Raw genomic sequence first — 72,089 nt, 5'->3', positions numbered from 1 at the left:
CATGTGGCATGATTCCATTTTGGATTGCTAGGATTGGAGAGAGCAGATGTTATGTGACCTCTCTGCCATCTTGATTAAAGGTGACCACATGAAATGGGCCTACCAAGGATGTAACAACAGGTCTCCAAATTATTTTGGATTAGGAGGGATTCTTGTATGATAATTCCTGTCCTGTCCTGAAAACAAAGTTTATGAAAGATAGGATTTAAAAAACAATGCTTGTTTAATAAGGTATTAAAGCTGCACCTCCATTCTTTTATACGCAAGAATGTACCTTGCTCTGGCAGCTAAACTTAGTAACTTAAGAGTTACCCAGGTGATAACAGTTTTAAGGACATGAAGGGATCATGGGGAACAGCTGAGGATTGCAAATGTGTGGCAGGGCTAGAGTTCCTAAAGAGAGCCCAGTTGCAATGGTGGACCTCAGCAGTTTTGGAAATGCTAGTGCCATATGAAAAGCACCAAAAGCACCAGCCACAATGAAATGGAACAAGCTGAGATCTAGAAGGCAGGCTATGTATATGCTGAGGGTGGGCCAAAAAGGTGATAAAAAGCCTCTCAAGAAAACCCAAAGGATTGTGAATGAAATCCCAGATATTGAGCTTTGAATTGTTTGCACTATTAGAACTTGTTTATGTCTTATGCAAATTGTAATTGTGCCATCTATCTTCCCTCCTGATATTGTAGGAACACACAGTTGATAGATTTTAAATTTCTTTAAGAGAAGATTTTGGAGTTTTACAGAATTTAAATTAAAAAACTGGATACTTTTTAAGGACCAGTTTTTAAAGTATTTAAATTTATAAGGCTATAGACATTTTATGTTTATAAAATGTTTTATATTATTAGTATTTGAACTTAAAAATAAATAAAATGTTAAAAATTAAGGCCGCACCTATGAATACCAAATACTAAACACCAGAAACTGGGAAATTCCTATCTTACGATGCAGCAAGACAATGACCTAAGCAATCTGGCAAAGAACTTGGAGCAGCTTCTCAACCTAGTGGTCGTGACTCTTTGGGGTTGAAAGACCTTTTTCACAGGGGTAGCCTAGGACCACCTTCTTGTTGGATGTTTGCATTGAGATTCATGACAGTGGCAAAATTGCAGTTGTGAAGTATCAACGGGAATGATTTTGTGGTTGGGGGGTCACCACAACATGGGGAACTGTATTGAATGGTCAAAGCATTGGGAAAGTTGAGAAACACTGGTTTATAGAATATCTCCTTACCTAAGGTCTATTCATGCTTGAGAATGTATGTCTAGCCTCATTGTCTTTGTTAAGCTTAAGCTATTTTGATAAACTGAGTCGTATAAGAAACTGTTATATTCTGTAATGGTGTACTATAAAAGGATCAGGAAATTACTCAGTCTCTCTGTGGACTATGTTTATGTATTAAAAGGTTTATTTTGATACTAAAGGAGCTTCAATTCAGAAATTTTTTTTAAGACTCAAACTTAACAGAGATAAAGTCCTTTCCCAAGGTCAGGCATTAGACAAAAGCCCTCATTCCCTCAGGGGCTTAAAGAAAGTTTCTGCTTGCTAAAAAGGGAGCCATTCTCATCTCTGGCAAAAGGAACTTGTGTCCCTTCCATTAACACATGGCTGTGGTGCCTATTAACTTGTCAAGGGCAATGCTAGTCTCTAGGCTCTCCCAGTCCCTGCTTGCAAGCCCTACCCCAGCAAGTCCTAGTCTTATGAAAGCTAATGAGTTATTGTAAACTCTTAAGGATGTTAAGAAAAATCTGACTATATTTGGTATCCAATGTGGGGCATGACCACACAGACAGAGAAATCACACCAGTCAGTGCTGCCAAAGTCGCTGTCTGGGCTTCTCCATGAGACTCCATAGAGTCTCTTCCCAATAGAGACTCTGGAAAGTAGGCTCAACAACTTCCCAGAGCTAGGGCAGTAAATGCAACTCCCTCCCATACCACCAGCCTGAGGCTAGACTCTGAGGGAACCAAAATGGGCAGAGCCAGCTGCCAGAGCTATGTGGCAGAGGTCCTAGCCACCACCTAACAGTTTAAGCATTGGTTCACACAGTTAGAGAACACTATAGACTTGGGGGAAAAAGCCAGGTCCAGGCCAAGAAAACCTCTGAAGAGGTTACAATATGCTTGAAAATGTGCTTAGGTGCTAAAGAAAGAAAAATATATATATAGACAGTCATAAAAATAAATAAATAATTAAAAATAATAAAGTCTTTAAAGAAAGAGTTAGGTAATATTAAAAAAAAATAAGCCACATGTACTGGCTGGTTTTCTGTGTCAACTTGATACAAACTAGAGTCATCAGAAGAAGGAGCCTCAGCTGAGGAAATGTCTCCATGAGATTCAGCTGTAAGGCATTTTCTCATTTAGTGATCAATGGGGACAGTCCAGCCCATGGTGGATGGTGCCATCCCTGGGCTGCTGGTCTTGGGTTCTATAAGAAGGTGAGCTGAGCAAGCCAGGGGAAGCAAGCCAGTAAGCACTACCCCTCCATGGCCTCTGCATCAGATCCTGCCTCCAGGATTCTGCCCTATTTTCCTGACTTCCTACAATGATGAACAGCAATGCTTAAGTGTAAGCCAAACAAACCCTTTTCTCCTCAACTTGCTTTTTGGTCATGGTGTTTTGTCACTGCAATAGAAACCCTAGCTGAGACACCACATAAGGATGGGAAATACACATGGCATATGGATCCTATATGTTGCTTTGTTGACTTTGAATTTTTTAATGATGATGAGCAAATGGCAGCTGCTGAGAGACATTGGATTGTGGAAGTAACTCCTGAATTAAACCAGTGTATAAACTTTAGAGATGTCTTGGCTTCAGAATGGAAGTTGGGAAATGTGTTGCATTGGGGGAGAGGTTGTGCTTTTGTTTCCACAGGAAACGAAAAATTATGGATTCCTTCAAACTTAATAAAGATCAGATGTGACTGGGGGAGACCTCCTGAGGATCTTGGCTGCAGATGTTAGGGAGGAAGCCAGAAAAACTACAGGACAGGTGATGTGTGTGCCAATCTCTTTCCATGGAAAGAGCTCTGAAACTGGATGAGACATGATAAACCTTGTTGGCTACAGAGTCCTCTTAGCAGTTTGGTTATACAGTCCAAATGGACTTATAAAGTTGACAGATGTCTTTTATCTACTCAAACATAAAACAAATCATCTTTAGCTGACTTGTGCACACCATACATTCCATATTTATGTTTGTTGTGGCCATGTTGCGAGACCCCCAAGCAAGACCACCACAGAGCCAATACCCAATGCAAAACACACAAAGGTTGATTGATAACAAGCAAGCCCAGGCTTGGTCTGTGCCCAGCATCTGACACAGCAGTTGGAGGAGGAAGGCCCTGAGCTCTCAGGGTGAGGGGTTTTTAAAGAGAAAATCCACAAGCAGAGTGGTACAAGCCTTTGCATCATATGATTGGGTGAGGACATGTAAACTTTGAATTTACTGGTTGGGGGTTACAGTTACCATTTTTGGGCAGGCTGGGACAAGTCCCAGCACATGTCCTTGAGCTGCCGTGGGGGCTGGCTGGCCTTGCACATACTGATTGTGGGGGCTGACTCAGTGGCCCAGGCTCTGTCTTTGAGCTGTCATGGAGGCTGGCTGACCTCCACATTCACATTGACCCATGCATGTAGCTCTAAGTTGGTGAGGGGTCCGAGACAGTAAACAATTGGCTGAACCTTGAGCAGTCAGAGTACATGTAGAAAGGGAGCTACTGCAAGGACTATGTCTTTTGTTTATGGCCCTCACAGACACTGCTTGCTTAAGTCTCAGGAAACTGAAATTGAGGCCTGATCTCTGAGAGAAAACTGAGCAGCCTGTTATGGCATCTGCTTGGTCCTTTCATTCCCCCCTTGAGTTGTATATCATCTCCAATCTTGGAGATGTTTCTTTTTGTTAAAAGACTTTATCACCAGAGTAGTAGATTATTTTGAATACTAACTGGATCAGGACTTAAGAGTTTTCCCATTATCAATGGCAAAGTGAGCTTCCCCTTATTCAATTTTTGCCATCTGCAAGTGTGTCATGGGTTCAAGGGCTAATATTGGGATTCTAGCATCCATCAGTTTAGTGGTACCCAGACAGGAATCTTCATTTTGTTAAGACATCAGTGACATAAGAGTCAACAGTAATTAGCAGAAGCACAAGGGTCAAAATCCCTGTAATGGCTGACAGAGTTCCTTATCCTGAAGGAACTTGGAAATGAGAATGGGGACCAGTTATTACTTTATCTCAGGTTCCCTATGACAAGAAATTCCCTTTTGAGCTAACATTCTGGGGGGAAACAAGAGCAAACGCTTTTGCTTCTGTAATTACTTCCTGCTGATATTGGGACATTGTTGTCAGGGCCTTGGAAAACCAAAATGTTAGTCAAAGGCAAGGAGGGAACATTTTTATTGACCAGCTGAAGAGGTGGCATTTATATCAGCTGGTTTGGTCTGTATCAGCTGGATTGGTCAGTATCAGCTTTCAGCAAGTTCAGGGCTCGTCAGCAAATGATGCTTGAATGTATCTGTCAGTCAAGTGGAAACCTGTTGAGACAGATATAAAGTAGGAACAGGAGTTAAAATTTATGAACTTATTTGGAGATTTCAGACCCATAGTCTCAGTAATGGTAGTTATTACTCAGTATTATCAATTTGCCTTGAAATCCATACTGTCTTTTCTATCTAGAGAGCCAGGTATAGATTGGACTGAAATGTCTTTGACTTAATGAAAAGCATCTGTAAGTCTATATTCAGAACCTATTTCTCTCTCTCTCTCTCTCTCTCTCTCTCTCTCTCTCTCTCTCTCTCAAGAGACTTAGTAGCTTTAATTAATTAATGCATTGCTCAATTAATTAATAAGGTGGCTGCAGCCTTGTGAAAGACTCTGGTGGTCTGATGTTACTGTCCCTAGTCTATATCTGTCTCAGCAGATTTCCACTTGGCTAACAGATACCATCCAAGCATCAGCTGCTGATTACAACACACTCCAAATGACTGCAAGTCCTGGACTTGCTAAAAGGTGATGTGGACCAGTTCACCCAATGCAAATACTTCCTGTCTCTTCTTCTGAGTCAGTGAACCAGATGCTTCTGATGAATGACCCATTGCCTGAATTCCCTCCTTGCCTTTGACTACTATTCCAGCCTTTCTGAGCCCTGACAACAATGTCCTACTTTCAGCATGAAGTAGTTACAAAAGAGAGTACCTCACCCCTTGTCCCCTAACAGGCTAGAATGTTAGATCAAAAGGAAACTCCTTGGCACAGGGGAAAAATAGCTACATATAATGCCTATTGGCATACCAGGAAAGGTACCTATTAAAACCAAGTAGACTCAGATATATCAACAGGAAAGATTCAATTAGATGAAATAGTATATAATATGATAGGGCACTCAACCTGCTCTATGTAAAACAGAGAGGTTATTATATAGCTTTAAGAGAAAATTGTTTTTTATATACAAACCACTCAGGAATTATTAGAAATAATCTGGCTGTATTTTAAAAAATCATTGCAAAAAAATGAGACCTGAGATGAAGTAAATAACTGGTTCCCATTCTCATTTCCAGGTTCCTTCTAGATAGTAACTCTGATGTCAGCCATCACAGGGCCTTTGGCTCTTCTGCTTATGCTAATTGCTATTGGCTCTTGCATCAATGATGCTTTAACTAAATGATAATTCCTGTCTGGGTGCCATTAAGCTGATGTTTATTGGATCCAAATATAAACAGATACCCATCACAGAGTCAAGGATTTGACTCAGGATACAACTATAGGGGGGAATGTGAGAGCCAAAGTTACAGTTCAAGTTTTAATTACTATGCCTAAGAGATTCATGAAACAAAAATTTCTCTAATCTGGAAGCCTCTTGCTCAAGGACAGATAGTTGAAATGCTGGAGGCTACATGCCACATGTTTTTCACTCTCCTAAACAAGTTTGTTTGACCCATCTGCACCAGATGTACTTGATTGCATTGTGATCCAGAGGTTCACAGGCAGAAAATATGTCAGGATGTATGCTTGTCCTTGATTGGGTGTAGGCTGCAGGTACATCAGGATGTATGCTTACCCCTGATTGGACCTTGTGATGATATTTTGTTTGTGATCTAACAAATAAAGCTTGCCTGAAGATCAGAGTGCAGAGCTAAGCCTCTAGTTATCCATAGAAGCCAAGCAGTGGTGGCACACACCTATAATCCAGCACTCGGGAGGCAGAGGCAGACAGATCTCTGTGAGTTCAAGGCCACTCTGGGCTACACAAGATTGATCCAATCTAAAAGAGAAACAGAGCCAGGCAGTGGTGACACACACCTTTAATCCCAGCACCTGGGATCTCATGGCTTTGCTTCCAGTACTTGGGAGGCACACACACCTTTAACCCCAGCATTAGGGAGGTTGAGACAGGAAGTGATATGACTGGGTGGAAAAGGGAATATAAGGTGGGAGGAGACAAGGACTGAGAGCTCTTTCAGGCTGAGGATTTGGTAGAAGTAAGAACTCTAGTGTCTGGGTGCTCTGCTTCTCTGATCTTTTAGCATTTACCCCAATATCTGGCTCTGGGTTTTTATTAAGACCAATTAGGATTTGTGCTACAGGACCTGATGGGAAATACTTAAGCTAATGCAAAACTTGAATTGGGGCCATCTTGTGGAAACCCAGAGATGGATCTGGCCAGAGCCCATCCACCTGGCCAATATGTAATTAAAGCTTGCTTCAAAGTTGGCTTTAAATTGTGGTAGTGGTCTTATTCTTGATTGGTGGGATTACTGCAAGGATTTGGGGATTTCTTTTTAAACAGCTTCTTTCCTTTTTTTTCATTCTATTTTTCAGTGTGTGTGTGTTGTGGGGGACAACTTTGTGGAGTCTGTTCTGCTTTCCACCATATGGGTTCCTGCTTATCAGGATTGGGGGCAAGTGCCACTCAGCCATTCACCTGCCCAGGATTTGTTTCTTAAACATTTTTATGGATCTCATAAATTATAGTAGATATTTGATTCATGATTTCAAAATAAATTTCATATCTACAAAGACTTATCAGCATGTTAAAGAGATACTGGACAGTACATTATTGTATTTTGGAATGTGTTCATTGCTCAAAATCTGCCATCTAAGCCCTGGTATCCATGGAAACATAAGAATGTTTATAGTTATTTTTCTTATGGTTTGCAGTCACTAACATTTGTACTTAATAGAAAAGACAAAGAGGCAAGTATTTTTTATTTTCCATGTGGTTATTATTAATGACTTTCAATTTCAGAGGCCACAGAATGCCAGAGAAAACCATTGACATGTGATTAGGTGTGTGTAATGTAGTCCTGCTGAATATCATGTCAGGAAGTCCCATGTGTGACTACAGGAATCAGGGAGCTGTAGTCTTATCTGTATAGCTCCCTGAAGTTGAATGTGTGAATTAGCCTTTCTGTGTTGTTTCCTTATCTATAAAATGGGGATAATGATTGGGTGAGTATTGTTGAAGAGACAGAAATATCAAGTGGGCTAATACTCCTGAAGTGTTTAAATGACTCTCCAGATAATCCAAAGTTTGTGAGAGCCTATTAGTCAGCCCCTGTTCTGAACTGAAATATCTGCCTAATAGTATTTCTTTTATTCAAGGTACTTCCCTCTTCATGTGACACCCTCTATGGTCAACATTCCCTGCTACTTTGTAGTGCATTTGTAATTCTGCCACCTTCCAAATGGATCACTTCACCTACATAACAAAAAGGTAAAAATTTAAAATAAGTTGTATGGAGGTTTTCCAATTGGGTCTTTAAGAAATAAATACCTCTACTACTTAGGTTTCAGATCCAAGCATAAAACTCTGCCAAGGTAGCTCATTTATTTGGCACAACAGCATTTTCCACCTTGTTTCCAGTTCTGTTTCTTTTTTTTTTTTTTTCAATACAATTCAGTTCTACATATCAGCCACGGATTCCCTTGTTCTCCCCCCGTCCCGTCCCCCTCACCTTCCCCCCAGCCCCCCCCCATTCCCATCTCCTCCAGGGCAAAACCTTCCCCACAGACTGAGATCAACCTGGTAGACTCAGTCCAGGTAGGTCCAGTCCCCTCCTCCCAGGCCGAGCCAAGCAATCCTGCATAGGCCCCAGGTTTCAAACAGCCAACTCAGTGACCCGGTCCCACTGCCTGGATGCCTCCCAAACAGATCAAGCCAATCAACTGTCTCACCCATTCAGAGGGCCTGATCCAGTGGGGACCCCTCAGCCATTGGTTCATAGTTCATGCAGTTCTGTTTCAAGCACATTTTTTTCTGTAGTCTACTGCCTCAAACCTGCCTGGGCAAGCAAGGAAGAGGGTGTGGGCAGGGTGTTATCCAAGCCATCACCAATTGCAAACACAGCTTGCTGATGGAACTTTCCTAGTAGAACTGGCTTCACCCAGTTAGGAAGCACATTCCACAGAGACTTGTGGAACAGTAGGAAGCTGGTAGTAAAGCTTTCCTGACAAGGGGATTCAGTTTGTAGGCCCCTTAAACCTTCTGTATGAGCAATGACAGTGACAATGGCAATGACATTATCTACATGCCTAGTTACTAAAGGACATCACCTCCTTCCTTCTTACTAAATGAATCAGTGGGATCCCTCAGTGAGATTTTCTTACTTTCATTGTTGCTACATACAAAGATTGGAGTTGAAAAAAGATCTAAATAAGTTGCTTCATAGTGTTAATGTGAAGTGTAAATTTTGTGTCAATGAAGATATTTGCTCACCCAAAATACCTCAGTATACTTTATATATTGCACCTAAATAAAGCCAGTTATCTCAAGGTGGAATGTAGAGTAAGGAACAACTACAAAATGGACACATCAATGATTCCTCATCTTCTACAAATAGATTTTTTTTTTTGTGGGGAGTGAGCTCAGTTCCTCACACATGTTATTTAATTACTATACCACCAAGCTATATTCCCATCCAGCTACAAACAGATGTTTAAGGTTGTATTCACTCTGGCTTAAATTATAAAGTATCATGCATAGGTTTCTTTGGAAATGTGCACATTTTAGGAAAATACAAACAGGAATGGCAGTTTCTATTCCACCAATTGTTCTGCTTAGAGTTTCTATTTTTTGTGTGCAACTTTTATGTTCTTATCTCCTTGTATATTTAAAGAAGTCAAATGTGATTTTTTGGACATAAATGGGCATTCCCTGTATATTATTTTTCATTTTTCTTGTTTCTGCTAAGGTCATATACATTAATTCACTCTTTGTAATGGTCATGTGATATTCCACTACACTTTAGAAAAATCATAATTAAACTGAGCATTCCTCTGCTTTCTACACTCATTTACATTATTAATTTTTTCCATTTTGGAAATACTACTAAAATAAATATTACTTTATATATGATATTGTAAACTCTTATCTTACAATTAATTGCAGGAAATGAAATTCCTTGTCACAAAAATGTGAACGTTTCAACTTGTGAAAGATTGTGAGCACGGTCCTAACATACAGCACAATACCTAATTATCATATGGGCAGCAGGGAGAGAGCATCTGCAGGGATCTGTGTCAAAGGTCATGCTTGAGATAGGTCAGGCATCCAGGCTTAGGGACAGCTTCCAGATAAGGTCAGGCAGAGACCAGGAAGCACTGCTAGAGGAAGTAAGTCCTCCATTTGGTGCCAAGCTCAGAAAGCTGTCCAGGCATGGTAGACTGCAACCTTAAGAGAAGGGTACTCTAACAAAAGATTGCCAAATTGCTGTCTAAAACGTCTTATATTTGGCTAGTGATTAAGAGCACTGGCTACTCTTCCAGAGGACACTTGTTCCATTCTCAGCACCTACATGACAGCTCACAACCATTTAGAACTCCACTTCCAGGGGGTCCAATGTCCTCATCTGGCCTTCACACAGAAGAGGAGCACCAGACATGGATATGGTGCACAGACATACATGTAGGCAAATAATAAAATAATTTTTCAAACCATATAATGGGTGTTCCTGTCACAGTCATGGATTTCCAGGAGCTTTTCATTCTTTTTTTTAAGATTTATTTTATTTCAGATTATGTGTCTCTATGTCTATGTGTGGATATGTGCATGCAAGTGCAGGTCCTTATAAGAGGGCATCAGACCCCTTAGAGTTATAAACAATTATTAGTCACCCAATGTGAGTTCTGGGAACTGAAATTGGGTCCTAAGCAAGAACAGTACACTCTTAACCACTGAACTGTCCTCTCCAGTCCTTCCTATATTCTGACCTACAGTATTTAGATTATTTAAACACAATTTTGAGACAGGCAGGGGCAAGGTATGAGTACTTAGTGATTGTTAAACCATATTTCATTTTTGTTTTCCCGACTTCTGTTCCTGATTTGACTCTATGCTTCTTCAATCTCATCTTCAGATTTGTTGTAGTGAAGGAGTGGATCTTCAGACTGACTGGCTTCCTTTGCAGCCTTTTATCTCTGGGGCTTGGAATAATCCTCATAAGCAGCCGGTACTGGCGCCTCTGGGAATTCGATAATAAGGTGGTTCAGCTTGTGTACATTGGACTCTGGAAAGCTTATTACCATCAGGAGTTTTAACATCTCTGGTTCTGTGACCAGGGTTCTGGTGCACAGCCCTGTCAACTTGGATTGGACCATTTCACCTGAATTTTCGGTATGCACAGAACCTGATATTACTGTCAATTTTGATAAAACCTGTTGTCCTGGTTTTCAGCTCAGTGGCCATTAGAATCAACATTATCAAAGCTTCAATCCCTGAGGTTCAGATACTCTGCTACAAGTGCTGTGTCTTAATTCTGCTTCTCAGCAGCCTTTGCACAACTCTTTCTGTGACCTGGAACCAGGCAGAAGATCTTTATGGTGAAACTACTCTTGACTTTCCACCCACCTTTCCTGTTAGGAAAGAAGCGCTGATAAAGAAACACCATACTCATGTGTTCCCCATAGGGGTCCTGGCAGCCACCTTGTCACTCTTTGCTATGATTATGTTCCTCTTTGAGATCAGGTCATTGGAACGACAGAATAAGCTGAAGGCCTATCGTGCTTCCAAGCGGGCCCATCATAATGTCTGAAATGAGAGCTCTGCTGTTTGTAAAATATGCCAGGAGAATGCTTGAAGATATTTCCCATTCACATACAATACTCATGTAATCATCAACTTGCTCCAAATAAAACATTAACCTGGTTTCTGGGTGTCTTTCCAAAATAGGTATTCTCTGTGTTGCGGAATAATCTTCTTGTACACTGTGAAGATGTGTCATTCTGATTGGTTTAATAAAAAGCTGATTGCTACTTGGCCTTTTGGCTAAGATCAAGTGTAAAAAGCTGAATGACCAATAACTAGGCAAGATTTTCAGTCACATAGGGCTCTGGGAAGAAGAAGGAAGGGGGAGTCGCCAGCCAGGTGGAGAGGAAGGGAGCATGGGCATTACAAAGTAAAGTTAACTGAGCCATGTATAAGAACATAGATTAAAAGATATGTGTTAATTTAAGTTATAAGAGCTAATTAGAAACAAGCCTAAACTATTGATAGGCCAAGCTTTTATAACTAACAGTAAGTCTCTGTGTTGTTATTGGGGAGCCAGTGGTCCCAATGGTAAGGTCCAACTACAAATGGTGACACATGTGGGGCACATCTTTCCACATAAGACCTGAAAAAGCTTTTTGAAAGGTTCCAAACATACAAAAATGGAGCCACACATGGCTTCCTAGTCCTGCAGTCTGTCATTCGGGCCACAGTACAGAGACATGTCTTCCAGCCACAGCCTATGTATGGGCTTGAGCCACCAGCATGTCATGAGCTAAGCTTCACAGTGGTTTGAGTTTCACCCATGCAGACAGAAAAGATTACAGATACACAGTAAAGCAGGTTCAGATGGAAAAAAAACTCTAAACAGTTTACAGTGTGCTTAAAAATGTGGGTAGACGTAAGAAAAAAAAAGAAAAGGGGTATAGACAATCATGAATAAATAAATAGTTTAAAAATACTAAAGTCTTTAAAGAAAGAGTAAAATAATAAAAAAAGAATAAGCCACATAGAAGTGGTAAATACACAGAAAGTCTGGATCCTGGATGTTATTGTATCATCTTTGATTATTTTAATTACTGATAAGCAAACAACAGCTGCTGGGAGATAAGGGAATTGTGAAAGGGACTGCAGAAATAAACCCACCTAGAAACTTTAAGAATGTCTTAACTTCAAAATACAACTCAAAAATATGTTACATTGGGGAAGAGGTTATGCTTTTGTTTCCATAGAAAACAAAAGGCTGTGGATTCATTCAAGGTTGATAGAGATCAGATTTTATCAGGTAGGGACCCCCTGAAAATTCTGGGCTACATACAAGAAGAAGAAGAAGAAGAAGAAGAAGAGGAGGAGGAGGAGGAGGAGAAGGAGGAGGAGGAGGAGGAGGAGGAGGAGGAGGAGTCACCAACCAGACATGGAGGAAGCAGGAAAGCAACATGAGGTAGTACATAGTAAAGGGTAATAAAGCCACAACGCAAAAAGGAAATTAATAGAAATGGGGTTAAGTTATAAGAGCTAGTTAGAAACCATCCTAAATCCCAGAATAGGAGCTAGAGAAATGTTGTTGCACAAGGATGAACACCAGTACCTATGTCAAAAAGTCAGGGTGTGGCATGTGTACCTGTAACCCTAGCACTACAGGGGAAAGAGGTGGAGGTACAGTCAGGAGAATTGCTGGGCTTGTGGTTTGTCAACCTAATTCCATGTTCAGTGAGGTTCTGTCTCATGGGACATAAAGTGGAGAGAGTAATTTAGCAGGACACCATCTGGTCTCTGCACCCTGCCATATGTGCATATACCACACATACATATACCACATGCACACAACTATACCTGGAAAGCTATAGGAATATTAAGATTGACAATTATTGTAATTGATTCCAGTTATAATGATGCAATGATAAATTATTCTTGCAATGTCCCTTATTTATAATATTGCTAAAATGATGGCATAACATTAAATATCCTTAAAATATACTTTATAAGTTCTGTACTTATGTTTAGAATGAAGGGTTATCAGCACTCGTGAACCTATGCAGAGCACACACATGTGCACAGAAGATACTGAGACAAAGGGAGAGGAAGGAGGGGAAAAAAAGAAACCATCCTAAGCTATGGCTGAGCTTTCATAATTCTCTGTGTGGTTATGTGGAGCTCGCAGGAAAGACAAAGAAGTCCAACTACACCTCTGCCTGTCAGTTGCATTCCTTTCTTTAAATATTTTCACATCCTAAACTCTGCAGGTCATGAACATGTCTTCAGATACTGACAATAAATAAGCAGTGGCAGGCCAAAGTACTCATGAAATATATGTTGCAAAAATGAACACAACAAATACCCGGTGAAAGAAGGTTTGTAAGTAAGCTGGTACATCAATACAGAATATAAAACTATATCCCTGTATGGAGACACTTAGGTTCTCCTGTCTCTAGATGGTAAAGCTGGACATCTTAGCCTAGTACCCATGGATGTCAGAAGGGAATGTCAGATCCTCTGAAACTGGAGTTACAGGTGGTTGTGAGCCACCATATGAGTGCTGGGAACTGAGCCACAGTCCTATGCTAGAGCAGCAGTGCTCTTAATTGTTGAACCATCTCTCTAACCCAGTTTCTATTTTCTTCTTTTCTTTTTTGAGACAGGGTCTCACTATGTAGCCTTGGGCTTGTCTGGAACTTGCTTTGTAGACCAGATTGACCTCCAATTCATCTAGACCCACCTGCCTCTGCCCCCTGAGTACTGAGACTAAAAAGTATGCATCACCATGCCTGGCAACCAGCCCAGTTTCTTTTCTTTTATCATTTAGTTAGTTAGTTAGTTAGTTAGTTAGTTAGTTAGTTTGTTAATTGTTCTTTGGTTTCCATAGTGGGGAGGTCTGTAGAACCACTAAGATATAGGAACTCGTATAATTTTTCATATGGAAATAGGTCTGCTTTCCTTCTTGGAGCTGTTCTAATCCTAAGTAAATCTATTGACAATCCATAGTAATATTGTTTTAAGTATAAGTTTAGCTACATATTTCTTAAGCATTTGATTCCATTCTATTTTCCCAGATGGTGAATGGGGGGAATAGTAGTCTCACCTTAATATTTAAACTTTTCATAATTCCATGAAATACTTCAAATGATCACCATTGTCTAAATGGATATTTTCTACAAGGCCAACCTGTTTTAAGATAACCTTAATCACAATGCCAGCACTAATACCTGGGAAATGGAAGATCTCTACTCACCCAGAGAGGTGGTCCACTATCACCTATAAATTTGCTTTCCTCCCATAGGCATTTCTTTGAAGTTCCATTGGACACTTTGAAAGGATCTCAGGCCAGAAGGTCTCCTACCTGGAGTTTTTCATTACTTTTTCCCTATCCTTTGTCAAGTTACATATCCCACACACACCTGTTTAACAGTGGTGGAGATCTCTACGCAACCATTACTTCAAAGTATTTCATCATACATGGCCTTGGCTCCCCAGTGACTTCTCTTCTTTTTGGATGTGCACTGGTTAGAGTCCAAATTCTGGAAACTCCATGGCCTTTCTGATCAAGAAGACAGGTGACTTATCAGAGGAGTCTCCCCATCATCCCTTGAGTCCTGTTTGACCTTATAGAATAAGAGCCAAAATATTGGCTGTCCTTTCTGACTCTCTTATCCTCATTGAAGTAGGCCCTTATGTTTGAATATACAGAAGGAGAGCTTTAGCAGTCTCATAATTTTAACTGCTGTGCAACATATAACTAAATCTCAGATAAATAACACAATTTCATTTCCCCAGTTGGTTAAAGCCTAACAAAGCTAACAAAGCACAAATAATTATCTTAATTAGATACTCTCTGCTCTTTTAAGCCAGATTTTGTAAATGTTACCATAGGTGGGTCAAAATAAACTCAGGGATTTTGATAACCTTCAGGTATCAAACATATATCAACATAAGTGCCTCCACAAACCTTGTTCAACTTAATTAAAATTTTGTGACTTTACTTTGAACCTTCATGGTTTTGTCCTTTTATTTTATTACCTTTTATATTTCATTCTTAGGACAAAATTCTTATGTAATCATAACAAATCCATCCTTATCTCAAATATTCCTTTTTAACCCTTTTCAACAAAAATATAACCTCACACTTGAATCCTTCTAAATAGTTCTCTTTTCACCTACTTACTGTTTTTTTTCTTCATTTTCCTTAACAAGAGTTGAACCCAAATTACACATATGGCACATGGTAGCAAATTAAGATTAGTTGTAGACGTATTTTTAGCTACCAAGAATTTTTTCCTGTGTGAGTCTCAAACAAATCTCCTCTTTACTTGAATTCTCTCTCTCTCTCTCTCTCTCTCTCTCTCTCTCTCTCTCTCTCTCACACACACACACACACACACACACACACACACACACACACACACACACCTTTTCCCATTGTGGTGTGATGGTATGAATTAGAAATGTCCCCCATACTCTCAGGCATTTGAACACTTGGTTCCCAGTTAGTGGTTCCGTTTAGGGAGGTGATTCAGCCTTGCTGGAGGAAGTATGGCACTAGGGAAAGGTTTTGAGATTTCGTAGCCTTAACCTACTTCCAGTTAGCTCTCTCCACTCCATGCCTGCATTTGAAGGTGTGAGTGCTCAGTTCTCTTGCTCATGCTGCCATGCCTGCCACTTCCTGCTATGCCCTCTCTGCCCCATGGACTCTAACCCTCTGAAACTGTGGGCCCAAATAAACTCTTCCTTTTATAAGTTGCCTTGGTCAGGGTGGTTTATTACAGCAAGAGAAAAGTAATTAATATGTGTGACCTCGTAGAGCCTGAGAATTGGAGAAGTGTTTACATTCCAGCATGAAAAATATCAAAGACCTTGAGAAATGCACACTCTTTTAAAAACAAAGGCAGAGTGCCAAATATCCTTACATGTTTGCCCTGTAACTGAAGTGTTAGATAATAGAAGACAAATTCCCCCTCATTGTTCTAGTTAGGGTAGAGAGTAGAGCACAGCTTCAAAGTTGGCCCAGAAAGTCATTTTCTCTCCCTGCACTCCTAACTTCAAATTTTTGAAGGTTTTCAATGGGACTCTAAGTCCCCTAATTATCAAAGGTTTGAGATGAATTATTTTTCCTCTCCTTTTTTCCATTCTGGGCACAATCTCTTTAAAATGTCTAGGTTTCCTACACTTGTAACATTGGTTGACTGTTTTAGGATCACTCTTTTACCTTGTTTTAAGTCCTTCTTGAAGCCAGCATAGGGACTGGGATGGGCTGTTGGATTTACCTCTTCTTCATCACATGGTTTTCACGATCTGATCCATCAGCTGCTGCTCCCAGGTCTTTTTTGCCCTTTGCTTCATTTTTATGGAACATGAGGAGGTGGCAAACAAGACAGGGGATCCCAGAACTTTTTGTCTGGATTTCCCTTGTCATTTTTCTTTTAAGATTTATTTTTATTTGTGTGTGTGTGTGTGTGTGTGTGTGTGTGTGTGTGTGTGTGTGTGTGTGTATGCAATGTATGTGTGGATGCCTTGTGGAGGCCAGAAGAGGGCATGTCCCTTAGTAATCTAGAAATTCTAAGTAACAAAGTGAAATAAACAAATGAATACCCAGTTTTGTTCAGATAAAGATTTGATATGTCAAACTTTAATAATTTATGATAATGAAACATTCCCCACCCTGTCTGAAGGAAATAAATTATGCTTTCTGTTGGATGAAAGAGTTAACTCTTATGTTTCCCTTACAATGTAACAAAGGAGGGCTAGAGAGATTCCTCAGCAGTTCAGAATGCTTCCTACTCTTCCAGAGGACTTGATTCTGGTTCCCACAACCTATATCAGCTGCCTATAACTCCATAGCCAGGAACCAGATTCAGGTTGTCCAAAATATTATGTTCCGACATAGTAGCTGTTCCATGAAGTGTTTATAGACAGAACAAATGAAACTCACAAATAAAAGTACTTTTCAAATGCATGTTTGAAGCTTCAGGTAGGCAGATTACAGCAATGCAGGGAAATGTCTACTATAGGTTTTAGATGCTATCTGATGATGTTCTTAGCTTTGGAGTTGGTGAAATCTCCTGGTCTATTAAGTGAAGATGGCCAAAAAGGTTTCATAAGACAGCCCTGAATTGTTAGATCAGACAGAGAGATGGACAATAGTTGGCTTGTTAAAGGGGCTGCAGTATGCCCAAGATGGCACAATCAAGAAGTTCTAATCAGTCTTGTAGACTATTTAACACTTTTTGTGGGCTCTTCAGTCCATAATCTTCAACTAAAGCAGCTTCTGACTGTGTGCTCTACTGTCTGAATCTAGATCTTCTGTTGCTGTTCCATCACCAGATCCACCTTGCTCAATAGCTTAACAGTCACAACCTCCTGCATTTGTTCTGTTCTCAGTGGTAAATGAGCATATTGTGTCTGTAATAAATCACCCTTTGTGCTGTTTCACCTGAAGACTAAAACAAGCAAGCAAACAAGCAAACAAATGGGGCATGGAGGCACTCACTGCTAAGTTTTAGGCCTCCTGAAGGCCTCTCTGCCATCTCAACAAACCGAATCAGACCAAATTGGAAAGCCCAGGTTTAATGGGTAAAGCGCTCCCTGGCGATTCCTGGCCCTGCAGAGAGGAGGTAAGAGACCAGAACGAGTCTGTTTTCTGGGATGCTGCTTATATATCCCTTGTGGGAGTCGTCCTGAGCCTCTCTAGGGGAGGAGCTGTGTTTGGCAGTCTTTGAAGGGGCGGGTTTAGGGAAAGAGATAGTGGAGGGGAGCCGAGGTGGATCTGCCACCAGACTCCTTCCAAACATTGCAGACTCTTTGGGTATAGGGATACCAGGGTGCCTTAGTGTCAGGGGTTGAAGTGGAGCTCCCATCCGAACACTCACTCACTGTAGGATAAAAGGGCCAGCCAAAGAAACCCACCCTGGCCTGAAATCAGAGCTAGTGAAAGAAACCCACCCCAACCCTGAAACCAGAGCCAGTGAAAGAAACACACTTTAGCCCTGGCACCAGAACCAAAGAAACACACCCTGATCCTGAAATCAGAGCCAAAGAAACACACTTTGTCCCTAGAACCAGAGCCAGTGAAAGAAATATGCCCTGGCCCTGAAATTAGAGCCAAAGGGCTAAAAAGGACCAGTGAATAAAACATAGTTTGGCCCTGAAACCAGAGCCAACTCTGCCCCGACCAACTAAACCAACCAATCCCTGAACAGGAAAACTAACTAATCCCTGAGCAGAAAATCTTCTCGCTGGAGAAACTCCACCTCTAAGAAGCCCTATATAAGCCCCTCTGCCTGTTCAGTAGTGAGCTGTCCTTTCTCACCCTGGCATTCCCAACCTGGCAGAGGCAGCCACTCTCCTGGACTCCTCCTCCCTAAATAAATCTCTTTCTTTTTTTATGGGAAAAAACAATGTTTAATTCAGTAATAAAATCAATGTCATGACCAGGTATGATTTTCTATAAACCGATTCTACAATAGCAATTACCCACATGAGCTTTTATCCTTTTTTTCTTTATTAAGAAATTTTCTACTCACTTCACATACCACCCATAAATCCCCTCTCCTCCCTCCTCCCACCCCCCAGCCCTCTCTCCCAAGCCACCCGCATCCCCACATCCCCCAAATCAAGGTCTCCCATGGGGAGTCAGCAGAGCCCAGCACACTGAGCCGAGGCAGGTCCAAGCCCCTTCCCACTGCACCAAGGCTGTGCAAGGTGTCACATAACCTATCTGTCATCATAGAGCCTTTGTTCAGTGATAGATGGAGGCAGATGCAGAGATCCACGGCCAGGCACCAGGCTGAGCTCCAGGAATCCAATTAATGAGAGAGAGGAGAGATACTGCAGGTGAGGGACGTCGAGATCATGATGGGAGGATGTGCAGAGATGATGGACCACACTAGTGGAAGCCCATGAACTGTGGACTGGTGGCTGTGGAGCCCCCATGGGACTGGACTAGGCCCTCTGGATATGGAAGACGGTTGTTTGGGGGGCACCCAGGCAGGGGGATCAGGATCTGTCCCTGGTGCATGGGCAGGCTTCTGGAAATCTCTTTCTTAAAAGAGTTTTGAGTGAAAATCTTCTTTCATGGTGCAAAACAAAAAAACCTTTGCTGGACGTTCCCTTAGGGGGGCCTGAGTAGAAAAAAGTAACAACTTTTCACGGGAGCCAAAGAAGATTACTACATTTCTGCAGGGCTTTCCCCTTTAGCAGAGTGAAGCAGAAGAAGCAACATCTTGGGCAAGAGAGAAGAAGCAGAGCTCTGCCAGGAGGCATCCTTATGGGGGGAGGGGTGCACTGGGTCCCACCTGACTGTCAAACATTCCTTGAAGAGAGGAGTGAGTATTAAGAAATAATAGGTATGAAAAATAGAGATGTAGATGTGAAAGAAAAAGACAGAGACACAGAATAGCATCAGGAGGGCTCTGGGTCAGTACCACAGTCACCCTGAGTTTATTCCTCATGGACATTTTATACACCAGCAAGAGGAGAGGCAAAAGACCTCTCCCTCTCAAGGACACTATGGTTCAAGGTACAAAGTACAGACAAGTGTAAACAATTCCTTAACTCTCAAAAAATCTAGTATCCATTCCTCTGTTGCTTTTTCTTTCCCCAGAGGGGGATTATAGAGGTCTATGAGGAGTCATGTCAGGAGATCAGCAAGTGTTAGTAAGACTGAGTCATACCAGCCATGTTTGAAGCTCTGTCAGCCAATTGATTTCCTCTGCTGATAAGCTTATTGTCCCTTTAATGTTCTCTTTATAATGTACTACAGTGACCTTGAGAGTTTTTATATGCCTTAGATGAGACTATATCTACAGTCTATACCTGATAGGACTATTTAGGGAATTTAATGATTTCCCTTGTTTCCAGATTGCAGAGTTGTCATGTAATGGTAGGAAGGCATATTTAGAATATGTGTTTATGGCTACTTCCCTATTTTCTGTCAACTCCAAGGCTTTAATTGGAGTTATAAGTTTGGCTAATTGAACTGCAGTGCCAGAGGCTTGGCCCCCATAGTGTCCTCGAGGGAGGCCATCCATTTTTCTTGTATCACAAAGCACCTCCCCTGAGTAAGCCAAACCTAAGCAGGGTTTTCTAAGGGATATCCTTCAGGTTGGATTTTGCAGAGTTGGATATTGAAAGGACATCTAAACAGTCATAGGTGGCCTGGCCTGAACTTTCAAGGAGAGCTAAAAAAAAAAAAAAGCAACTATGTTATAGATATTTCCCTGCAGAGTGATCTCAGGGTAGAGTGCCAAAAGACTGCTATTAGATAAATTTAATTGATGATTGAAGAGATCTGCTTGACATCAAGAAAAGATGCATGTACATATTTATGAGAGACTCACATGTGAATTTAAAAGCTTTGTTAGCCAATGATGTTTCCTGTCAATTCCTGGAGGAAGGGGTTTGTTCTCAGGCCACAAGTTACATAGTTTCATGACTGTACCATGCATGGGTTACTTGTGTGGGCCTAGGGATTGAGTTGAGTTCCCATAGTAATCCCTTGTTTTGGGTGACAAATGTTAAAAGCATTTTTTTGCTCCCAGGTAACCCCAGGGCTTGAACCTTCAGGAGGACTTTTTAAAATTTTAATGCAAAATTGTTCTTCTGATCCATCAAGTTGTAGGGGAATGTAGAAGCATGTATTTTCCTATAGAGGCTTGCCTCTTTCCCTATACACCTGAATTCATAGTTAACAACCCCCAGTTCATCCAAGAAATGCCTATACCTGTCTCTGGGTCTGGGGAGGGGAAAGATGTACAACAGCTGAAAATTATTTGAGGATGAGGCCTAGTGTCCTGGGATCATAATGAAGCCCAGTTATTTCACCCTTGACTTTCTGAGTTTTTACCTCTTCTTGGAGATCTTATCCTCCCTTTAAAGGCAAGGATTCCTAAAGGTTATTTATTCCTTGGAGGTAGTAAAAAACACGTTGAGTTATAATTCCCTCCGCATTTTTCATTTCCTCTAGATCTCAGGTATGGGCTTAACCAAAACCAGTGAGGCTACCTCAAAATCTTTGAGGTAGGATAGTCCATAGAAATAGCCAAGGTCATCTGCCAGTTATGGCTCATTCAAAGACAAACAAGAATTAAGGAATTGGGAATATTGGTCCAAGAGAATGCACAGACATCTAATGCTATATAACATTGGGTTTCTGGGTTTCTTGTCCCAGAAGTGTATAGGGTTAGCCTCTACCAGGTATAACAGACTGATGATCTCATTTACAATTCTTATGTCCTGTACTAAAATCTGTAATGGCTGTGAGGCTTTGGAATAACCAACATGTGGGATTTCATAGGAGTTGTAGCACATAAGAGGCTCATCTTGTAGAAATTTGCTAATATCCTCCGGTTTACATGTTATACTCTTTCCTGATCAGGAAATGAGTAGAATCTTTTAGTTTTCCTTGAATGGTGTGGGCAGGTACAACTTGGCCTAGAATTCTTGACTCATTTGGACAGGCAGGCAATGCTTACATCTCTTTCAGTTTGGGCTTTTGAAAGCCTAACCACAGGCAGCATCTTTTGAGTAATGACCAGGGGCAAGAATCTCTTTGGTCAAATGCTCCTTTCCTGATAAAAGGATGGTTTATGAGCAGAGACTAATTGAAATAATTCTTTTTTCTACTGCATTTGATTGGCTTTTGCTGCCATCTTGTGGATTGATGATGAATGCTTTATAGATGTAGATAACTTGAAATTATTTTTTCTTTTATTTTTGAAATTATAATGTAATTATACCATTTAACCATTCCCTTTCTTCTCTCCAAACCCTCCCATACAACGCTCCTTGCTCTCTTTCAAATTCATGGCCTCTTTTTTCATTAATTGTTGTTACACATATACATACATATACACACATATGTTGTTGGTATTTTACTCTTTTGGGGGGCCTGCCACCCAGTTCCCAAATAAATCTCTCACAGAGGCTTATTCTTAATTATGAATGCCCAGCCTTAACTTGGCTTAGTTTCTTGCCAGCTGTCCTTAACTTAATTATTATCTTTAACTTAATTATTCCATCTACCTTTTGCCTCTGGACTTGTCCCATTCTCTTACTTCTATAAATCTTTCTCTTACTTCAGGGCTTGCTGTGTAGCTGGGTGGCTGGACCCAGATGTCCTCCTCCTTCTCTGGCTCCTTTGATCTTTTCTCCTCCCAGATTTCTCCTTCTATATAGTCTCTCTGCCTGCCAGCCCCACCTATCCTTTCTCCTGCCTTCCTATTGGCTGTTCAGTTCTTTATTAGACCATCAGGTGTTTTACAGGCACAGTAACACAGCTTCACAAAGTTAAACAAATGCAACATAAACAAACGTAACATACTTCAAAATTTTCTACTACATACATATACACATATATGAATACATACATATACACATATATTCCTAAGTATATAAATACAACCTGTTGAGTCTATATAATGTTACTTGTATGTGTGAATTCAGGGCTGACCATTTGGTATTAAATAACCAATTGGTATGCTCTTCCCTAGGGAAGACTATTTTGCCTGCTCTGAGTATTCCTTAGTTGCCTACAGTTCTTTGTGTAGGGTTGAGGCCTTATGGGCTTTCCCTATTCACTTTGACAATGTCTATTGCTTTTTTCCTTGTTCAGATGGGACTGGGCTACACAATTGCATTTTGATTGTTTGTGGGGTTTTTTTGTAATGGTCTCTATCTTAGTCACTGTTCTATTGCTGTGAAGTATGGGCACCCACAGAGGCTATCTAGTGAGATCTTACTCAGGATCAGAGAATCTGAGCTTGCTTTACCCAGCAAGGCTGGATAAGGAGATTATTTGACCATGGGCCTGTTTAGCAGGTATTTGGAAGGGTCTATACTTGGCTGTGTGGTTTGCTTTGACCTTGCAAGGAGGGGAGTCTTTTGCCTCTCCCCATGGCATGTTATAAAAAGCCCTTTTCGATAAAGGATGGGGCTGTTGAGTATTAATCCAGGCCCTCCCAAAGTTATCCTGTGTTTCTGCCTTTCTTCTCATCAGCTAGGTCTCTCTTTCTATCTGATATTTCCTCATTCCTCTCTCCTCCACCTAAGAACCCTTCAAAGCATGGGAGCTGGACTCCCACAACTCATATAAAAGAAAGCATTTAATTGGGATCTTGCTTGCAGTTTCAGAGAGTTAGCCCATTATCATCATGGCAGGAAGCAGATAGGAATGGTGTTAGAGCAGTAGCTGAGAGCTTTACATCTTGATTCACAGGCAGAAGGCATAGAGAGCCACACTAGGTCTGGTGTGGGCTTTTGAAACCTCAACCCCCACCCCCAGGGACACACCTCCTCCAAAAAGGCCACGCCTACTCCAACAAGGTCACACACCCAATCCTTCCAAACAGTACACCAACTGGGGACTAAGCATCCAAATATATGAGCCCATGGGGGCCATTCTTATTCAACCCACCACAGTCTCTGCCTGTTGCAAAGAGAAGTTTCCTTGATGAGGGGGAGGATTACATTTATCTGTGGGTATAAGGACAAATATTTATAATTTAGTTAGGGATTGTTCTTGTTCAGTAAAGTTGCAGTTGTAGGTTGCTGTGGGATGTTCTGTATGGCAAATGTGTTGCTGATTAGTCAATAAATAAAACACTGATTGGCCATTGGCTAGGCAGGAAGTGTAGGCGGGACAAGGAGGAGAATAAAGCTGGGAAGTGGAAGACTGAGTCAGAGAGGCACTGCCAGCCGCCACGATGACAAACAGCATGTGAAGATGCCGGTAAGCCACGAGCCATGTGGCAAGGTATAGATGAATGGAAATGGATTAATTTAAGCTGTAAGAACAGTTAGCAAGAAGCCTGCCACGGCCATACAGTTTGTAACCAATATAAGTCTCTGTGTTTACTTGGTCGGGTTTGAGCGGCTGTGGGACTGGCAGGTGAGAGAGATTTGTCCTGACTGTGGGCCAGGCAGGAAAACTCGAGCTCCAGTAGGTTATCCTCCAAGATCCATGACCTCACTAGCCTTAGGTAGTTATCTAGGATTCTAGTACCAAGCATGATTTCCCTCTTGTTGAGTAGGTCTTAAGTCAAATTAAAGAGCTGTTGGTTACCACTAAAATATTCATGCCACTACTGAACCCTTAGTGTTATCATGCCATGCTGTTCCTTGTAGTTCACAGATGTATTAGTTGAGTAGGACTGTTGCTTGCTTCCCTCCTTTGGAAGTTTATATGATGACTTCTGGTACCATGAAAGCTAGACCCCAAGGAAGAGGCTTTCAGGTCAGTTCTAGCTCAGGGTCTTCTGGGTCCTGTGCCTGAGATGTGTGGTGTCTTCAGCAATAGGGACTTACCTTCTAGAGCCACAGCAATAACCTATAAGGTTTTAGGAGTCACTTGGACAACTCTGATCAACAACTTGAAAGGGGGATTATCATGTCTGGTATTGGGGTTTGTTATATGTTTTTTGGCTCTTGGGGGGAGCATTATCAGCCCCAAGAGAATTTCATTTAAATTACATATGTATATTATAGGGTATTTTTAGGTAGATAGTTAATAGTATGGCTCCTAACTGTTTCAGACATCCTTTCTGTTACTTTACACTCCTCTGTAATATCAATAGTCTGTACTATTTGGGCATCTATGGGATTTCACTGGCTAACAACTCCAAGACAAGTAACTAATTCTTTGCACTGGCTTTTTACTTGTTAGTGTCTCATGTCTAGTAGGTGCATTGTTGCCCTGTTATAGGGTAATTCTGTCTTCTCTCTCTCTCTCTCTCTCTCTCTCTCTCTCTCTCTCTCTCTCTCTCTCTCTCTGTGTGTGTGTGTGTGTGTGTGTGTGTGTGTGTGTGTGTGTGTATGTATGTTTTAGGAAACTTCTACAGTAGTATGTTTCCATAGAACTTTTCCAGGTCTTTAGTGTTATTTAGCTCTCTCCATTTTCCATCCTCTATCCTACCTTTCCTGCCTCTACACCAATTTAACCCTTTCTGATCCATTATTCCCTTTTAACCCTTTATACCAGTGTGTTCTATATACTGTCCTTTAAACCCCATCCTCATAGGCTCTTACTGTTTTCCTGACCTCTATGGATATTCCAAATAAAACACACATATCTGAAGATTTAAAGCTAACATCTACAGGTGAGAGAAAACATTTGCCACTTGTCTTTCTGGGTCTGGGTTACTTAACTCAGAATTATTGTTTTCAATTCCATTAATTTAACCTGTGAATTTCATAGTTTCATTTTTTCTTTAGAGCTAAATAGTATTCCATAGTGTATATGTGCTACTTTTTATTATTCATTCATCAATTGACTGATCCTGGCTATTTTGACTAGAGTAGCAATGAACATGGATGAGCAGATGTCTCTTGAATATGATATGGAGTCCTCTGGGTATATACTCAATAGTGGTAGAGCTGGATCATCAGGTAGATCTATTTTTAGTCTTTTGAGGAATCTCTACACTGATTTCCATAGTGAGTGCACCAGTTAGCATTACCACCAGCAGTAAGTGTTTCCCTATCCCCAAATTCACATCCATGGCAATAGTTGTCTTTTTTAAAACTTAAAAAAAAACTAGGGTGAGATGAAATCTAAATGTAGTTTTGATTTGCATTTCCATGAGGCTAAGGATTTTGAATATTTAAAAAAGATTTCTTTTTGATTTGGTTAGTTTTGTGTGCTTATCATATAGTCTAGATACAGTCAGATGAAATAACTGGTATAGAGTTTTCTGACTCTGTAGACTGCCTCTTCACTCAAGTTATGGTGTTTTTTGATGTATGGAAACATTTTAATTTTATAAGATCCTATTTATTCATTATTGGCTTCAAAGTCTGGGCTATTGGGGTCCTATTCAGAAAGTCCTTTCCTGTGCCAATCAGTTCAGCTATGTTTTTACTTTCTTCTTTATCAAATTTAGGGTATCAGGTCTTATGTGAAGGTCCTTGATCCATTTGGAATAGAGTTTTGTATAGGATGAGAGATAATGATTTAGTTCCATTCTTCTACATGTAGTTACACAGTTTGACCAGCACCATTTGTTAAAGATGTTGCCTTTTCTCAACTGTGTATTATTGTTGGCTTCTTTGTGAAAAATCTGGTGTCTGTAGAAGTGTGGGTTTATATGTGGGTCCTCCATTCCATTCCATTCCATTCCATTGTTCAATAATTCTGTTTTCATGCCAGGACCATGTTTGTTTGTTTATTTGTTTATCATTACAGCCCTGTAGTCTAACTTGAAATCTGAATGGTGACACCTCCAGCAGTTCTTTAAAAATTATTGTTCTGAATTGTTTCCACTATCTTGTGTCTTTTGTGTTTTCATATGCAATTTATGATACTTTTTTTTCAATCTCTGTGAAGTATTATCTTGGAATTTTGATGGGGATGGCATTGAATTTGTAGAATGCCTTTGGTAGGACGGCCATATTTACAGTATTAATCCTACCAATCCATCTTCTGGTATCTTCTTCAATTTCTTTTCTTGTGGGTCTTAAAGTTTTCATTGTTCAAATCTTTCACTTGCTTGGTTAGATTTCTTCCAAGTTATTTTATTTATTTTTTGAGGCTGCTATGAATGGTATTGTTTCCTTGATTTCTTTCTTAGTGTGTTTGTCATTTGTACACAGGAGGACTTCTGATTTTTGTAAATCCTCCTACTTTGAGTTTTCTGGTTGACTCTTTAATGTATGGAATTATATCATCTGCAAATGAGGATACTTTGACTTATTCTTTTCCAGTTTGCGTGCCCTTGATCCCTTCAGTTGTCTTATTGCTCTAGCTAAGACTTCTAGTACTATGTTGAACAGGTATGGACACAGTGGACATCCTAATCTTCCTGATTTTGGTGGAAATTCTTTCTGCATTTAGGATGATATTGGCTGTGGACTTACTGTAAACTGTTTTTATTATGTTGAGCTATGTCCCCTTTATTCTCTCTAGGATTTTTATCATGAATCAATATTTCAGTTTGTCAAGGGCCTTTTGTACACCTAATGAAAGATCTTGTCATTTCTGTCCTTTAGTCTATTTATGTGTGGATTACTTTTATTGATTTATGTATGTAAAATCACCTCTGTATCTCTGGAATGAAGCTGGCTTGACCATCGTGGATAATCTTTTTGATGTGTTCTTGGATTCAGTTTGCAAGTATTCCTTTCTGAATTTTTTGTGTCTAAGTTCATGAAAGATTTTGGCCTATAATTCTCTTTTATTTTTGAACCTTTGCCTGGTTTTAGTATCAGGGGAATCCTGGCTTTGTAAAAGGAATTCAGAACTATTTCTTTTCTACTTTGTAAATATTTTGAGGATTTTTCATGTTAGATCTTCTTGGAAGGTCTGGTAGAATTCTGCACAAAATCCATCCGGCCCTGGACTTTTTACAGTTGGGAGATTTTTAATTTTTAACTGTTTCTATCTCACTGGATGTTATGGATCTATTTAAAATATTAAATATTTGTGGAATGTACTTTATTTACTTATTTTTGTTTGCTGAGGTCTGAATGTCCTGGAACTCACAACATAGAACAGCTTAGCCCCAAACTCATGGAGAACTGCTTGCCTCTGCTTCCAGGGTGCTGGGGTTAAAGGCCATCACACCTCACTGTCTTTTGAGTCTCTGAATTTCCTGAATGTTTATTGTAATGTCTCCTTTTTCATCTCTAATTTTCACAAATCCTCTCTTTGGGTTAGTTTGGCTAAAAGTTTGTCAATCTTGTTAACCATTTCAAAGAACCGACTTTGTGTTTCATTGATTCTTTGTAGTTTTCCTATTTAATTAATTTTAGCCCCAATTTTGATTGTCTTTTCCTGTCTTCTTTGGTGGTGATAGTGGTGGTGGTGATAGTGGTGGTTGATTATTCCTGTTTTCCTATGATCTTTCAGGGCCTTGTGACATTAATAATTTGAAATTTCTCGAATTTTCTGACATAGTGCCATAGTGCTATAATCTTTCCTTTTATGACTGCTTTTATTGTGTCTCATAGCTTTTAGTAGGTTTTGTTCTCAATTTTATTAAATTCTAGGAATTTGAACATTTCTTTGTTGACCCAGTTTCCATTCAGTAGTGTGTTGTTCTAGTTTCCATGAGTTTATGTAGTCTCTATTCTTGTTGATATCAAGTTTTGTTCTATTGTGCCCTGGTAGAAAGCAGGATATTACTTCAATTTTCCTGAATTTGTTGAAGACCTCTTTTGTGTCCTAATTTGTGGCTGATTTTGGAGAAATTTCCATGGGATGCCAAGAAAAAAGCTGCTCTTTAGTGTTTGGGTGGAATGTTCTGCAAATGTCTGTTTGACATAGTTGTTTTAAAATTAGTGGAAGAAGTCTTTATCTATATACATAGATATTTGAAATAATTTGTTGTTTCTTTTGTATCTAATGTGCTCATATTATCTTCTTGTAGACTGGTGGAAGAATGCTTTATTGGAATGAAAGCATTGAAATATTTTGTTGTAGTGTATGTACTGGTTTTATGCTGCAATCACGTGGAGAAATGGAACAATACTATTTGAAGGTGGAAGAACTGAAATTACCTGTTCATTCGGTTATGTTTGATGAGTCTCTGGTGCCATCTTGTGGCCAAATGAAAAAAAGGTATAAGAACTTAGAATAATTGAAATTGGTTTTGTTTTTACTGCTTTTGATGATTTTACGATACTATCCTCTGGACATATGGGAGAATATTTTATGATTGTAGGGAAGTGATAAAATCTGAATATATTCTTATATTTAAAGTTTAATAAATTATATATGATGCTTATTATTAACAATGAATGAATTTTCCTTAGGTAAAACTTACAGAATTCATTAAAGCAGAATGAATATAAAGTCAGACATGTTGGCACATTCCTGCAATCGAACCACTTGTGTGACTGAGGCAATAAAGTCATAAGCTTGAAATCAGCCAACATAGTAAGTCCCTGTCTCAAGAAAATGAAAAGAGAATGAAAGGAAAGAAAGGAGGGAGAGAGAGGGAGAGAGAACACCATAGTTACATCAGACCATTAACTCAAGGTACTGAGTTTCTTGGTGGAGAGATATAGAGATTGGATTATAGCATTTCTCTCAGTAGAGAGTTTTCTTTATTTGATTATGAACCTTGGAGGTGGTTTTGTTATTTGATTCTTGCTTTATTTACCTATGAGTAAGTATTCATATACCATGTTCAAATAACATTGTTGCTTTAACAACTTCTATTCTTTCTTTCTATCTCTCATTCTTTCTTTCATCTTTCTTTCTTTCTTCTTTTATTTTCTAAAAATGTCCACATATGATAATCCTGGTGAAGCAATAGAAATATCTAAAAATATCTAAAGATATCTATCTAAAAAACTAAAGAAAAATAGAGGGTATAGTGAAAGACAAAGTATCATTTCATAAAACTCACAAGGAGAAAGAATCTGGGCCTCAGTTTCCCAGTGTTTCTGCCTGATCTTCCAAGATGTTTTTTTTTTCATTTTTCTTTATTAAGAAATTTTCTACTCACTCCACATAGTATCCACAACCCCCCCTCCTCCCACCCCCAGCTCTCTTTCCCAAGCCACCCCACAACCCCACATCCCCCAAATCGAGGTCTCCCATGGGGAGTCAGCAGTGCCCAGCATGCTGAACCTAGGCAGGTCCAAGCCCCTTCCCACTGCACCAAGACTGTGCAAGGTGTCACACCACAGGCACCGGATTCCAGAAGCCTGCCCATAGACCAGGGACAGATCCCGATCCCCCTGCCTGGGTGCCCCCCAAACGGTTCAAGCCAAACAACTGTCTTCTGTGTCCAGAGGGCCTAGTCCAGTCCCATGGGGGCTCCACAGACACCAGTCCACAGTTCATGGGTTTCCACTAGTGTGGCCGGTCATCTCTGCACATCCTCCCATCATGATCTCGATGTCCCTCGCCTGCAGTATCTCTCTTCTCTCTCATCAATTGGATTCCCAGAGCTCAGTCTGGTGCCTGGCCGTGGATCTCTGTATCTGCCTCCATCAGTCACCGGACAAAGGCTCTATGATGACAGCTAGGTTATTCACTAGACTGGTCACCAGAGTAGACCAGTCCAGGCACCCTCTGGAACACTGCCAGCAGACCAAGGTGGGGTCAACCTTGTGGATTCATGAGAGCCTCCCCAGTACCCTGCCTCTTCCTATTCCCATGATGTCCTCATCTATCATGGTATCTTCCTCCCTGCCTTCCCACTCTGTCCCTGTTCCAGCTCGGCCCTCCCATTTCCCTATGTTCTCATGCCCCACTCCTCGCCCTCTGCCATCCCCCCACCCCAGTTCACTCATGTAGATCTCATCCACTTCTCCTTCACAAGATCATCCATGTGTCCCTCCTAGGGTCTTTTCCTGTTAGCTAGCCTCTCTGGTGGGTTGCAGTCTGGCCATCCCTTCCCTCCCATTTAATATCTACTTATGAGTGAGCACATACTATGTTTGTCCTTCTGAGTCTGGGTTACCTCACTCAAGATGATATTTTCTAGAACCATCCATTTGCCTGCAAATTTCATGATATCATTGCTTTTTACTGCTGAGTAGTACTCCATTGTGTATATGTGCCATATTTTCTTTATCCATTGTTCAGCTGAAGGGCATCTAGGTTGTTTCCACGTTCTTGCTATTACGAATAATGCTGATATGAACATAGTTGAGCATGTGTCCTTGTGGTAAGATTGAGCATTCCTTGGGTATATGCCCAAGAGTGGTATAACTGGGTCTTGAGGAAGACTTATTCCCAATTTTCTGAGAAACCGCCATGCTGATTTCCAGAGTGGCTGTACAAATTTTCATTCCCACCAACAGTGGAGGAGTGTTCCCCTTTCTCCACACCAAGATGTATTTTTAAATATTCTACTATGTATTTTTTAACTCTTTATTCTATTCCATTTCTCTCTTCCTGGCAGTTACTGAGGTCTCTAGATTGCCTGCCATGATATTTTATCTCTGATAAATTTTATGCCAGTTTTATTCTGAGTCCATTTTTAAAATGGTTTATCAGCTAGACTAAGAACCTGAAAAGGGGATCCTGTGTCCTTTGACACCCCAAAAATATTCTATGAGAAACAAAGAAAAATACAGAGATCAATTATTAAGGATTTGCAATTAGACCAACAGATCTTACATCTGACAACAAGCACCAAAAAGAAACAAATGAGCAACCAAGCAAACTAAACAGTGAAGAAACGTCTTGAAAATACTGAAAAAAAACTAATGGTCACCATATAATCTATATGTACTTGATGATAGATGTCTCAAATTTTGAGTTAAAAATAAAGACATAAGATTTGTTTTGAGAGAAACAATTAAACTCAGAATGGAGTTGGAGCCAGAAGTAATTTTGAACAAGGAAGTTATGAGGTCTGTTGGTAAATCCAAAACAACACTGGTCATACTTTAAATTTTTTTGTTCTATTGGAGACACCACAAATCCTTTAGGGCCTCATCTCGGTAGTGACCTGCTTTTTATCAGTGAAGTCATGGTCAGAACAAGACAATAGTGATCAGAACTGAGCCTTTGCCAGTTTCTAGTATACAACAAAAAAGAATTAAAAATAAATAAAGAATATGAAATGAACTTCTAGGTTTCCTAATAAATAGATGTTGCAATGTAGTGACTCTCTTGACATTGTATGGGATACCTATCATTTCAAACAATGCATAACTCCAACAATATTTTCCTTGCTTGAAATCTACCACAGAGAAAACCCCTCTAGAAATCCTCAACCAAACATGGAAGATGAGAAAGAAGTGTTATTTTCATCCAACCAAGCAGACAGCCAGGGTGTGCTTGGTGTTCTGTAACCCCAAGGCTCAAGGATTCCAAGTTTGAAGCCAGCTTGCCATACAGTGAGTTTCAGGCCCACATAAGCTACAGAGTGAGGGTCTCATAAACCAAGTAAGCAAGCAAACAAAGAAACAAACAATAAGCAGCACAGAAAATATAGTTAACACCGAAATGCTTCTTCAACATGCAGAAATTTTGATTTGTCTGTCCTAATAAAGGTATGTGGTCGAAAGCAAGACAGTCTACAAAATAACTTGCTGACCACCAACATGCTTAAACAGGATACTCTCAAACCAGACTTTACCAGACACACCTGTTAACCCAGATTTAAGTGTGATGATTTTTGCACATCTTTTAAGAATTTAAATTCTACAACTATTACCTTTAGAACTATAATCAAATCCGTGAAGTATTCCATAGTCTTTGGAAACCCAAGTAGTGTTTGCAGTAACTACCAATCATTTTGCTACTCCAGACATTACAAATAATCCCAAGGAAATCAAGTCAGCACAAGAAAATCCATTCTTATGCAGCACAGTCAAGGAAGTAAACAAAATTAAAGACTGTGATAACCAAGTATGTTGGCTCAAATCCCAGCACACAGGAGTCAGAGACAGGAGGCTGTTCTTAAACTTATTCTGTAGACCAAGCAGGCCATGAACTTGCATTTCTCCTACCTCAGCTTCTCAGGTAGGTGGGAATACAGGTCTAGACCATTAGGCCTGACTTAGATATTGTTGTGGGATATCTGTACACTGTATGAATATATATTGCTTTTATTGTTATAATAAAAAACTGAACAGCCAATATCTAGGCAGGAGGTATAGGTGGAACTTCTGGGCAGAGGGAGAGAACTCTGGGAAGTAGAAGGCAGAGTCACCAGCCAGACTCTGAGGAAGCAGCATGGACAGAATGGAGAGATGAGTTAACAAACCACTCGACAGAATGCAGACTAAAATAAATGGGTTAATTTAAGTTATAAGAGCTAGAGGGACAAGCCTAAGCTAAGGCCACACTTTCATAATTAATAGTGTCTCCATGTCATTATTTGTGAGCTGGCGGTCCAAAGAAAAATATGACTATAAGATATGACTTTTAATTTGTGCTCTGTCATTTAAAAAATCTCAAATGATAATACTATGCTTACTATTATATACTCCCTACTATGGATATTTATTAGAGTTTATAAACAAACATAGATAAGTAATTATGACCTTAAGAAGACAAGGCTATTAGGAAAGAGAATTGATGGTGATGTAAATAAAAATATATCTGTATATTTTTTTGTTGCTGTTCCTTGGTTTGAGAGAGATTGGGCTTCACCTGAGTCTGCTGGAAGAGGAGATGAGATCTTTATGATGCTCACAGGAATAGATCATTTGAGCTTTTAGGAGTACACCCATCTTGACCTGTACAGATGAACTCCCAGTGACAAGCTTTGTAATTGGACTGCAGTTGGAGACTCAAGAAGGACTTGGTATGGTCTGAGCCAGCCATCTTTAAGTGGTCTTTTCTCATAGGGGAAAGTTTTCAGATATATCCAATCTCCTGAGTTAATGTGCAAAACTGATCCAGACAATGGATTCAGACTTGGAATTGTACCTATCCCGCTACTCATTGACAGCCTTGATCATCTGTCCCCCAATAACAAAACATTCTAAAACGAGAGAGTCTTTGGATCTAGTAGAGTTTGCTTTGGAAGAAGAGTCTGTTGTGAAGGAATTAGAATGGACTGAGGAGTGTTGTGGACTTAGAAATATTTCAGGATCTTAGAAGGGCAACTGGCAGCTGGTGAGGTGATTCAGTGGGTAAAGCACTAAGCTCTTCTACACAAGTCTAACAATGTGAGCTTGATCCCCAGGACCCAGGTGTGGTGGTTTGAATGATAAATACCCTCCATAGGTGTGGGTATTTCAAAACTTGGTCCCCAGCTGATGGCACTGTTTGGGGAGGTTTAGGAGGTACAGCCTTGCTAGAGGAAGCGCATCACTGAGGGTGGGCCTTGAGAGTATAAGGCTCTGTTTCCAGTTTGCTCTTTCTGCTTCATGCTTGTATTTGAAGATGTGGTCTTTTAGCTTCCTGCTGCTTGCTGCTGGGCTTCCCCACCATGATGGATTTTCATCCCTCTGGAATTGTAATCTCAAATAAACTCTTCCTTATATAAATTGCCTTGGTCAGTGTTATCATAATAATAGAAAAGTAATTAATATACTATAAAAAGGTAGAAGGGCAGAACTAACTCCATGCCGTTGTCCTCTGACCTCTACATGCACTCTGTGGCATGCACCTATTCCGACATCATACACACATGCATGTGTGCACATCACAAACACACACACACACACACACACACACACACACACACACACACACACACACACGATGACAATTAAAAAAACCTTAGCTGTATCTTAGATGCTTTTCTATTGCTGTGATAAGACACCATGACCAAGGCTAAAGTTTATTTGGGGGCTTATGGTTTCAGAGGGTTAGAGTCTATGATGGCAGAGCAAAGACAAAACCATGGCAGCAGGAACAGTTCTAAGATTACATTTCACACTGGAAATGATGGGAGTCCTTTGAAACCTCAAAGCCCAACCCCAATACATAGCTCTTCCAACAAGCCCACACCTAATCCTTTCCAAATAATTCCACTAAATAGGGAACAAGTATTCAAACATATGAGACTATGGGGGGCCATTCTCATTCAAACCACCACAAGCTGGGAGAAGAGTGAGCCAAGTTTGTTGAGTCGCCAGTGTGAGCTAAGTGAGAAAGCTATTATAAGTTACATTACTCTTTTGCCCTCCTGGAAAATTGACAATGTCAGGCTCGTGGGAAATGTAAACAAAATGTACTCTCCTTTTTTCAAAGGGTTAAATAAGACAAAACTCCACTGTGAATTATAAAGAAGTCACTTGGCCAAAATGCTGATTCCTCCCAGGTCAGCACCTTGAAATAAAAACATATGTTCAAAAAGGTCGTTGAGTTCATTTTTTTGTTGGCCATCTACTGCTGGGCATGAAGCCTACCCTTAAGAGTAGTTTCTTTCCCCAGTGAGACTTCCTTGGAGAAAACTAAATTTTCATGTGCTTTGTGTTTATCAATTGGAGATAGCTTCTGGGTTAGGGATGGGGGCATGTGTCCACTTCTCCTTTCAGTTCTAGGACCCCTTCTGGTGCAGACCTGTGCATGCTGCCTCATTCTCTGTGAGTTCATGTATTAGTTCCCATCTACTGCAGTAAGAAGCTTCTATAATTGTGGCTGAATACGGCACTGATCTATGAGTATAGCAGAATGTCATTAGGAGTCATTTTATTGCTATGTTCCTTTAGTAGTATTTGGTTTTATCTTAGATACCTGGGCTATCTGGTCTCAGGTTCTTGGTCATCCAAGCAGTGTCAGGTATGGGTTCCATCTTGTGGAATAGACCCTAGGTCAAATCAAATATTGGTTACTCCCACAAGCTTTGTACCACCATTGCACTCATGTATCTTGCAGCCAGAACATCATCATATATCAAAGGGTTTGTAGTTGGATCAGTGTTTACTTTTCTCCTTTGGTAGCATACAGAGTACCTCCTGGTACCACGAACACTAACTCATAGGTGTGAAGGCTCTATGTAGGCACCAGCTCTCCCTCATGGCCCCTCTTCCCTCTCCCTCTCTGCTTGATCCTACCATTCCACTTTCCCCTCATCCATCCATAACTATCTATTCTATTTCCCTGTTTTAGGGAGTTCTATCTGTCCCCCCTACTCCCTTACTCTATACTTAACCTATGTGGTTCTATGGATTGTAGCTTGGTTATCACTGACTTAACAGCAAATATACATATATAAGTGAATATATACTATATTTGTCATTCTGAGTCTGAGTTATTCCATTCAGGGTGATTTTTTCTAGTTCCATCCATTTACTTGTGAATTTCATGAGTTCATTTTTCTTAAGGGCTGAATAATATTCCATTGTGTAAATGGACCACATTTCTTTATCCATTCATCTGTTGAGGGACATCTAGGTTATTTCCAGTTTCTGGTTAATATGAATGGAGCAGTATTATTTCACAATTTCATGTCTGAGCTTTTTCTTTTTTAATTATTTTCGATTTTTATTTATTTTATTATTTTTTCTCTTGTTTTACCCTACATATCCTTTGCACGTATATTATGGCTTTTAGTTTTGTGTTTTTATGGGATTCCTGAGTGTGCAAATGAGTGGGTCTCTGCAACTCTGTTTCTTGTGCCTTTTCTTGGGCTCTTTTCCTTATGTTTGTTTGCTTTTTTCCTATTCTGACATGTTTGTTTTATCTTATTATGTTTTATTTTATTATTATCTCTGAGAAGCCTGTTTTCTAATGAGAGACAGAAGGGTGGTGGATCTGGATGGGAGGGGAGGTGGAAAGGGACTCGGAATAGTAGAGAGCTGTGAAACCGTAATCAAGTTATATTATATGGAAAAAATCTATTTTCAATAAAAGAAAAAATACGCCCAAGTTTCCTACACACTTGTTTCATTTCTCCTTAGAATCTACATTACTCTGTATCTGCCAGTCACATAAGAATATGAGGCATAGCTTTAATTACTCAGAGTGAGGCACACAACGTCTTTGCAGTCATAATAAAAACCTGCTGGATGTGCTTGTTTGCTTGATTTAACACAGCTATGCACCTACTGCAAAAGTTAAGCTTTTTGAGTTGCTAAAATACTTTGGATTGTGTGGCCATTTTCATGAGAGCCCAGATACATTACTTAAAGTTTGATATTCAACATGGGGCTCTATCTTCATGACTGAGGGTCTAGGGGACTGAATCCCATCCTGGAACAAGCTCTCCATTGCCTTGTTGTAGAAGCCCTCATGTGGAGACACTCCCTGGCTTTGAAACTAACAGAAACCCCAAATCAAAAGTAAATCAGCAGTGCAGAGATAAAGGCTCAAAGCAAGCATTGCTGCAACCAGGTAATTTCATGCATGCATTAAGGTAGGGAAATTCAAGTACTGCCTCAGTGATTGGGACATCCTGGAGGTTGAGTGAGTGGGAGTGGGATGTGTATTCAAACTGAAAATGAATGTGGACTCTCAATACTTAGTTCCAGTCTTCCCAAGGGACCTGACCAGAGACAGAGAAGCATTTGGATAGAGTACAGGAAACCTCTGTGTGGAACCAAGCAGGGCTGATCTGGAGGATCCTTTCATATGGTTTGCACAGATTGTTTAGGAGTGATATAGTCAAGGGTTTATACTGACTCACCAGTAGTCAAGAAGCACCTCTGTGATCCTTCCTGAGAATTTTCATGACAAGAATGGGAGGAGGTTGAGCCTCTGATTGAGACATCACAAGTACAAGAGATTGATGGAAAACCAGGCTTCCTCTTTGGATAAAGTGAAAGATAAAAGATCTGGATCAATAAGGATAAAACCCCTAGATAGTCATCTGGGGTACATGTTCCAGCATTAAGAAGATATACACTGAACAAAAGGAGAAAAGAAACAGCAGATGGTTAAATGTTGTTGTTTATTTGGACCCAGGACCTCATTCTTTTTTAATGGAAAATATCTTTTCATATAATATAGTCTGATCATGGTTTCACCTCCCTTATCTCTTCCCAAATCTTCCCCACCTCCCCCACCATCTAATTCCACACCTTCTTTCACCCACCCCATTCTCTCTTTAGAAAAAAAAAAGACCAAAAAAGAAAGAAAAGGCACATGAAATACACACAGAGAAACACACACCCAAAACCCCTAAAAACAGAAAATTGGAAAATATACTATAAAAACAAAAGATAAGGAAGATAATAAATGCCTCCCAAACACCATATGAGGTAAAAATCTCCAAAAATATCATTGAGTTTGTTTTGTGTTGGTCATCTGCTGCTGGACATGGGGCCTGCCCTTAAGTGTGATTTATATACCCAATGAAACTCTATTGGAGAAAACGAATTGTTTTCCTTTGCAAGTGATTTCAGTTGGAGACAGCTTCTTGGTTAGGAATGGGAGCTCATGTCCACTTCTCCCTCTCAGCACTGGGATCCCATCTGGCTTGGACCTGTGCAAGCCCTGTGCATGCTGCCATAGTCTCTGTGAGTTTACATGTGAGTCAGTCATGCCGCGTCTGGAAAACACTGTTCAGGACCCATCCTTAAATCAGTGGTCCTTAGGCCAAAATTTGGGTCCATTGAATATTGGGTGAATCAGCTTCTCATAGAAGACATTAGTGATAAAATCTCTGTGAGTCAGAAGGTGATAGATTATTTTCTTTGTTGGAGAAAGGGACCATGAACTCCTTTTCTCTGAAATAATCATGACAATTGTCTTAGAGTTTCTATTACTGTGAAAAGACACCATGACCATGGCAACTCTTATAAAGAAAATATTTAATTGAGGTGGCTCGCTTACAGTTTCAGAGGTCCAGTGTATTATCATCATGGCAGGGAGCATGGTAGCATGCAGGCAGACGTGGTGATGGTTAACATCTTGGCTTGCAGACAACAGGAAGTCGACTAAGACACTGGGCAGTATCCTGAGCATAGGAAACCCCAAAGCCTGCCCCCCCCCAAAGTGACACACTTCCTCCAACAAGGCTATACCCACTCCAACAAAGCCACATCACCTAACATTTCCACTCCCTATATTATGGGGGCCAATTACATTTAAACTACCACAACAATGAAGTAAAGTAGAGGAGGAGACCCTACCCTCTCACTGTATTCCCCTTGATCACCTCCCTCCTTCTCATGTGCTGGGAGCCTGGGTCCCTGAACTGCCAGCTCCAGTTCTACTTGTGATTTATCCTGCTCATGATCCTTTTCCTGAAGATCTCTTTCTCCCTCCTGCCCTTGAAGTCCTGGCTCCTACTTATCCTTCACTGCTCAGACTAAGGAAGAAATTTGAACAGTGTTAGAAGGATATTCTAAGTTTTTCCTTCCTAACAAGGGACATTTATCAATCAATGTTCCCACTCAGGGAGGTTCCCTTGTGTTGGGGAAGGACAGGATTTGTCAGCACCCTCTCCTTTAACAGTTCAGAGGTTTAAAATTGAAAAAGAGAAGCATGGCCTCTAATAGAAGAAACATATGTGATAGCTGATCAGTTGCATCAATTCTGTGAGCCACAACTTTATACTTGGTCTGTTGCCAATATTCAGTATCTTCTTATGTGGTGAAGAAATGAGGATGATAAGTCGGGCCACTATAACCACTTGGGAAAGAGAGCCTTTCACCTGGACAGTGTGTAAGGACAGCAGATAAAAAATTCTCCAGCCAGGAACCTGTGGGATATGAGAACAATGAGGTCTATTGAGGCCACATGAGGGATTTTAGAGTCTAATATCTGAAGATTTTTGTAGCCTCTCTGATCAAAAAGACAAGTGACTAATCAGAAAGGTCCCATAGTCCCTTCAGTCCTGACTAACCTCAAGAGCCAATATATTAGATTAGCTGTCCCCCTTTGACATTTTTATCCTCGTTGTTGTAGGCTTCCAAGACTTGGCTATTGGAGGAGGACTTCAAAACTTGATCTTAAGAGGGATTAGAAAATCAGAACAAAAATAAAGCTCTGAATGTAGAATATCTGAGTAAATTGTACAAGGTTTGTGGAAGATGTAACTTAAGAATGATTTATATTTAATGAATAAAGGTTATTAAAATTCCTCATGTTATTCTGATCTACTCATGGTAACATTTGAAAGAACTGGCTTAAAAGAACAAGAATGTAAGTCTAATCAAGTCATTACTTGTTTTTTTATATAAATTTTGTTACACTTTAACCACTGAGGGAAACTGAGTAATAACAAAGTCAAGATTTATTCAAAGCTTTTTAGGTTGTTTTATTGAAGCTTCATATCCATGTTATACAGAAGTCAAAATTATAAAACTCATAAAGCTGTCCTTCTGAGTGTTGAACTACCAAGTCGTGGAAGCTTACAACAATGAAAATAAAGGTGTCAAATTGGGACAACTGATCTAATAATATACTGGCCCTTAATCTCCAAGATCAGCCAGGACTGAGGGGACTATGGGACCTTTCTGATGAGTCACTTGTCTTCTTGATCAGAGAGGTCACAAAAAATTCAGATATTGGACTCTAACCAGTGCACATCTTATAAGAAGAGGGGGTCATTGGGGGCCTCAGGTCATGTGAGGTGCAATACAAAACATCATTGTATGAGGGCCTAAACCATTGATAATGAGGTGTATGGGAGATGTGTGACTGGCTGTCCTAGTTAGGATTTTTATTGTTGCAATGAAACACCATGACCAAAAGCAAGTTGGGGAGGAAAGGGTTTACTTTGCTTATATTTCCACATTGCAGTCCATCACCGAAGGAAGCCTGGCTAGGAATTTAAACAGAGCTGAAACCTGGAGGCAGAAGCTGATGCAGAAGCCATGGAGGGGTGCTACTTACTGGCTTCTCAGCCTGCTTTCTTTTTATTTTTGTTTTGTTGTTGTTGTTGTTGTTTGTTTTGTCTTTTCAAGGCAAGGTTTCTCTATGTAGTCTGGCTGTTTTGGAACTCTTTTTGTAGACCACTCTGGTCTCAAACTCAGAACTCAGAGATCTGCCTGCCTCTGTCTCTTGCGTACTGGGATTAAAGGCATGTGCCACCGCTGCCCAGCATCAGCCTGCTTTTTTATAGAACCTAAGACACCAGCCCTGGGATGTCACCATGTACCATGGGCTTGGCCCTCCTATATCAGTCACTATTTTAGAAAATGCCCTACCGCCAGATCTTATGGAGACATTTTCTCAAATGAGGTTCCTTCCTTTCAGATAACTCTAGTCTGTGTCAAGTGGACATAAAACTAGCCAGCACATGTGCCAAAAGATAAACAAGAAGGCAATGAAAAACAAACAAGAATAACAAAAACTTCTGATAGGAGGGCCTCATAGGCTGAAATGCTTTCAGAGTATCTAAGTAGACTTCCCAGCAATGCCCAAAGTAGGTCAGTTGAAATATTTATTTGTTATTATGACCACTATATTCATTCTTTTTCTGTTGCTGTGATAAAATAACATACCCAAAGGCAACTTAGATAAGAAGGAGTTTATTTTTGTTTATGCTTCCAAGGTTATAAGAGTCCATTATGGCAGGGAGGCATTGCAGAAAGTTGTAGCCATGGTGGTAAGAGGAGGAAGCTGAGAGCTCACATCTTCAAATGCAAGCTGGAAGCAGAGAGAATGAACTGGAAGAAGAGCAAGGCTTCATGCTCTCAAAGTGACATATTGCCTCCAACAAGGCCACACCTCCTAAACCTCCCCCAACAGTGACACCAACTGGGAACCAAGTATTCAAAGAATGGAGCCTGTGGGGGATATTTCTCATTTAAATTACCACAACCACTTATTAATTAGGTGGAAGCTTTCCATTTCCCCTGTAGCTGCAGCTAACCATTTAACAAAGACAATCTTAGAGACAATAGTCCCAAGATTTAGGTTAATAGAAAATATAGACTCAGATAAATCAAGGTCTTCTAAAAGACCTCATGAAGACATCAAATACTAATCGAAACTATCATACATCTTGGCACCTCCCTCCTCAGGTGAAGTTGAAAGAATGAATCAGACCCTTAAACAACAAATTGATATTTGATTAAATTGCTTTGTAACAGGCTTTTGCTTATAGCTTTGCTTAGAATCCCTATTGCCCCTTGAAATAACATAGGACTGTCTCATTAATGGATGCTATATGGATTGTCATACTTGGGAAGAGCCACTGACCTCCCACCATGGAAATAAAGAATAATTCTTCACAAATTATATACTTTGCTTTCTCTTCGGTTAAAAGACCTTCTCCCTCAGATTCCCGCCACTCAAATGTCTAATCCATTCTTTCCTGCATGAGGACCAAACGCTGATAAGAAGCTTGGAAGAGAATAAGTTGAAATCAACTAGGGAGGGGTTCTTTCTAGTACTGTTAACAACTGAAACTATGGTTTCTGTGGCTTAAAGAGATTGGACACTGTGCTCATTGGTTTTTGACAACTTGACATAAACTAGAGTCATCTAGGAAGAGGGAACTTCAACTGAGGAATTGCTTTCATTGGCCTGTGGGAATGTCTGTGATGCGTTTTCTTAATTGCTAATTGATATAAGTGGGCCCAGGTCACACTGGGCAGCATCATCCCTAGGCATGTATGCCACATCCAGCATGACTCCAGGCATGGACCTGACTGCTGTGATAAGAGAATGAAGAAAAGAAAGATGAGTACATGAACACATGGAATGGGCACAGGAAATCTGGGATCAGGTAGACTGGTATCTCTGATGGAGAAACCACAGCACTCTGGAAGCTCAGCATATTTATTATATGAATTTGAAGAGAGAGGATGGCTTATTGTATACAGCTGAACAAGGAGGTGGGATTACTGCATAAACAAGGAGGCAGGGTTTATGGTATCCAGCTAGATTAATGGGACAGGTTTAGCGAATCTCTGTAGGAACAGTCTCTATAGGGGAACAGTATTCATGTAATAAGTATCTGAGGGGAGAAAGCTATGGAGAACATTTTTTGTACACATTGTCAACACTCAAAGAAGGCTTTCCCATCAAATAAGGCTTTCCTATCCTTCTGAGCCTGTTGCTTTTGAGGTTCTTGACATGTTAGAACCCATGTCAACAGTGCACATTCTCTCAGGACAACACTTAAGACTTCCTCCTCTCCCCACACATGGATCTGGGCTACATAAGAAAATTAGCTGAGCAAGGCAGAGGAATCACACCAGTAAGCAGCACTCTTTCATGGTTTCTGCTTCAGTTCCCACTTCCAGGCTCCTATTTAAGTTTCTTCTCTGAGTACCCTCTATGATGAACTGTGATGTGGAAATGTAAGCCAAATAAACCCTTTCCTCTCAAAGTTGCTCTGGTCATGATGTCTCTCAAAACAATATAAAGCAAACTAGAACAGACACATTACACCCAAATAAAAGAAGGCTGCTGACAAAAATGCCCAGGGGAGATAGGCAACCCTACCACAGAGATCCTTTGAAATTAAGATTTTAAAAGATTTACTTAGCCTGTTTACTATAGGGGGAAAGTAATGGGAAATTTAGTTATGAATGCCACTCAAACAACCTCTCTGCTAACTGTTCAGTTTGATGCGTGTCTAGTCTTGTTTACCCCATGGAGACTTAGAAAAACAGAAATTCCTAGGTGATACAAATAGAAACTTAAGATTAAAGACAGACTATGGAAACTGAAATTGGTTATGAGGAAATGAATGCATGGCTGGAATGGATTAAATATTATGTCAGAACATTCAATAAGAATGATGATTACACTTGTGTTGTAGGGAAGGCAGAGGATGGAGATGTCCTTTCCCACGCAGATGGACCTCAGATACCTAAGGATGAAATGCATGGTCTTCCTCTTCCAGGATGAGATGGCCTGGAGGTGTCTGTCTTGTCAATTCCTGTACTTTCTGTTTCCAGCTACCAAGGGACTGAGGAAAAGGCCCTCTCCTTTGAATTGTGTGTCCTCCTTTAATAGGAACCAATTATGCCTCCTATCTTGAAAGGTGGGTGAAGAATTTGGAATTCTTGAAAAATGTGTTTGGATGACAGGGCCTCCATGCCTTTCAGGAGATGAACACTGTTTTCTAGCCTAAGCAGGGCCAGAGCAGATGGCTCGTGGTATTGTGCTGGACTATTACTTGAGATAATACTGGACAATTGGAATGAGACCTGTGCTTTGGTCCAGCTGTCCACTCCTTTCACTATTGTCTATCGCCAACCTACCTAAGGTTGACCTCATTGTCTCATTGGGAGCTTCTAATTCCTGGATGGTCATTTAGCCTTCACATTATATAAATTTCATCAGAGTGCTTAAAGGAGTCCCTAACAAGTTAAGGAGAGAGGAATCAAATAACAGCAGAATTTGAGCCAGTGCTATTGTGGTGGTCTATCATAAATAAAAGTGTAGACTAAACAAATCATAAGTGCCAAAATCAATAACAATTTGTAGATTTCTCCAGGGATGCTATCAAGAGTATAGCAGATCTTTAGATGTCACCAGTAGAATGGCATGGGAAAATGGACTAGCCCTAGACATGATGTTAACAAAAAAAAGGCCTCTATGTCATAAAAGCTCATCACTATTGTACTTTCATTCCCAATTATATGGTTCCTGATGGCACCACTGCAAAGAATTTACAGGGATTAACTACTCTTCCAATAACTCAGCTCATTTTATTTTATTTATTCAGGAATACATTTATTTAGGAATAAAAGATTCTTTTTCTAATCTTATGTATGGAATGATGGTTTGGAAAGTGGAAAAGGGAAATGACATTAGTCCTGGACATTATGAATACATGTGAAAAATATAAACAAAATGTACTTTTTTTCTATCAAAGGGTTGAATAAAACAAACCACTAAAAATTGTAAATTGCAGAATTGTGAATTCCTCCAGGGTCAGTACTTCACGAAATTAAAATATATGCTCAAGTTCATTTCTTCCTAGAAACTGCACTATTATTGTGCCAATGATACTGAGCTCTGACCACTCACAATAAGGCACAGGATCCTTTGCAGTAGGAGTAAAAACCTATTGGGACCCCTACTGGGTAGGCTTCCATGCTTGATTTAGCATGGCCTTCTGCAGAAATAAAACTTTTGACTTTGCAAAATATATTGGATTGTGTGGTCATTTTCTTGAGACTCCAGATGCATTTTCAGCCCTTCTCCTCCTGCTTCCTCACACACACCTTTTTACAGCCTTCCAGCATAAAGACACTATTCCATGGGAATACTGACAAATAGTTTTTGCTCCTATGTCCCTATGCAAGGGACTCGGATGTCTGCTAGTTCTAGTGGTTATAGATGGAAGCATTTCCCACTGAAACAGAAAGGGCATCAAAGGTAGCTATTGTCTTCATAGAACACACTTTTTCTCACTTTGGGCTCCCCTAGTTCCTTCAATCTGATAATGTCCTTGCTTTCATTTCCAATATCACTCAGAGCATAAGTGTAGCTCTCAAAATTAAGTATTATCTCCATGCAGCCTATAAGAAATGTACCTCATATTTGTATCCAAAATAAACTCATTTCCTTAGATGTGAGGACTGTGTTTTGCATCAACCATTTTTGGTGTCCAATGAGGAGCTCCAAGGACAACCTACTTTAACTGGAGTTGTTACTTGAATTAGCACCATGGACAGGACCCCCATCTGCCCCTTGTGGCCAAACATCTGGCATTGCCTTCCCAATTGGTTATTGAGAGTTCTTAAGGGTTCAGACCTCCCTTGAACAGTTGGAACAGTATTTTGATCTAAAATAAATTTGCTCAGCCTGTAGATATATAAATCATCCATGTACTGAGGGAGGTTACTCCCAGGGAGAAGTTTATCAAGGAACACATAGTTTAGTTTCATTTTGTTGCTGCAATAAAACCTGACCAAAAGCAAACAGAGATTGTTTGTCTTATACTTCTAAGTCACAGTCCATCATCAAGGGAAGTTAGGGCATGAAGTCAAGCCAGGAATTCAAGGTTCAAACTTGGAGGCAAGTACCATGGAGGAACATGGAATGATGCTTGCTGGCTCACTCTGATATCTTTCTTATACAACTCAGACCCATTTGCTCAGGGATGGTGCCACTCACAGAAGTCTGGGACCACCTGTACTAATTTATAAGATAACCCCTCACAGACATGTCCACAGGACAATCTGATCTAGGCAGTTCCTTAATGGAAGCTTTCCTCTCTGATTACTCCAGGTTGGGTCAAGTTGACAAAGTTAACTAAGATAAGTATTTATCTAGGGCATATCCAAAAAGGTGGGGGCTATTACAAAAGCCCTAGCATAACACAATCCAGGAAAGCTGTTGAATAAACCAGATGGATGCAAATAGAAATTGAGAATCCAAGTGGGTAGAAATCTAAAAGAAAACATCCTTAATGTCTAATGTGAACAAAGAAGTGTCAGAGGGTATCTGCCCCAAAAAAGTGCAGGATTGGAAAACATAGGGTGGATTAGAACCTTAGACCCTGAGCTCTTTTATAGGATCCATCTGCCTTTTAAAAAATTGTTATGGAAGGGGTGTTGTACAAAGAGCTACATGGACTCAGTAGCTCAGTAACCAGGAGTTAATCAATGAGCAGCAGTAAACCTTCTAATGCCTTGGGACTTTAAGAGTATGGAGACTTCAGGGAAACTGATTAACGTCCTTAAGAGTAATTGTGACTGAAATGGCTGTTAATGAGTGCTCAGGAATAGAGGTATCCTAAAATGTAGGAGGAGTATTTTTGGATGCTGTAGCGGTCTGTACCAGAGACTATGGGGACAGTGTTGTCTGAGGCCCCAGTCAACTCTAGGCCATTACAGGATAGAGCATTGCAGGACAAGGATTAATAAGAATCATTGGATTATCAAAGAGACTTAAATGGGCCTGAAATTTAGACATGATATCCCTACCTAGGAGAGGAATGGGCAGCTATGCAGGCCCAGAAATGAATTAGTGAATGGATATTTGTTTATCATACATGAAGTTTTATAGTTACTCATAAAGCTTTCATGGTTTGGGAACAAAATAAAGTCATAATCCAAGGCATCTTTCAATGCACTAATGTGAACATTAGGTAGTTGACCTTACATCAAAGTTGAGAAATCTCTGCTATAGATTTCATATGTAATCTGCTGATATTCTTAGCTTTTGAGTTAGTGGTACCTAGTGGCCTTTCAATATGACTCAAAAGGTTTAGAATGATAGTCTTGAGGACTGTTAGGTCAGACAAAGGACATGATTGCTTATTAAAGGAAATATAGACATCTTCAGACCATTGAGTCTTGCAATACACTGGGGAGAGTCCTTCCACTGATCTGTCAACTTGAACACATTAGGAAAACTTCATATGGCAGAAATGCTATTATTATGACATGGCAAATAAGTCAGCTTTTGTTTTTAGCTTTGGAACCAGATGGCAATTTGAGTGATTAATGTGCTCTGACACTCATTTTTATATATACTAGTTTATTCATCATTTCCTTCACTGACATAAATTAAAACCCAAATTTCATAAGACAAATTGATAAGTTGGTAAGTTTCTTTTTATTTTAATGAAAGTCCACAATCCAACCAATGAAGTAATGAAAGAAACAAGACAGAAAAGATAATAGAAGGAGCCATTTGGCCATTTTCTGTCACAGGCCACTTGAGCATTGTTGAGTCCTTGGAAAATTTAGGTAGACATCTCAAAAATCCTTGCTATAACCACAGGGAATTTTGGATTTTTTAAGGTGAAGTAAATTCATTTTCAGATATCAGGAAAGACTTGGGTGCTTAAGGGAAATGTGTAAGAAATGAAAATCATACCACTGAACAAAAACAGGATGGCTGCTAGAAATGCCACTCCCATGGCAACCCCAACTTTCTGAATATGTGGGTAAAAGGGCATATGGAAAGATGGTGGAAATGCAATCCCCTCTTTGTTCATGATGGAGAAATAATTGCACAAGACAGCAAGGAAGACAAAGCTACTTGCAATGATGTTCAGAACCGCTGAAAGGACGAAGGCATTGTAGGTGACATTCAGTTCTTGTCTTCCTGTGTATACATTTCTAAGAGCAAAAATGGTGGCCACTTTTCCAACCAGCCAGAAAATGCTGGTGATCAGCATCAGGTGTTGAGAAACACGAATATCCAAAGGGATAAAGGTGTCATAGTAGCTGTATTGGTGACACATTCTAATATTGCTGAAGTTGTTATGGTGGTAGACACAGGCTCTCCACACTCCCACAAAGGCCACACTAGAGTAAGACATCATGGGTTCCTTCAAGTACCACAATCGCCACTGTGGGAGGCCCATGGAGGTGATGCAAAGAATCCATGCTATGGTGGACAAAGCAAAACCTCCTACCTGGTATTTGGAACCTTTGTTAAATTTCATCATGATGACAGTGAACACTGGACAACTGCAAAGAAATACAAGACAACATAAGGACAGGGTCCTCAAACCAGGGACACTGTCTGTTAGGAATGATTACTGTGGCTTGACAATGACTTCTAACAGTTCCATTCTAACTCAGATACGCAATGAGGTTTGGATACAGATATTCAGCCACAAAGATGATGACCAATTTGTAATATTGGGGTAGTGTCAAGTCCAGCATAACCTATGTATCAAGTTCCAGGCCAGCCAGAGTTTCATAGTGAGACTCTGTACCAAAAAAACTAATATAGAAAAGTCAATAAATAGCTGGGCAGTGGTGGTGCATGCCTTTAATCCCACCACTTGGGATCTCTGTGAGTTTGAGCCCAACCTGGTTTACAAAATGAGTTCCAGGACAGCTAGAACTGTTACACAGAGAAACCCTGTCTCAAAAAAATTTTTTAAAAAGTCAATAAATGATGAATAAACCATTAATTAATTGAGAAAAGTAATAGATAATTAATTGATTCTAGTAAACACATACAGTTTACTGCTCAGTGTACATTACCTTGAAGCAAACCAATTCACTGGGGTATTTGTCACATGTCAAAAGAGAGGACAATTTGGAACCTAAGGAAATGTTTACCAGGAAGCAAATCTAAAATGCATAGAGACCAGTAAGCATGTTTTTGTGCTTTTGCACTGTCATAGTTTTGAATATTTGTTATTTAGATATTTCATTGTTTTTCTTTCTTTTTTCCTTTTTTAAAGTTTAATTTAATTTAATTTAATTTTTGAGACAGAGTCTCACCATGTGTAAGGATTTTCTTCAGCTCATTATATGGCTCAGGTTGGTTTCATACTCAAGGAAATTCAGGTGTCTCTTGTAGCTAGAGTTTTCCCTCCTGGCCCACGGTCAGGGCAAATCTCTCTCACCTGCCAGTCCCACAGCCGCTTAGACCCAACCAAGTAAACACAGAGACTTATATTGGTTACAAACTGTATGACCGTACCAGGCTTCTTGCTAACTGTTCTTACAGCTTAAATTAATCCATTTCTATAAATCTATACCTTGCCACATGGCTCATGGCTTACCGGCATCTTCACATGCTGTTTGTCATCATGGTGGCTGGCAGTGTCTCTCTGACTCAGCCTTCCACTTCCCAGCTTTATTCTCCTCCTTGTCCCGCCTATACTTCCTGCCTGGCCACTGGCCAATCAGTGATTTATTTATTGACCAATCAGCAACACACTTGACATACAGACCATCCCACAGCAGTCTCTGATTCCTGAATACTTGGATTATAGGCGTGTGCCACCATGCCTGGCTTTCCTTAGGTTTTCTATTATTGTTTTATGGCTGTTGTTTGTTGTTGTTGTTGTTGTTGTTGTTGTTGTTGTTGTTGTTGTTTGAAGTGATGTTATTAGAACTCAGGGACTTTCATGTGCTAGATAAATGGTTGCCATCAACATCCCCCAAAGTGTGCTTTCAAGGGATTGATTTTCAGGTACTATCTATAATCATGTCCTTAGTGCCACAGAAAGAAAATGTGAGAAATGAACTGTTAGATGGAATCCAAGAGAAATCAGTTTCCTGAAGCCAACTGTCTTCTACATGAGTAGAATGTAACTCCTGGAAACAAATTTTTGAAGGCATCTCTATTTTTATTGCCTAAGAAGCAATATTTGGGGGCTGGAGAAATGTCTCAGTAGTTAAGAGCACTTACTACTCTTGCAAAGGACCTGGGTTCAGTTCTCAGCATCCGCATGGTAGTTCAAAACTGTCTGTAACTCCAGTTCCAGGGGATCTGATGCCTCTTTTGACCTCCTTGGGCTCCTGGGCACACACACACATGCACACACACACACACACACAAACACACACACACACACACACACACACACACACACACACACACACACACCACAAAATTAAAATAAATAAGTCTTAAAATATTTTAAAAGAAGCATTTAGAGGTGGCACTCACTCATTGTTTGGTGCATAGCTTTCATTTCTCTCTTGACTCCTCTGCGCCATCTACCAAAGACCATATCAGCTTCAGCCAATGTGGGAAGATGTATCAATGTGTGTTTCAGTGGATCAGATGGTGGAGAGATGAAGCCAAATAATGGTGGTGCAGTGGTGAAAAATACTCTCGAAGGATACTTCTCCAAAAGGATAAGTTCAAATATGAGAAATGGGGAGAGGAGATGCCACCATGTTCCTGAGACCTGCCCGAGACGGAGAGGTCAAAACACACAGTCTAACAACCTTAAAGACTGATAAATGATAGGTGTGGGTTCAGAAGAATGAAGGATAAATGGGCGAAGAGATTCAGTTTAGTCTATGGAGATCACAGGGTTCTGGAGGTTCTAGTGGCAGTATCATAGACAGGAGCACAAAGTGAAAGAGTGTGGCATACTGGTTCCTAAAGTCCTATATAATGGCCAAAACAATCCTGGCAGGGACCATATTAATAGTTATCATTATTGCTGGTGGCGGTGGCCCACACATTTAATCCCAGCACTCAAGAGGCAGAGGCAGGTATATTACTGTGAGTTCAAGGCCAGCCTGGTCTACAGAGTGAGTTTCAGAACAGCCAAGGCTACACTGAGAAACCCTATCTCAAACGTCCCCCAAATTATCATTATCTTTGAATGGATAGTCCTGAACAAACTATTTTTTGGCAGCGGAGATTGAAGCTTAAACTCACAGAGATCCACTGGACTCTGCCTCCCAAGTGCTGTGATTAAAACCATATGCCACTACCCTCAGCATAATGAATACATTCTTTTCACTATGGTTTGATCTGAGTTGTGACCTTATTATGTAGACCATGCTGGCTTCAAACTCAGTATGTAGCCCATACTGTACTTAAACTGGAGTGACTGGCCTCAAATTCATTGTGAGACAGACTAGACCTGCAGTGATGTTCCTCGTGCTTTGGCCTGAACCTGGGTACCATGTTGCATTTATGAGAATAATATTTAGAAGACAATGAACACTAATGCCTGAATTAAATTTCTGAGCTTCCTTAGCTGTCAAAGGATGAGTGAAATGAAGACTGCACACTCCATCCCACCAGAGAAGTCATTTTTTCCTCAATTGACATCAACAGACTCAACAAATTAGCTCTTTATTCTAGATCCATCTCTACTGCCAAAACTCTAAAAAAAATCAAAAGTTCCAGGGATTAAATGCCCACTTAAGTGGTAAAGAGAAGTGAGGGAATTCAGACAGTCCACAGGAACAGAAGATGGGATACCACCCTGCACCCTGTGTGTGAATGGGGAAGCATGACAGAAGAGCCAGGAGAACTGCTAAGAATGTGGTAGTATTAAGGATGATATCACAAAAATAAGCGGAATTCTGTGTGGTTTTTTAATGTATATAGGAAGACCGTTTATGGGAAGAGGTCTTTTCCAAGTAATGAGGTTGTGTAACGGAGAATCACTCAAGGAGGCAGGAGTGGGGTCAAAGAAAGCAGTCATAGGATTAATCTAACCATCATAATGAGAGTTGAACTGTTGTGGAATATTATTTTAAAATGTGTTACATTTGTTTATGCTGTGGAACATTTGTTTTAATGATGCAAAGATGTATTGCAGCCTCAAGGACCTAGGCCCTGGGACACAGCCAGTCCGTGGGAACACCCAGGCAAACTCCCCCACCAAAACACTTCATCTGACCATGCAATCTATAAGATCCATGCCCTACCCCAATACCCATCTGCCTGCTTACCCTGGTAACTCTAAGCAAGTGAAAGACCTGTATTACAAGAACTTTAAGTCTCTGAAGAAAGAAATTGAAGAAGATATCAGAAAATGGAAAGATCTCCCATAACTCATGGATAGGTAGAATTAACATAGTAAAAATGGCAATCTTACCAAAAGCAATCTACAGATTCAATGCAATCCCCATGAAAATCCTAACACAATTATTCACAGACCTGGAAAAAACAATACTCAACTTCATTTGGAAAAACAGAAAACCCAGGATAGTTAAAAGAATCCTGTACAATAAATCCACCTCTGGAGGTACCACTATCCCTGACCTCAAGCTCTACTATAGAGCTATAGTAATAAAAACAGCTTGGTATTGGCATAAAAACTGATATATGGACCAATGGAATCGAATTGAAGATTCTGACATTAACCCACACTACTATGAACACCTGATTTTTGGCAAAGAAGCCAAAACTGTACAATGTAAAAAAGAAGGAATCTTCAACAAATGGTGCTGACATAACTGGATGTCAACATGTAGAAGATTGCAAATAGATCCATATTTATTGCCATGCACAAAACTCAAGCCCAAGTGAATCAAATACCTCAATATAAAACCAGTAACACTGAACCTGATAGAAGGTAAAGTAGGAAGTAGTCTTGAATGCATTGGCACAGGAGACTACTTCCTAAATGTAACACCAGCAACACAGACACTGAGAGCAACAAGTAATAAATGGGACCACCTGAAACTGAGAAGCTTCTGTAAGGCAAAGGACACAGTAAATAAGACAAAACAACAGCCTACAGAATGGGAAAAGATTTTCACAAACCCCATATCTGACAGAGGGCTGCTCTCCAAAATATATAAAGAACTCAAGAAACTAGACATCAAAATACTAACAATCCAATTTTTAAAAATGGGCTATAGAGCTAAACAGAGAAATCTCAAAGGAAGAATTCCAAATGGCCTAAAGACACTTAAGGAATTGCTCAGCATCCTTAGTCATCAGGAAAATGCAAATCAAAACGACTCTGAGATATCATCTTATACCTGTCAGAATGGCTAAGATCAAAAGCACTGCAGACAGCTTATGTTGGAGAGGATGTGGAGCAAGGTGAACACTCCTCCACTGTTAGTGGGAGTGCAAACTTGTACAGCTACTTTGGAAATCAGTGTGGTGGTTTCTCAGAAAATTGGGAATCAATCTTCCTCAAGACCCAGATATACCACTCCTGGGCATATACCCAAGGAATGCTCAATCATACCAGAGAGACACATGCTCAACTATGCTCATAGCAGCATTATTCACAAGAGCCAGAACCTGGAAACAACCTACATGCCCCTCAACTGAAGAATGGATGAAGAAAATGTGGTACATATACACAATGGAGTACTACTCAGCAGTAAAAAAAAATGACATCATAAAATTTGCAGGCAAATGGATAGAACTAGAAAATATCATCCTGAGTGAGGTAAACAGACTCAGAAGGACAAACATGCTATGTACCCACTCATAAGTGGATACTAGATGTAAAGCAAAGGATAACCAGACAACAACCCACAACTCCAGAGAAGCTAGCTAACGAGGAAGACCCAAAGAGGGATGCATGGATCACCCTGGGAAGGGGAAATAGATGAGATCTCCATGAGTAAACTGGAGATGAGGGGTGGGCAATGGAGGGTAGGGGATAGGCGATGAGAACATAAGGGAATGGGATGGTAGAGCTGGAACAGGGATGGAGTGGGAAAGCAATGAAAGAGATACCATGATAGAGGAAGACATCATGGGGATAGAGGGAAACCTGGTGCTAGGGAAGTTGCCAGGAATCCCCAAGGATGACCCCAGCTTGGACTACTAGAAATACTGGAGAGGGTGCCTGAACTGAACTGGCTTACCCCAGTGATCAGATCAGTGAATACCCTAACTGTCATCACAGAGCTTTTCTCCAGTGACTGATGGAAGCAGATGCAGAGATCCACAGCCAAATACCAGGCAGAGCTCCAGGAGTCTGGTCAAAGAGAGATAAGAGGGATTCTATGAGCAAGTGCATCAAGATCATGATGGGGAAACCTGCGCAGACGACCAAACCAAACTAGTGGGAACTCATGAAAGTTGGATCAACAGCTGTGGAGCCTGCATGGGACTGGACTAGGCCCTCTGAAGGCAGCACAGTTGTGTAGCTTGATCTGCTTGGAGGAGCCATGGGTAAAATCAGAATTCATCCCTGGTGCATGAGTGGGCTTTTTGGAGTCCACTATCTATAATAGGATACCTTGTGCAGCCTTGAGGCAGTGGGAAGGGCTTGGACTTGCCTCTACCAGATGTGACTCCTCATGGGAGGGCTTGCCTTCTTGTGGTGGGGAGTGGATAGTGGGTTTGGCGTGGGAGGCTGGTGGATGGGGGGAGGGAAGAGGGGGATCTTTGATTGGTGTGTAAAATGAATGAGAAAATTTTTCTTAATAATTAAAAAAAGATTTGTTGCATTCTTTTATGTTGCGTTTGTTTAACTTTGTGAAGCTATGTTACTCTGTCTGTCTAAAACACCTGATTTGTCTAGTAAAGATCTGAATGGCCAATAACTTGGCAGGAAAGGATAGGCGGGGCTGGCAGGCAGAGAGACTAAACAGGAGGAGAAATCTGGAAGGAATTAGACAAAGATCAAGAAAGAGGAGGAAGGAAAGACTCCAAGGGCCAGCCACACAGCTACACAGCAAGCCACAAATAAAGAAGTAAAAAAAAAAAAGGTATACAGAAATAGAAAAAGATAAAAGCCCAGAGGCAAAAGATAGATGGGTTAATTTAAGTTAAGAAAAGCTGGCTAGTAACAAGTCAAGCTAAGGCCAGGCATTCATAAGTAAGAGTAAGAGTCTGTATGATTTATTTGGGAGCTGAGTGGTAGGCCCCCCCAAAAGAGCAAAGAACAAAGAGTAAAAGAGTAAAGAGAAAGTCACATACCAAAACATTGCATATAAACAGGTATTTATTTACACATATGCAGAGAGAGAGAGAGAGAGAGAGAGAGAGAGAGAGAGAGAGAGAAGACAGCCACACTCTACACATAAATATGTGTAAACATAAACACAGGTGTGTATGTATGTGGACTGACAAAGAGGAGTGTAGATCCTTCCTCTACAATGTGTCAATATTACAAAACCATGCTTTCTGATGTCCTGCCTCCTGTACATTGAGAGCACATGAATCTTTCTAGGCTTGAGAATATGCATGCATAAATCAAAAAGTCTGGCACCTGCAGCCCTTCATGAAGGCAGGCTCTGTGAGCAGAAGGATTGAAACAACTGGTTGTTTGTGGGAACCCACAGAGGTTTCCTAGTGAGATATGAGCTTCCTTTACCCAGGCAGGGCTGCATAAAGGGATGGATTGACCACATGCATGGTTACCAGGTGTTTGGAAGGTTCTACACTTGACTATACTGGGGGGAGGTCTTTTGCTCCACCCCTTGGCATTCCTATAAAAAAAACGCCCTTTAGAAGAGACAGAAGGGACAAGTGGATAAGGATCCAGGCCCTCCCAAGGTTATCCTGTGTTTCTGTCTTTCTCCCTTCTATATTTCTATCTAAATCTCTTATCTCTCACTCCTCAAGAGTACCCTGGGAGAAAAGGTGGGGGCAGGTCCCCCACAAATAACATCGTGAACAGAGACAGAGAATTGGCAAAAGAGGTGTTAGGGGGTGTTGCAGGTATAAGGAGGCATGCTGATAAGGAAGTAAAAAATAAAGGTGATGGTATTTTATTCTTGGGAGTGAAAGTTAGGCAGTGGAATGCTGGAGTTGAAAAGTGAGGCTGCAGTGTATATTTCTCCCTATCTAGGTTTCTTTTCTCTCTCTCTCTCTCTCTCTCTCTCTCTCTCTCTCTCTCTCTCTCTCTCTCTCTTTCTCTTAATTTCTATCTATAGGAAAATATTGTAAGAAGAAATTTAGAATATAGTTTAAGAAAAAAATTAGGATAAGAAAAGCAACAAGACAGAGGAACTATGTCCTTGATTTTCCAACTATGAGACTATGAATGCAAACTCCTGGGAGAAATCAGAGAAAAATAATCTATCAAAGATGAGAAAAATGGACAGAAAAGATTCCTATGGAAGCTTTTGGCCTATGAACAGCTTAGCTTTAAGTTCTGAGAGGCAGAGGAAAGAATTTTCCCTGAGGTGGATATGGATGAAACAAAATTCTCTGTTCTGCTGACAAACACCATTACAACACCGTACCATCAGAATTAGTTTCCATTTGGCCATGAAGTCAAGGAGAACAGAGGTTTTAGGAAAATTTTAATAATCTGTCTCTAAAAAACTAAAAGCTTTTCAGGTCTTTGTTTCTCAGATTTTTTTTTCCGCTTTCTATAAAGGCAAAAATTAGATTCACCTAAAAATAGCATCAGTTTGGGAAAAATCACTTGCAATTGCTCTAGAAACATACAAAAAAACTTTTGGAATATGGCAAATCCTCTATTCATAGTTCTGTCTCTCCTTCCAACTAGTATTAGAAAAACAGCATCCAGAATCCCCTGGGGCTAGAGCCTAGCCATAGATGCTTGGGAGAGTGCAGGTGGAGAGCCTTGAAGAGCCCCTAATTGTGAATCCACAACACAGGTGGTGTGGGACCTGGGGAGGGGTTGCTGGCATGGAGGAAGCAGTGAAGCTGAGCTTCAGCGACAGCATCAGGGACTCTGTATCTGGGGGAGGAGATAAGCCAGGACAAGACAAAGATCTATCCGGGAGGAAATCTCTCTTGAAAAGGCTGAATAGACTTTTAAGTATTTTCATTTTCTTTCACTGACCCAGTAAGATGGGAGACAAGTGCCGATCCATAAGTGCATGTGTGCAGACACGTCCCACTCTGGAGACAATATCAGGTGAAGGAAATACACTTATTAATGCCAGCTCAGGGAGAACAGAAACCTCCTGTGATGAAAAAAAAAAAAAAAAAGCTCATTTGATCTTGGTTTTCAATACAAAAACAATCCATAGAAACGGAAATGGGAGTGCAGCATACTCGAAAGGCAGCATGGGAAATATAGTCTGAAACGTCATTCGTAACCACAGGACAATATAGAGAAAGGCAGTATGGGAAATGTAGTTTTTCAGCTCAAAATGGCGATGCTGCCACAAACTCTGTTTTGTTTTGTTTTGTTTTCAGCTCAAAATGCAGTTTCTTTTCCAAGCGATGTTAGAAAGCTTAGTCCTACCTCCTGAGAACTAAGAACAGGTGAACAGCTTGCCTCTCAGGATATAATTAAAAATGCTAATACTGTTTATCAACGAGTCACTTTGAAACCCTTAAGAAAGCAAAGGAAAGCAGTCTGCACACTGGAAAATTGCTTTAAATATGGAAAAAACTTACAGGCAAATAAAGAAGTTCTTTGCCTCTTGAAAAGCAGCCTGCAGTGAGTGATTCATTTTCAAATCTAATGGGGGAACAAGGAAGCATGTATTCAGAAAGGTATGGCTGCTTTGTTGATGGGGACCAAATTCCAGGAAATCTAGCTGTCTTACAAAATAGAGTCACTTCACTTGAAAGTTCCCTATGAGAAAACAATGCTAAACTAGAATGCTTGCTTAGTGAATGCACTGATGTTTGTGAGAAGCTAGTGAATAAAGTGAAAATACTAAATGATGAAAATAAATAAAACAACACATCTATGTTCTTAACTCTTTGGGACAGTAGCAGCTTCTGTGAATAAATAACCTTGTTAGAACCATTGGACTAATAAAAAAATCTATCAAAAACAAGGCATCCTTAAAAGAGCTCATGGTAATCTTAAAAGGCAGCTTTAAAAAATTAAAAAGGGGAAATCATACCCTCAGAAACTTGCTGGCTGTCTGAGCATTTGGTGAGGAGTGTAGAACAGAGGAATGTCAGCTCCAAAGACATTCCTCCAGAGAAACTGGAGTGAAAACAGCTGAACCAATGTTCCTGATATTGACGTTCAATCCTGTAGTCTGGGGAAAGCAGGAGACTAAGGGGTCCCCAGACTGCTGAGGAGTTTGGGACAAAGGTTTTGTGAAAGGAAACAGAGCTCAGAGCCACACTGCTTTTGTTTGACTAGCAGAAAATCAATGCAGGCTCCTTTGAGATGGTGCTTAATAGCTGCACAGGAAGTTTTTCTAAAAGCTTTATGGCAGCTCAATATGGTAATTTCACCCTCGCCCTGAGGCAAGGCTTCTTGGTAGAGCAAAAGTTCTACTGTAGCTGACTGAAGTTTCAGCAATGTTTATCTGAATTGTGGCACTCAGAGGAACTGCAATGAGTTAGGTGAAGGGACAGCCTCCAACTGGCAACTGTCTGTGCTGTGTGGAACAGTTGGAAGGGCCAGTGGGAAAGGTGGCTTTGGGGAGTGGCATTGTCCCAAGTGTTACAGCCCCATAACAAGAGCACTCATTAAATCCCAGAGTTGAGGGAGTTGGATACAACTATTTTAGAGCTATTGACAAATTAGGCTCTTGTTTCCAACTGTCATGGGAACTTTAAAAATGTTATCAAAACTGACTATGAACTTCAGAAACAAAGCAGTTTTGAGTTCACCTGAAATTTTAACTGTGGTGATTCTCAATTCATGTGCTTTGTCTTATTGGAAGAAAATGTAAATAGTTCTGTGAAGAGATCTGTTTTAGATGTTTGTTAAGGTTTGCAAGGTAGTCCTATAGAGAGCTTGCTTTTGAATGTAAGTTTGTAAAAAGTGTAAATATGTATAGTAAATAGTCATGCTAGTTGTAAATATATATAGTAATGTTCATACTAGAATTATGTTGGTATAAATGAACCAGGGTTTGATGAAGCTAAGAGAATCTTTAAGTTTGATGCAGTTTATGGGATGTGGTTTGCATCAGGAGTTTATTGATTTAAAAAAGAGATTGGCACAGCTAAGGCTACTATAGACATCTTAAGGTCCATTCAAAAAAGAACATTCCATCTTGGTCATCTTCTACTCCTTTACTAGGGGGTGTGGAAGCCTAGGGATCGCTGGGTTATTCAAACTACTTGCAAGCTCCTGAGTCAGAGTTGAGGTAAGCTCTGTACCCCCTACTACCAGAGGCTGGTAGTCAGAGATGGGTAACATTCTTCTTGTTAGCTGCCAACCTAAGATGCAAGTATGCTTGATGGAAAGTATATTTACATGACAAGTAAGGTTTGTCTAACTGAAGAAGATGACCTAAGACAGACACAGTACATCTGAGGGGCCTGGGGGCCCTTTAGAAAATTAAGAAGAGGGACCTGTGGGAACCCATAGAGGTTTCCTAGTGAGATCTGAGTTTGCTTTACCCAGCAGGGCTGCATAAAGGGATGGATTGACCACGTGCATGGTTACCAGGTGTTTGGAAGGGTCTGCACGTGGATGTGCAGTGTGCTTTGATCTGGCAAGAGGGAGGTCTTTTGCTCCACCCCTTGGCAGTCCTATAAAAAGCCCTTTAGAAGAGACAGAAGGGGCCAATAGATAAGGATCCAGGCTCTCCTGAGGCTATCCTCTGTTTCTGTCTTTCTCTCTCCCTTCTATATTTCTATCTAAATCTCTTATCCCTCACTCCTCAAGAGTACCCTGGGGCAAAAGGTGGGGGCAGATTCCCCCTAAGTCACTGGGCCACATTTCCTGACCATTTGCTCAAATTCAAATAGAGAACATAAGACACAAATGTAGCAACAGAGTGAGGAAGGAATGACATCGAAAGACAGAGACACTCAGACATAGAGCCAGGAGGCAGAGAATGGTGTTAATGCATGGCATCATGACAGAGAATAGACCATACTGTAGTATCACTAGCCTGGATGAAGGTCCCCACTCAAAATTCAAAGCATAGTTTCTACAGAGCTTGTTCTGTTTTTCACATTATTGTGATGTTGAGAAATAAATCATTAAATTGAACCATCATAACTCAAGCTTCAGTATTGCTCAACTTCCCATAGATCAAAATACTTGAGAGAACAACTTAAAAAGTAATGATTTAGTTTGGGTCAGATTTCAGAGATTTGAGTCTATTGTCCTTGGTTTTGTGGATTCCACAAGGGCAGGAGCCAGATATCTCTCTATGGTGAGAGCAGGCGACAGAGGCTACCCACCTCAGAGAGGATAGGTATCAGAGACAGAAGGGACCTGGAATAAAGTAAAATTTTCAGAGATATGCATGCTGGTATCTACTGCTAGCTATGTCCTAACTACTTAAGTGTTAAGAATATCCCACAATATTGTCACCAGCTTGGGACCAAATATTTAACACATGAGCCTTTTGGAGTCAGATCACATCAAAATATAATATCACCATAGAAGATCAAACACTGTGTGATTGCACTAAGAAGATCCCTGGTATGGTCAACTACACAGAGACAGAAAGCAGAATGGTAGTTACTAAGAGCTGGGGCAGTCAGAAATGGGAGATGACATTTAATGAGGACAGCATTTCTGTTGGGGAAGATGGGCAGTGGTAGCCACTCCATGGCACTGTAAATATATTTATAGCCACAAATCTGTATACTTAGACAGGTCAGTGATGAATTGTGACATGTATATTTTGCCATATTGCTTAGAATATACACCAAAATGGATGGAGCCTCTACTAACCAGCAATGCTGTCTTCACGTGAACCAGTGACCAGCTCTATGACAAAACAAGCAGCTGTCTGGGCCTGCAGGGATGATGATACAGCTCTCTTAATATATCCTTTGATGTCCTTTGTTGCTAGCAACACAACTGGCCTGTTTTATAGTTCTGAGAATTCTACTATGTCATCAAATTCCAACCCTCACAGACCCCATCTATATGTTTCCAGCCATTAATATATGAATATCATGATACTATTTGGGAACACGTTGTAGCACTGACTTTGCTTTCTTTTGTCACATATTAATTCCCATCCACACCCGTTTTGCAGCATGGGTTGTATATACTAGTGGCCCTTTCTGCTCATGACCAAGTAGACCCATTTGAGTAATTCAGACCTGTCTGACATCCTTTTCTTAATTCCTTCCCTTTGAGGCATAGTTTCTCACCCCAGCCTTAGAAAAGTCATTGCCATATTTAGATGTAGGTGACAGCAGAGATATCAACATACTAGGAAAGATCCTGGTTAATTCATCAGAGATGTGCACAAAGATCCAGGTGTGTGGAACACCCAATGAGGTTATAGCTGCAACAAAAGGGAAAAACCTCCTAAAATACATTGATTGATGAAGTACATGTGGTAACCATTGTAGATCCTCACAGTGGAATACTACACAGCCACACCAATTATGTTGAATTATATTAAAGGAAATGTCACAACACTACTTACTAAAATAAGAATTTCAAAAAGCTATCATTTGCCTAAATCCTATTTCTATTTGAAAAAAAAGGAAAAGTAAGAGATGGAGGCAGAAAATGATTTCAGAGAGGGAAGGAAATGATGGAATTGGTAGCAATGTGGCGTTTTCCTTATCTTTTTTTTCTTGTTTTTGAGACAGTTTCACTATGTAGCCCATGGTCAACATGAACTTCTAATTCTCTAACCTCTAATCCCAGAGGCCTCAGATTTCAGGCATATGCCACCTGAAATCTAATATAGTGACTGTGTCTGACTGTAAGATTGAAAAATGCTTATTTTTTTAATATTTTGTTATATATCAATCTGTATTTCTATACTGACTAATGGTTGTTTTTAGAAACAGAAAAACAACACTGGTATGAATTTTCCTTCAGTATGTAGACCATTATGTAAAGGTTCAGACAGGCACAGATACCCCAGACAGATTCCCTGAAAACAAGAAAGGCAACTAACTATATGCAGAATTTAGAGACAATGTCTGCACAAGGCCTGGGTTCCAAGCACATTACCATATTCCCTCATATCAAAACAGCTCATCTCTACTGGGTGGTGGTGGTGCCCACCTTTAATCCCAGCACTCAGGAGGCAGAAGCAGGCAGATCTCTGTGAGTTCGAGGCCAGCCTGGTCTACAAAGTGAGTTCCAGGAAACCCTGCCTCGAAAAACTTAAAAAAAAAAAAAAAACCTGGCTCATCTCTAATTGAGAGAACATGCTCAGTAGGTTGACAGTGCTGAGTCACTTGCTCAGGCCATGCAACTGTGAAGTGAAAGGTACTTTGTACCAGGTAGTTTCTCAGGGTTTGAATGTGTTTGCACTTGGCAATGTGATTTGCTTAAGCCAATAGAAGATTTTGAGGTATGAAATGACCAATGCTATGACAAGCATTTTTATGACTGGATTGGTGCTCTGTTTTACCTGCTAAGGGTGTGCCTAATTCACATGATTTCTTCCAGCAACAAGATGAGGGTCACAAGGTAAAGAGTACAGTCTGTACCAACTGCTGGACCTATAAACTCATGAGTTAAGTAAATACCTTGTATTCTGCATTGCTGAGAATTTATAATTGTTACATATCATAGATTTAGACAGTTAACCAATAGAAGCTGTGCCCCACACCATTGTTGGACTGCAAATTATAAATATATTATCAATAGCAGAGATTGCTCAAATAATTTAAGAATCTCCCTTATAATGAGACTCTTCTTCCTCCTTCTTCTCCTCCTTCTCATCCCCCTCCTCCTCCCCCTTTCCCTTCTTCCTTTTCTCCTCCTCTTCCTATCCCCATCCCCCAATTTTACCCCCACCTCTGCTCCTCTTTCTACACTGCATCTTATTGTATAGCCCAGGCTGGTTCTGAACTCTCATAATGCTCTTCTAGTATTTCAGGTGTGCTAACATGCCTGGCTTAGGTTATTTTTTTGGTGGGAAAAGAATAAGCAGGTTAACAGCTTGGCTTAAAGTAAAAACAAAATTTTTCATAGGAGGTTTATGGACATTTAGCACCACCTTTTCTAATGTGACCCATGTTCCATGTTCATAGGAAGGACTGAACACATGGAAGGAAGAGGAGGCTGTGGTGGCAGCAAGTTGGGAGTAGTTTCACTAAACAGGAATCAACACTTTTGCAAAGGTTTTCATCCAACAAGTATTGGTAAGCTGTTAACAAGGCCATTTGTGTTCCTCAATGCTGAAGCTTGTGAGCCTTGACTCAACCGATTTGAGGGCATTATCAATCTTTACCAAAGCCTCTGACACCAGGATCCTCTGGCTCAAGAAGTATGGATTTTAGTACTTCAAGACAACATGAGCCCATGTACATACATGAATGCATGTTTCAGGAAGGCTGTGGTTACTGCAGAGTAAAGGGAAATCTCTGCATCTACTGAAAGCTCAGGAGAAAATGAGAAGCAAAGAACAAAGACTCTAGTGATAGATAAACTTCAGGTCTTCTGGGGGACTTCCTTACTGTTCTCCATGTATTTGGTTACATAAACATCTTTTGAGAACTACACACAAGGATCTATACGCATTAAAAAGTGGGTTGCAACCAAGCCTTTGGTGGCTGAACATTTTTCATGTGCTTCCGTGGGTATATCCTTTTTGACAAAGTATCTCATCAAATCTTTTGCCCACTTATTAAATTGAGCTGTTTGTTTTCTTACTTGGGTTTTTGGGAGTTCTATTTATTCCAGGCAACAAAACACTTATCAGATGCATGCAGTCATGAAGAAGGTGAGATAGTACATGTCTATGATCCCAGCACTCAGAAGGTGGAGGCAGGAAGAACAGAAGATCAAGACTATCCTTGTCTACACAGGAAGATTGAGGTGAAGCTAAGGCTACATGAGACCCTTCTTACCAAATCAGACACATGGCCTTAAAATGTTTTCTCACAGTTTCTGTTTTGTCAATATTTCAAAACAGCATGGCAGTGTTTTCCTGATGGGTAAGACTCTACTTAGCATCTTCCATTTCAATTGATTAGAAGAATACAGAAGTTGAATCTCTGTTTCAAATGTAGGTGCTAGTCAGTCCACAGGACCTTTGACAAACCAGTGTGCTGACTAGTTTTATGTCAACTTGACGCAGCATAGAGTCATCTGAGAAGAGGGAACCTCAATTGAGAAAAAGCCTGTAGGCAAGCCTGTAGGGCATTTTATTGGTTGATGATTGATGTGGAAGGGCCCAGCCCATGAAGGGGGTGCTGCCCCTGGGCTAGTAGCCTTAAGTCCATAAGAAAGCAGACTGAGCAAGTCATGAGAAGGAGCAGGCCTAAGCAGCATCCCTCATGGGCACTGCATTAGTTCCTGCCTCCAGGGTCCTTTCTTGAGTTCCTGCCCTGACTTCCCTAGATGATGAACTACAAATTGTAAGACAAAATAATGATGCCCCATGCTGCTTTTTGTTTTAGCAGAACAATAGAAAAGTAGCCAATACACACAAGAAGGGGATCTTATGATCTTATGTGTGCTTACATGTGCTTGTGTGTCATGGTAATAGCAGAGAGATAAAAAGAGAAAAGTCAAGAACTATGATACAGGATCATATGCACAAAATGATATTTCAAAGAAGGTAACTTCAAAATATTCCATTTGACTCAAAAAACCAAGAACTAGTGAGAACATTATTACTGGACATACCTCTTATTGTGGTTTGGTTTTGAGACTGGCCAAGAACTTGCTCTGTAGACTAGGCTGGCCTCACACTCATGGAGATCCAACTACATCAGCCTCCTGAGTACTGGGATTAAAGGCATGTGCACCACAACCGGCACTGGACATGCTTTAAGCCAAGTAATGTTACTTGACTGAAAAATATTATTTAACCTGTGACAAGAAAAAAAACACTGTTTATTTTGAGTGTGTTTCAAAACAATATGCATATAAAGTTTCAAAACAACATGCATATAAGCTATTTAGTGATTTTAATCCTGTATTGAGTGCATTTAACACACTGGTTGTTCATTTCACTGGTTTGTTGGCTTTTAAGAGCTAGGAAACCATTCATGTTTCCCACATACTAATAAGTTACCATCATCACTGATTTTTGCTTGGTCAGAGAACAACTTGATGATAGACACAATGAATGTTCACACTGTTGAACTAACAAGGACAAAACAGCCCATGCCTGTCTGAATCACAAGGGTCCCTCCTCTTCTGCACCTTAGGGATGTATGGTGTATCTACACAAAGGAGGCAGGTCCATCCCTCATCCATCCTGGGGATCTTGCCAGTTAGCAGATCCCAGAGCTCATATCCTTTGTATTCACATGTGATAGGAAACTCTGCTGAGCAATCCAAGAGAAACAAAAAGTTAAATTCTCACACACAGACTGGATATTACCAGTTTTCTAGTACTCATGTGACTTGAGAGGATGTCTCTCTAGGAAATTAACAAACAGACTGGAGTTTTCTCTTGCACTCCCACACATGGAACCACTTGAGGACCATGCATAGAGCCACTTGGGGACCAGCCTTGTCTCTTTATGCCTTTTACCCACATCTTTGTTCCACATGACAATCATAATCATTCCATATTGGAATATAAACAAATGCACTGTTTCTGGTTGCCTCGAAGAATTCCAATAATGAATTTCTGTGCAGAGCCCATCTGAACTGCCTCAGGATTAAAATCCTATTCAGTGTCCTTAGTACAGTACTTCCTGATGTACCACCAAATTCTGCTGCATGCCTTTTGCTTCTTCACACCCCTAGTTTTCTTTTTTAAATTCCCTTTTAAAAGTTTTTTAAAGATTTTTTAATTTTTATTTCATGTGTATAAATGTTTTGCCTATGTATTGTGCAGAGATTCCTTCATCTTGTATCCTTGCTGATGCCATTCTATGTTTAACTAGAATCTGTTCTCCTTGATGGAGAATCCCATGGAAAACTACCCAGCCCTATTCTAGGAACCAAAGGTCAGGATGTCCTAGCTACCTTATCTTGGCATCTGTTAAACTGCCTGTTTGTACAAAACCACCTCCAACAGTTCACCTTAGCTTCTGTTAAAATTAAGTGTTTGTATCCCAAGCCCCCTCCAGCTAACCGCTTATCTAAGCTTCTGTTAAAACTGCTCACTTCAAACTACTTATTCTGTGAAGCCCCATACACAGCTGCAGAGTGAGATGCCAGGATGTGGACACTTGGAGCTACATCCAGATCCCTGAACACTTGGGTGTAGTCCCAGCCAGCTGGAATAAAGAATTTCAATTGGCTCTATAGTGTATCTGAGTGGTCATCTCTGGAGAGCTCCCATACTACAATCTAATTCTCAGAGAGGTACTGGGTTTGGCAAGGACTTTAAAACCCCAAAGGCCATCCTCAATGACATATTTCCTTCCTTCAACAATGTCATACCTCCTAATCCTTTTAAATAATGTCACTTCCCAGTGACTAAGAATTCAAATATAGGAGCCTTTGAGGGACATTCTTATTCAAACCACCACAGATCTCCTGAAGGTGGAGTTACAGACAACTGTAAGCTGCCATGAGGGTGCTGGGAACTGAACCTGGGTTCCCTGCAAGGACAGTAAGTGCTCTTAGCCATGAAGCCATATCTCCAGCCCCAAATTCTTAATTTACTAAATCAAAGTTTGGTTTGGCTCTTGGTTCTCTGACACATTGGTGGAGATAGCTAAGACCACTAGGGAATGCTGGATATATGTGCAATGTGGTTTGAGTATGTCTCCCAGAATTCAATGTTGGAAAGTTAATCTCAGAACCTATATGTTGATGGTGTTTGGAAGATGAATATTGGAACAGAAGTAGGACCAGATAAGGTCATGATCTTAGGGCTCACAGGAATGGCACATAAGACGATGAAGAGAGATCTGAGTGAGCATGCTTGGTCCATCACTCTTCATTGCTATTGAGGCAGGATAGGAAGACAGGAACTATTATGGGGACATAAGTGAGAAAGGTCCCTAACCCAAGAATCTGTTTAAAGCCTTTTACAGCAGAGAAGCAAGAATTCCAGCACAATTAACAATGGGTTAGGACCTTGCTCCTTTCCTAGATACAAACCTCACATTTTCTAGGAATCCCACCACAGACTTTATTCACAGGCAAAGGCCATGTGCTCAAACCCCTTGTGAATCTTAATGGCTCCCCACTTTACCTTATTCTATCCAAGGCAGCTCCACCACCACCCTATGTTTTCACTCACAGAGAAAGAGAGAGAGAGAGAGAGAGAGAGAGAGAGAGAGAGAGAGAGACAGAGACAGAGACAGAGACAGAGACAGAGACAGAGACAGAGACAGAGACAGACAGACAGACAGACAGACAGAGAGATAGATAGAACACCTCTAACACTAGCCAGCTTCTAAGGTAGCTGACACTTTGAAATGGCTAGACTTGAAAAACCCATGTGAACTTGCACAGCTCAGGGAAAACTTGGGAAAGCACAGGTCCCAATCAGGACCCTAAGGATGGATTTCCAGTGCTAGACAACTACTGTCAGTGGGCAGCATCAACAGCTAGAGGCAAAGAGAAATCAACCTTCTTGGGTGGAAGACTGGAGATGCAGGCTTATTGTATCTTAATGCCTCCTCTTTCTGTGTAGCATCTCCAAGCTTGTTGTTCTTTGAGATGAAGAATTCTTTCCCTTCTAGAGCCTGTAACTCCAGTTCCAGGGAGCCTAATGTCTTTTTCTTGTCTCTGAAGGTACAAGTCACATACTTATCTCTAAGTTGAGATGCTCCATGACTGTTGTCTGCTTTGCTTCTGTAACATTATGCCCTGGGTACCCTGATTTTGTTTTCACTTTCCAGTTCATTGTGATGTAAATAGGATAAGGAAGAAGAAAATTGTGCTGCCATTTTTGGTGATATTTTAATTGTACTGAAATTTGATTTTATTTGTATGTTAATAAATAAAGTTGCCTGGGTGTCAGAGCTAATAGCAAGCCATAACAGAACTGGGCGTTCGTGGCACAAGCCTTTAATCCCAGCACTTGGTAGACAGAGCTAGGTAGATCTCTGTGTGGTCAAGGATATAGCCAGCATTGGAGACATACGCCTTTAATCTCAATATCATAGAAGACCTGGAGGGCTGTACATGCAGGCAGTGACAAGGCAGTCATGTGGTTGGGTTTACAACCAATGAGAAGGCAGAACAGAAAGTTTATATAAAGACAAACAGACAGGAAGTAGGTATCTTTCAGAGAGGTCTCTTGGCTGAAGAGGCTAGCTGCAGCAGGCGGGTAAGGCTTTTAGCTCTGATCTCTTGGCTTTCTTCTTTGCATTGGTTCTGTGTTTCTTATTTAATAAGACGGTTGGTTACATCTACAGCCATTTATTTTCAAGTTCTTTTAGATGTTACTGTTTTCTATGTCCCATGTTCTTTAGGTGATGGGTTTTATAAAACGGCGTGCAATAGCAAATGGAGGGGGATGAGGGTGTGGAATTCTGAAAGCTGCTTCCTGCTGATTTTGGAGTGAAGTGGGGAGGGGGAGTTGGGAGTCACACACAGCAGGAGGTGTGAGTGAAGAAGCAATCACTTAGCTGTCATCCTGGAGACCCCTTGAGGGAGCTGAGAAGGCAGGTTTCTAGGAAAAGAAATAGATTGTTATCATTGGCACATATGCCCACTGGAAAATTAAATATCTCCTCGTGATGATGGACTCATTTTCAAATTGAGTGGAGACATACCCTGTTTCTAATAAGTGGGCTCAGACAGTTGCAGATCTCCTTCTCTGAAAAATTATTCCTCAGTTTGGGATTCCTGCCCCCCTTCAGTCTGCCAATGGTCCAGAGTTCACCTCCCAGGTTTCCCAGACACTAGCTAAGGCTCTTAACATTCCTTGGCATTTTCATATCCCATAGCATCCTCAATCCTCAGGAAAGGTGGAGCACACCAACTGGTCTTTAAAATCTATTCTTACTAAAATGCCACAGGACCTTCACCTTGACTGGGTAAGATCATTGCCTCTAGTTCTTTTCAGGCTCAGGGCTCTTCCTAAGAAGCCTCTTTCAATTTCTCCATTTGAACTAACATATGGAAGGCCAGTTCTAACACCAGGTCTTCTATCCAACCCTTCAACCATTCCAGACAGCCTGTTAACTCCCCTGCTATGTCACCTAAGGTCTATCCTGTGGAGCTACGCAGACCATTCCTTACCTCAGTCATGTGACAGTCCTTGCCCACCCCCAATCCATGTTGGGGATCAGGTTCTTCTTTCCCCTCCAGGCCAGCGCCCTTCACCCCTTTCCCCTAAATGGCAGGGACCCTTCAAGGTAATTCTTGTAACTCTCGAGGGCTTTCCTCACTAGGTCCACCTGTCTCATCTGAAACCTTTTATCTCACCTCCATCCCAGAAAAATCTCTCTTCATACACAGTGACACAGACAGGGCCCTGCTCTCTCAAGTTCCAGAAGACACAAGGATCCACTGCCTTGTCACCAATTCCAGAGGAATGAGGTATCACCCCACAAGCTCTCCCTTTCCTAATTAACTACTCAGCTAATTGTTATAGTGCTACCACAGAGCTGGAGGCAAAAGGACCATCAGATGTATCTAGACAGTAAGGAAAAAAATAGTAATAATCAAAAGGTATTTACACCCCCAGACCAAAAAGTGTCTGGGCTCTGCAAAAAAACATACTCTAATATATTAAACAGTCTATCACTGTTGAATGCTTTCAGCAATTGACCACCTGTGTCTCCTGAATGCTAAACTAATAAAGGAAACAGGTGCCTTAAATAATCTACTTCCAATAAAGCTTGTCTCAGGTAAAAATTAAGCAGATTACTAAACACTACAATGGTCACCAGTTCAAGATGTTAATTATCTCATGGCTTCTTGATATGTTCAAATTTTTTCCCAAGCTCCAGAAACCAGCTTAAATCCATCTGGACAGGTCAGATCTACTTCAGATAATTGCCAAACCCAAACTTTCCTGGTCTGAGAACACTCCAAAGGAAAAAAAATAAAAATAATAATGATTATTTCTTCCAAGCTTTTCTCTGTCTCACCAGCATCCTGTCAGACACAAAAGCAGCCAGAGTGCCAAGCCAGAAAAGATGGACACCTCCAGGGCAACAGACGATAGCTCACCATCCCAGGACACCTGTCTACTTCAGAAGCCCCCTTCCCTATCTCCCCCAAGAGCCAACCGACGCCCACCAATTCAGCTGGAAGCAGATTTTGGGAGAAACGATGCCCCATAACCACTCATCCACCATCTTTTATAAAAACAGTCCGAAATGATAGGAATTCCAGCCACGCCCCCATGGTCATACATGCCCCGGCAGGACACTTAGTCATTTCTGCCTAGTCATTTCTGGGTCATACATTCCTATGTAACCCATGCACAGTGTGGTCACGTGATCAGGCATGGCATGACCTTGTGATCTATGTGCATGCGTGGAGTAGCCACATGGACCTGTGTACGCATGTGCGGGGTGGTCCTTAAAAAAGCAGGGCCCTATGTCACCCCACCCTCCTTCCCTCACGTGTCCTTTCAGCAGGCCTGATCACATCTATCCCTTTCTCCTTGTCTTAATAAAACTCTTGTTATTGGGTTTGTCGTGTTCCGTGACTTTTCCTCGCAGGGTAAGAGCGCCAATAAAAACCATCACTTACTCTAGAAGAAGATAAAATGAACAGAGAGGTCATCAGGGCTAAACGTATTTTTTAACCTTAGCAAACCTTAGTAAAAGATGGCTGCCAGCCACATGGCTGGCTACATCATGATGAGGTCACCAGCCAAGATGGAGGAGAGCCCTGTGGTTGCTGCATAAAACACGTTTTGTTTTGTTTTGTTTTGTTTTTCTAAATGGGTAAATCTAAGTGATAAGAAAAGGAGAAGAAAGAAAGTGGAGAATTTTTTCTTGGTTCCATGACTGTCTGGCCCAAGAAATACTGAGGCCAGTTTCACATCCATGGGGATGGTCAGAGGTGGGTAGCTCTGCCAGATATCCGAGTGGTGGTATTGAATGGAAGGCAAAGCCGCTCATGAATGAGAAAGCAGACTTGTTACAGGTGGGAGAGCAGATCTACCACAGGTGGAGACAAGTACCCGCCAAAGAAACAGGCCCCACACACAGGAGTTTTGAGGAGGAGGGAAGAAAAGAGTGAAAGACTGCATCAGAGTCAGGGTTTGAGAGGGGCAGGCCCTGATCACTCACCTTAGCCATAAATGTCCTGAAAAATACAGCACCGTTCCCATGGATGAGATGGGGGGAAAGGGAGTCACTATAGCCTGTAGCCATGGACGATCCAGGACTAAAGGGAGGATGAACAAGGACCAAACTATTAAGAGGGTCGTTACCACACTCAACAGGGGTCGGGGAATCTCAGCACCTAGTACCAGGCTTTTCAAAGAGGCCAGGAGGAGAGAATCAAAACTGATCTCCAAGAGGGATCTCGTCCATAGGAAAAGGTCAGGAATCGTGTTTCAAGAGCCAGAAGGGCCTAAAGGAGCTGTGGGATTGTGGGCAGCACCCATTTGAAACTTACAAGGGTATCTCTCGTGGTGAGTGATCAGCGAGCTGGAAGGGGAGCCTGGCGCAGGTAGACAGTCCAGTCCAGGGTCCCAGCATACCTCAGATTGAGGAACCACCAGGAGAACCTGCCGAGTTTTCATGACACCAATTTTGTAAAATGGTGCCCAAGAAGCCTTGATGGGTTTGAGCCAAGGTTCTCCACGGAGGCCAAGGAGGCATGATGCAGGCGGTGGCGTGGCATGGTGCAAAGTTACTCACACAATGCAGACACGGCATCCATGTGGAAAATTTTATTATTAAAGGGAGAGGGGAGAGGGAATAGAGAGAAGGAGAGAGAAGGGGAGAAAGAGAGGGAAGTAGTAGGAGAGAGAAAGAGAGGGAAAAGGGAAAGCGGAGGTGTGCACTACCTCAGGGTGAGAGAGGGAGGAAGGAAGGAGGAAGAAGAAGGGAGAAGGTTTTTTTCTCTTAAAGGAGACTTTACCTAAGATGACATCATGATGCTGGGTGGGTCCCCAAGGGGCGATTCAGAATGCTAACAATGGGTGCTTGATCCAAGTTTACTATTATTTATCCCATGATATAAAAATATTTATAATAAAAATAGCTAATGGATGCTCATCCGTGGAGAAGATAGAAAGGCCCTCTGTCTAAAAAAGTAGCTCAATAGTAATTCTAGCGTCTTAGTTTTAAGAAGGCCTCCTTAGTTGAGTTTTGCTGGATGTTGTAACCACCTATTTGATGGTGTTTTGCTATGTGTCTACTGTTTCTCTTCATCTGTTATTCACATTTATTAAAAACCCAAAGCACAGTTATGATAGATCACTCTCTGTACTGTATAAAGCAAAAACTAAACAAAAGGATTTTTTTTAAACTTCTTGTGTTTCCTATAAGGTTTACTTACAAAGCCTTGGGAACTTACAAAGCCTCATTATTTAACAGCATGTACATAGGTGATATTTATTATACTATCTTATGTATGTAATTTGGATTTAGATTTCTTTTATTAAGGTGGCCTTGCATAGAACTTTCCTCTAAGCCAATGACTGCCATATTCTCTTTGGACCCTTACCTGAGCATTCAGTCACTTCTCCCTGCCAGGAATACGATAATCTGCCCTAATCACATGGGGCTTCATGGTTTCAGAGAAGGCTAGAACATATAGGCTGGGGAAGGTTAGGGAGAGAGGCTCCACCTATACGTCTAAGGAAAAGCTACCATTCACACTGGGTGGTGTGGATAGAGTGCAGCTGCTTTCACCTATTCCCTTGTTGGTAACCCTTCACCCATTATCTACAAGGAAACCCAATAAACTCACTGGTCTCCCAGAATGACTGGTGGCATTAAACTTTGGTTTCTCACAAGAACTTCACAAGAAAGGGGCGCACATCACTTTGTTTCTCTCCCCCGACACACACACACACCTGGGAAGAAAATTAGCACAACACATGGCAAATTTATTTGTTGGTTTTATTATGTTTTGTGGCATTAATAAAAAGAAATCAAAAAATAAAAGAAAATGTTAAAAGGATGTAA

At 40.7% G+C, this 72,089-nt stretch overlaps 1 protein-coding gene and 1 pseudogene across 1 annotated transcript; one reads left to right on the top strand and one right to left on the bottom strand.

The window, feature by feature from the left end:
- Window positions 1-7,447: 7,447 nt before the first annotated feature.
- On the top strand, window positions 7,448-11,036 carry LOC128113752 (uncharacterized; annotated as a pseudogene).
- A 35,730-nt stretch (window positions 11,037-46,766) lies between these two features.
- LOC128125487 (claudin-34-like) lies at window positions 46,767-47,821 on the bottom strand. The gene has a single exon (XM_052762978.1). It carries the CDS (start codon window positions 47,593-47,595, stop codon window positions 46,960-46,962), a length of 636 nt encoding a protein of 211 aa, XP_052618938.1. The 5' UTR covers window positions 47,596-47,821; the 3' UTR covers window positions 46,767-46,959.
- Between the last annotated feature and the right edge of the window lie 24,268 nt (window positions 47,822-72,089).

Source organism: Peromyscus californicus, unplaced genomic scaffold (genome assembly GCF_007827085.1).
Source record: "Peromyscus californicus insignis strain IS unplaced genomic scaffold, ASM782708v3 Scaffold_10__1_contigs__length_136768540, whole genome shotgun sequence".
Classification (NCBI taxonomy): Eukaryota; Metazoa; Chordata; class Mammalia; order Rodentia; family Cricetidae; genus Peromyscus; species Peromyscus californicus.
This window is presented reverse-complemented; position numbering and strand designations above follow the sequence as displayed.

Bases quoted from the DNA above. Each gene is read 5' to 3' on its own strand.
- LOC128125487 (XM_052762978.1), bottom strand. From the start codon at position 47,595: ATGATGAAATTTAACAAAGGTTCCAAATACCAGGTAGGAGGTTTTGCT.